Source organism: Cryptotermes secundus, unplaced genomic scaffold (genome assembly GCF_002891405.2).
Source record: "Cryptotermes secundus unplaced genomic scaffold, Csec_1.0 scaffold454, whole genome shotgun sequence".
NCBI lineage: Eukaryota > Metazoa > Arthropoda > Insecta > Blattodea > Kalotermitidae > Cryptotermes > Cryptotermes secundus.
The window spans coordinates 178,808-249,162 of record NW_019729215.1 but is presented as its reverse complement, the minus strand read 5'-3'; the positions used below and the strand labels follow the sequence as shown (position 1 = coordinate 249,162).

At 46.2% G+C, this 70,355-nt stretch overlaps 4 protein-coding genes across 5 annotated transcripts in view; 1 reads left to right on the top strand and 3 right to left on the bottom strand.

Annotated features, from left to right (window-relative positions):
* LOC111865452 overlaps window positions 1-28,607 on the bottom strand; it is a 28,871-nt gene extending 264 nt beyond the window's left edge. The window contains exons 1-13 of the mRNA XM_033751830.1: window positions 27,354-28,607; window positions 26,249-26,344; window positions 24,756-24,903; window positions 24,443-24,576; window positions 23,488-23,637; window positions 21,572-21,720; window positions 15,824-15,925; window positions 6,268-6,415; window positions 5,431-5,523; window positions 2,693-2,840; window positions 1,691-1,824; window positions 631-780; window positions 1-15 (exon numbers count right to left, since the gene is read on the bottom strand). The exon at window positions 1-15 is cut by the window's left edge and continues 264 nt beyond it. Coding sequence (XP_033607721.1) covers window positions 1-15; window positions 631-780; window positions 1,691-1,824; window positions 2,693-2,840; window positions 5,431-5,523; window positions 6,268-6,415; window positions 15,824-15,925; window positions 21,572-21,720; window positions 23,488-23,637; window positions 24,443-24,576; window positions 24,756-24,903; window positions 26,249-26,344; window positions 27,354-27,435 — 1,549 coding nt within the window. The 5' untranslated portion in view covers window positions 27,436-28,607. The remainder of the gene's footprint in view (window positions 16-630; window positions 781-1,690; window positions 1,825-2,692; window positions 2,841-5,430; window positions 5,524-6,267; window positions 6,416-15,823; window positions 15,926-21,571; window positions 21,721-23,487; window positions 23,638-24,442; window positions 24,577-24,755; window positions 24,904-26,248; window positions 26,345-27,353) is intronic.
* Window positions 8,702-21,572, top strand: LOC111865476. Of its 2 annotated transcripts, none has more exons than XM_023853560.2 (6): window positions 8,702-8,838; window positions 13,103-13,195; window positions 16,349-16,496; window positions 16,860-16,993; window positions 18,830-18,985; window positions 20,563-21,572. In XM_023853560.2, exons 2-6 carry the CDS (start codon window positions 13,156-13,158, stop codon window positions 20,712-20,714), a joined length of 630 nt encoding a protein of 209 aa, XP_023709328.1. In that variant the 5' UTR covers window positions 8,702-8,838; window positions 13,103-13,155; the 3' UTR covers window positions 20,715-21,572. The 2 variants fall into 2 exon arrangements, with proteins under 2 accessions (XP_023709328.1, XP_023709327.1); XM_023853559.2 differs by lacking the exon at window positions 8,702-8,838 and adding an exon at window positions 12,457-12,822.
* Window positions 28,608-32,774: 4,167 nt separating the features above from the next.
* On the bottom strand, window positions 32,775-45,602 carry LOC111865475 (protein takeout). Its single transcript, XM_023853558.2, has 7 exons — window positions 45,512-45,602; window positions 44,511-44,613; window positions 41,193-41,288; window positions 40,442-40,589; window positions 35,741-35,874; window positions 34,397-34,546; window positions 32,775-33,663 (listed from the first exon to the last, which is right to left on the bottom strand). Exons 2-7 carry the CDS (start codon window positions 44,590-44,592, stop codon window positions 33,512-33,514), a joined length of 762 nt encoding a protein of 253 aa, XP_023709326.1. The 5' UTR covers window positions 44,593-44,613; window positions 45,512-45,602; the 3' UTR covers window positions 32,775-33,511.
* Window positions 45,603-46,726: 1,124 nt separating this feature from the next.
* On the bottom strand, window positions 46,727-66,197 carry LOC111865451. The gene is made up of 13 exons (XM_033751829.1): window positions 66,056-66,197; window positions 65,472-65,570; window positions 64,693-64,831; window positions 64,038-64,171; window positions 62,900-63,049; window positions 62,192-62,349; window positions 59,104-59,599; window positions 54,521-54,595; window positions 52,867-52,962; window positions 52,637-52,784; window positions 51,176-51,309; window positions 48,830-49,009; window positions 46,727-48,316 (listed from the first exon to the last, which is right to left on the bottom strand). Exons 1-13 carry the CDS (start codon window positions 66,120-66,122, stop codon window positions 48,165-48,167), a joined length of 2,028 nt encoding a protein of 675 aa, XP_033607720.1. The 5' UTR covers window positions 66,123-66,197; the 3' UTR covers window positions 46,727-48,164.
* Window positions 66,198-70,355: the final 4,158 nt, after the last annotated feature.

Sequence of the window (70,355 nt, the reverse complement as noted above, 5' to 3'; positions counted from 1 at the left end):
CGTTCATGGACTCGCCTGCAAGGCACAGTGCCAGGGTGAGCGGGGATTGTGGGCCTGTCCTGCTCACTCTGGCGAGGCGAATGCTATACCTTAAATAGTATGTCATAGCCTCCTTTCACATTCTTTCCCGTTCACCCTTTTCAGAATCCAGCACAAAGCACCTCAAAGGACTCAGTCACACTTATGCCTCAGTACAGTGTTTATTCTTTCGCCAAGTTTACTGTTCCCGCTCAATAATTTGTTTGTTCGCCCAGTTATTTGTTCCCGCTGAAGAATGTGTTTGTTCGCCCAATTCTTTATTCCCTCTGAAGAATGTGTTTGTTCGCCCAATTCACTGTTCCCGCTGAATAATTTGTTTGTTCGCACAGTTCACTGTTCCCACTGAAGAATGTGTTTGTTCGCCCAGTTCACTGTTCCCGCTGAAGAATGTGTTTGTTCGCCCAGTTCACTGTTCCCGCTGAAGAATGTGTTTGTTCGCCCAGTTCGCTGTTCCCGCTGAAGAATGTGTTTGTTCGCCCAGTTCACTGTTCCCGCTGAAGAATGTGTTTGTTCGCCCAGTTCACTGTTCCCGCTGAAGAATTTGATGAGTCCCTCGGTTGTTTGCTCCACGTGAACAAGCTGTTCACTTACCCAGTTCCTTGTTCCCGTTGAACAGGTTGTTGAAATGTATGTCAGCATGATTCATGCCAATACTGAACTTGAATTCGTCAACTTTCATGTAGTCCTGACCGTCACGTGACTCCTTGTGACCAATCAGCAAGCCGATAGCAGTGATGCCAGCTGTAAGCACAAAGTTATGGTTTTCGTCAAAATAAACTGCAGATATTAAATTGGAAGGGGCATAGTGTCCTCGGTGTTGCAGTGTTCCCTGTGCATTTCTTTCAGAAAGTTCTTGAGATTAATATTGTGGTCTTCTGGGCTACAGTAAGTGGGTACCGACGTTTCGAAGGACCTGGTTCTGCTGACACTTTGGTACCGATCTAGTGTATGCGCAGAACGTACCCCGAGAGGTCCAGTGTGTCCAGCGAGACCTCCGCTGTGGCGATTTTGGTTCAAGCCGACTTTCTAATGATGACGCAGGGATCGACGTCACTATGTGATGACTGTGCACCCAGAAAATCACGATATAGGGTTGTGAGTTCCTTGGAGGTACTGAGAAATACGACTGAACACGTCAGTGTGGAGAGGCAGTTGCGGGGATGAGGTTTGGGCCTTGAACCTGCTTCGGTTTCAAATCTGTGAGTTTTGTTAGTTAGCAATGACAGCATGGCGGCGCCCGCAGAAGCCTGGAGTTACTCGTATATAAATTCTGTAAGGTAAAGTGTCCCTGTGCTCAGCGAATTTAAGAACTACTCCCTGAAGGCGTATGGGGGAGTGGATGTATAAATCCACATTTTGTTGACCTCGGCACTAGCTGGAGGTGAGTGGTCAGCATAACGCCCCAGCCGCTTTACCCCCGGTACTCATTGGATAGGAAGTCGGATGGGCCCCAGAGCCGTACCGGAGCTCGAACTCCGACCACTCAGTCGTCCAGCCCGCAGCCAGTCGCTATACAGACTGCTCTACCCCGGATCCTGTGTAAGTTATGTGTAAGAAGTAATTTACATGGTGTCAAAAACAGCAGGTTCACATATAACTTTAATAACCCCTTTCAACAGCTGTTTGTGCCACCTGTGGTTACTGTGCTTACTGTAGTTATTCCAGCAGTCGCCGCTGCCCGAAATTGGCAGCATCAGTATCTTGCCGTTGATCTCGCAGTCTCCATGCGATTGTACGTACGGGAAGGCCACGTCGAATTGCATCCGGTAGTTCTCCAAGTCGGTACTGTGGGCACAGTCGGTAACAGACCTTGCAACAATTACTACTTTATGTGGCGCTTTGTTTTAATTTAAGTACTACCTTTTTGTTATGAGAACAAGTTGCTCCAAAGAGCAGGCTGTTTGTTGGTAGGCAGGTAATGGATGAGTTAATCAAGAAATTCCCAGCCTTTTATAGAACTCGATGGTTCAATGCAGTATTCAGAAGAGCCATCTATTCCGAACCAGGTAAGTCCACTCCACACCCTTCCACCCTCTTAGTTTAAGACCCGTTTTATTCTGAACAGTGACCACCATAGAAACCTGAATCTTATATAAGCGGTAGCAGTTTTCTGTTTCACGTCAGGCAGCCGCAACAAATTGGGGAGGGTTCGTATTGTCTGTACGCCACAAGACATTGTGGTTCCTGCATGAATTCGGCTTGTTGACAGCGAAGTTGCACCGCGTGTCTGTCCGCCCAGCTGCAGGCCACACTGCAGTCTGCTTAAGCACCAGCTGTGACTCGCTTCATGCAGAGACCTGCGAGCCTAACTCCCTAAATATTCAGGCAAGGCAGGGGTACAGCTGTCTCCGTGCTTAATCACTTAAGCGTGACACCATGGAGTGGAGGTATAGCTTCAGCTTGCTTAACTTAGGCACGAGATGGAGGTGAGTGGTCACCATCACGTCCTGGCCGCTTTACCCCCGGAGAGAGACCCCGATACCCATTATACACGAGGCTGCGTGGGCCACAGAACTCGTTGCTTATCTATCGTAGCGAAAAGCACGTATTTCAAGCAAGAAGTTGTGGAGAAAATGAAAACGCATTTAAAGAATTGACGGACTTCGCTGGAGTGACCGCGGCTGTGCGTGGGCGATTTCCTGACTTCACTTACCTCACTTTCCTGACTCTGAAGTTCGTGATGCCTTGTATGTGCAAGTTTCTGAATGTGGAGTCGATGGTCACAGGCCCAGATGCGTGGTCCACGCTGAGCTCAGGGATCAGCAGCGGGTCCATTGGAGGAATCTTCAGCTGAGGGATTCCTGGAAAGTTGTCAAAGCCGTGTCAGTCTCCTGCACCCCTAGTGCGCAGTGCCAAGAGGTGGGGTGCTGACGGATGTTGGGCTGGTAGGGGTTTAGAAGGAAGAGGTCCTGGCCCGATACATCACTCCACCGTTGTCTGCAGGGACTGAAGGAGTTGCCAAGGACAGCAGATATCCTGCCAGAGACTCGTCGTTGTACTGATGTGTGATGGATTTTTAACATTTTGTTTTATAAAGCTGATGTGACAGCTGGATTAAACTGGCTCATAAAAGGGTAAACTTTAGGAGTTTGATATGAATGTCCGGACTGAACGACGGCGACAATTATTTTATTGCTGTGCTCTAGGATCTGAAGTGTTGTGTTTGTGAGGAATCTTCTGACTCCATTTTCAGGGAACTTTTCACATACTGTTCTATCCTGAAGACTGAGGCAAGGTTTTACTCCGAAATGTCGTTATCTTACATTACTGCAATTTATGCTGATTTGCATGATGGAGATTGTTGTCTCGTCCCCAGTCGAAGTGTGTCTGTGAACTGAAGCCCCTCCTCCCCCGTCAAGATGGGCCCAAAAATGAACCACAAAACTCTCCTCATCCGACGGCCGGGCGTTTGTGTGAAGCATCTTAAATATTTCTCGCTCATCAGCCTTTAGGGCGTAAACCCTCTGTCCTGTTATAAGTCAGAATTAAATTCCTTGTGTGGGGGATCGGTTCGTTGGGATACCTCTACCTACACAGCGGCGATGACAGTGCCTGCCTGTCCTGTCGGCCCAAGTGCTTCTTGCCTTTAGATGTTTACTGCTACAACTACGATGATGATGATAATGACAATGACAAAAGCTCGCTCCTATGCTTAATTAAGAAACACACCACGAAAATGTATGGGGGAGTGGAGATGTAGCTCCACGCAGTCTCAACTTCCACGCTAGATGTAGGTGTCTGTTCATCTTCACGCTCCGGCCGCTCTACCTTAAGGGAAAGAACCCCCTCCCCCTGTACACATTGGATAGGAGACCGGAGGGGAATCGCTCTTGTTGCTTGGTCGCTCAGCCCTAAACTTGTCACTATACTGACTGAGCTATCCCGGCTTGTGGCAAATGTAGTTCAGTTAGATTCTCTGTTGAAATGCTTGACAGTAGCTAAAAGCAAATTACAGGCCAGCACCGAAGAAAGAAAAATATATTATGGCATATTTTCTCAATGCAAGAACTGAAGCCAGCAGAAACAGCCGCTTCTAGGGAACGGTTCTACAAAGACACCCTTTGCTAGGCAACATCTTCGTAAGCACGCAACAGTACCAGAGCCATCGTTAAGCAACGTCTCCGTGCCAAAATGGAGGAACTGTTCGAAGCGGAATTTTCTGTACGGTCCGCGCCAAAGTTATATAACGAGGACCACTTGCCATTACGATTGAGCCGAGAGAGAGAGTCTGCAGGCGGACAGTCAGTTAAGGGTTACAGAAGCTGAGGCTGAGGACAGATCGGTAACCGAGAGGAAGTGGAACGCCCACCGTTGGAAGCCGCCACCAAGCAACGGCTAGTGAAGACTGAGAAGACTTTATGTATGCTGTAGTTACAGTCATCTTTCTAGTGTGTCACTCAGACTGTCGTACTTATTTGTAGTAACGAGTGTGTCCAATAAATCCGATTACCAATTCAAACCCCGTCTAACAGTCAGACTTACCACGTGAAATATATATTGTCACGTATCGGGCGTATATCGCGACAAATAAATTCTCGACGTATTCGATGTAGCGAATTTTATTTCACATCCGCTCTCACAATCACCCAAATTACAATCTGACGATTACTGCTATCTGCAGTATCACAATTAGTACACTGAAAAATGCCACAATACAACTGACTAGTTGCTGGCTAACTCGGCGGTAGCTCCAGGACTCGCTGACTGTCTCAGTACAACTCGACTCGGCGACTGTTACAGTACAACTGACTGATAGCCACATTAGAACTGACTGGTACCAGCTGTGCAGCTCACTTATATAGCTGCAGTGCTTGCCGGTTGCGTAACGAGTGCCACGTCACAGTAGGAAGTTGATTCGCCTTGCATAGTTACCCGGTTACGGGGCTCGGCTATCTTCGGCTCCGCTCGTGACGTCACCGCGCATAGCTGCCAGGATGCGGGGTGATTACTCGCCTATTACGCGAGCGTTACGTTACCGCTGAGGGGTGGGAGGGGAGCGCTGACTCACCCACCGCGTCACTGCTGGTGTGGGGGGGCTCGGCTTTGCGCAACATGTCACAATATATATACTGCTTTTGTCCGGCTGATTAGGATTCTTTCCCCCTTTTACATATGATGACGCTCTTTCCCTGGGTGGTAAAACTGCCGGGGCGTGAAGCTGGCCACTGACCTCCATTTAGTGGCGAGGTTAAGAGTACATGGATCTACGCCTCCACTCCCCCACACATCTTGGTGTAGTGCGTAACTAGATGATCACAAGGACAAATTTACTTTTGCTACCTATTTAGTTTTGCAAATGAAAATATTTAGTGTCTGTTATTCACTCTACGAAATACTTGCATAAAATAGCCATATCGCAGTGCCCACAATGCAACGCGACTACTCGTGTACCTGATCTGAGCGTCGAGCGCAGGCCGTCTAGTGATCTCTTGACGCACTCACCGAGCTGTGAGTCGTTCCTGTGGCATATCGTGAACAGGTCAGCTGAAACAAGAGACTCCTGTAAGCGATACATGCAGTGGCGGCTGGTGACATCGAACAGGTCTCCTTAAACAAGAGACTCCTGTAAGCGATACATGCAGTGGCGGCTGGTGACATCGAACAGGTCTCCTTAAACAAAAGACTGCTCTAAGGAATAAACGCAGTGGCGGCTGGTGACATTGAACAGGTAGGCTGAAACAAGAGACTGATGTTAAGTAGTACGAGATTCGAATCCTAAACCCCATAGCATTAGTTAATATAATTATGTAACAATCTATACGGTTTTAATGATAGTTCTGAAAGCAAATGTTTTAATTGGTACACAGGTTTTGAATGACCCTCGGTGGCATGATCTAACTGTTGGGTGCATCAGAGGAACGCAGAGAGAACAAAATCCTGACGACACTGCCGAGAAGGCAGCAGGCTAGCTGGTGTACAAAAGGGCGCTAACAAGTACTGGACAGCTTCGTACCGCTTCTGCACAAACACCACGTTTCGGAGACTGGATTATGCCTCTGTCTTCAGGTGAAATGTACACAGTAGAGCTAGTCCCTATCTCCGGACACCTGTACCACCCCCACAGTGGGGTATACAAGCCAAGCACAACACAAACCATCTGCGAGAACTAAGAAAAAACATTAAATTATTAAAAACAATGAAATAAATTAGTCTGGTTTGCACACCATTTTGTCTAGTGTGTTTTCACGGCTAGTGGGTACGTGCGTTAGCTCAGCAGGATGTACTCACAGGCATACAGGGCGATCGCGTCGCCGTGCAGCAAGCCCGTCACCAAGACGAGAACCAGCGCTCGGTCCAGTTGCATGATTCTCACTGGATCTGCCGCTGACGTGACAGACTCCTTAACAGTTTCCCTTAAGTCGTGACCACAAGACAGCTGAAGGACACCCCATCTGAAAAAATCTTAGGCGTTAATGTCATCAGCCATGTTACGTGGTAAACTTAAGATTAATATCCCCTGTGGTGTGATGTAATGGCACTCTGGCAGAGAGCCATCAGCATTTCGAGTGAACCCGCTGCCTCCATCTTCAGGTTAGAAGAGTGGACTTGGGCATTTTAAATATATTCCTTACACTGCATTCTGTGTTTCAGCATAGTCAGCTATTTAAAATATGAAATTCTAAATAAAATTTTAAAAGTTCTTTCCCTTCCTCACAGAAAACCCATTGCGTCTTCATTACAAAGACCAACCGATTAATGCTATGTAGGGGATAATTGCTCGTTATGAGAATCACACGAGATGAACACACTGTGTGGACAAAATTCTGAGTTCTGTCCATGTTGGAGTAGATGGTACATGTAGTTACCACTGTGCCTTAAGTACGAGAAAAAATCTGAGATTCTGTAGGTTTACACTACGTCACGTGAATGCACAGGTCTGACCTTCAGAATATGTACCTTAAGCATCTGTAATTTTAATTTTCCGCACAAACATTTTGCCTCGAAATGGGTACATTTGTGTCCCGCCATTAAAACAAAATGGCTACCATCACTTGCTGACGTCAAGGCTTTGAGACTTTTTTAACTTTATTCTTTCTGTTTCGTCACATTAGTAAATGAATTGACAACACCGTCCAGTGTGACTTTGTGCATATTGATATAGTGCCTTTTCTGCGCGGTACTTGCCTGGGCCTGCAGAACAGAGCATTCCGCGCTATTCGGAACCTTCAGAGTTGCACGCCAGTCCTCGAATTGCACGTGGCTTCCAAAATTCCGTACGTATATGACTACATAACTAAATCATGCAAGGCAGGAAGCAGCGTTTCCAGAGAGCCGTTCCCTAGCAACGGCTGTTGCACTCTGTCCTGTTTTCACAGCTGCTACATGTCACATGTGTGTTATCGAATGATACGTCGAGGCCTTCGTTTAACGCCATCTCATACGAATAACACGTACCAATATTCATTCATAAACCGTCGTCCTTGTCCTCTCAACACAACCAAATCAAAATATTATAAGTACTCACAGAATAGACGCGATACCCTGAAACAGAACACTGCTCGCGTGTTCATGGGGTCACAACGAGAAACGTGTTAACGCAGTGCGATTCGTTGCTATGGCAACACGAAGTTGCGTGGTAGGACCCATGAAGCTCACACAGGAAAGTATCCATGTGTCGGTAATGTAGTACGCTTCTCCGTCATCCACTGCCAGCTGAAACCGCAGCACAGCTTCTAGTCTGAACTCTCAATATCGGAATTCATTCAAATCCCTGCAGTAACCTAACCTATACAGTGGGGCAAAATTTGCCCCCAACATTTACCTCCATGCGCCAGTACACCTTCATGGCCTGCCATTCAGTGCTACAGTTAACCCTTGTTAGTCNGGGGGGGGGGCGGAGGAGTCATCCGGATTAAGCGATAGTCCGGATTACTGAGGCAGAAGACAGCCCCAAAAGGCAAAGAAAACTTAGAACAAATGAATGGAGAATGTAATGACGTCAGCAGGGCGGATGAGAGTAAATAATAATAAAAACATAACTGTAGAGCCCTCATTAGAAACTACAAAAAGACAATACATGTATCCACCGATAGAAGACTCAGAAGCTGTACTTGTTTCTGAACGTAATGATGCAGGTCTGAACAGACAAGTGGCTCATCTGCCTGCCTAAATGCCACGTGTCTTTTTAAAGTACGAGTATGTATCAACTGTGAACAAAGTTTTTTTTTTTTCATTTTTCATGTTTCGATCCGGATTAACTGCAACCGGATTACCGAGTGTTTACTGTACACAGTTACCGAGTGGTTGGTTGGCACTCCTGCTTTATGTTAGAGAAGTCACGGATTCAAGTTCCGGCCCAGAGGTATCCTGTTCTGGTTGAGATGTTACGAGGTTTTCCTCTGACCTTCCAAGCAGTACCCAAAACAGCACTTCAAATTAAGCCGCGACTACTTTCTTCAACACTCCGTGGAGCTGTACCTCCAGTCTGTGATGCTTAATTGAGCAAAGGAAGAGGCGTTTTGTTTAGTTTCTGAAGGTTCCTCCACGCCGCAGCCCCCCTCCCCGGGCCCTCGCGTTTCACGGCTTCATTTCGTTTTCGTATTGTCTGCATTACACTTTCCTGTCCGTTTCGCTCTGGATGACGTAATGTGACGTCAGGTTTTGCGGTGACATCGAGCAGTGGCTCAAGTTGGCGTGGCCCTTAGCAGCCGTAGTACTTCTGTGTGACCACGCTTTGCTGGTGTGCGGCGTAATAGCGGGTCTGAGGGAGCCCACCTCTGCAATCGGTCTCGCTGATCCTGAAGATAGAGGCAGTACGTCCCTGCGAAACATCAGTTTGTCACGCTTTCCTAGGCCAAGGTAGTAACTGCAGAGCTTGTCGCTGTGCAACGCACCATGACATGATTACACGTCACAACCTTCATTACAATTTCAGTGTACATGGCATTTTTCGTCGCTTTCAGTTGTTTTGCTTAATACAGCAGGACTTACAACTCAGTGAAAGTGCTTCCTAGAGGTCTCTGTGACGCTTGATAATTTTACTGTGATATAGACTTTTATTACTGAATGTAATGAATATCCCCGTACGGCTCATTATTCCCAGGAAATACGAATAGAAAGCTGCCCTAATGTCGTAAATTAAACTGTTGATATACAGGGTGTTCAGAAATTGGAGCGTACGGTACTCCACCACGCGATACCTTAACGAACATTGAACTGCGCATGGCCCTAGTTAACATGTGTACAGACAGATGCATGAGTACGAGAAGCACATAGTCTACAGTGTTGCCATATCACATTCAGTTTTAATGTCATTTTTTCACGAAAACTGCATCGATCGAAATTTCATCTCACTGGTCATCAAGGAATTGCTTGGTGGGGATCTCTCAACACGTTTTGCTTTTGAGAGAGCGTCAGTCCCACTCTTCCGAGAACGGAGACAATTACAGGAAGATAGGAACTTGAATTTAGGCCTGCACATGGGTTGATGGACGAGCAGAGAACAAAGTACGTACAGGCGAAGTTTTTGGTAGGCATGTCGGAAAGAGAACTATGAACACCCCCGCTTGCTGCACTCTTGTGGCCTGGGGCCCACGCACACGGGGAGTCCCAAGTGGGCGTGCTCATGTCTACGGTGTGTTGTGTTGTGACGCCGTGTAGTCTGCTGCATAAGTACCAAATTCTGCTCTGAACATAGAGATACCGTGTTCCTTCGAAAAGTTGGCGTCTATCTACGGAACTTTATGTGCTGTTTGAATTCGGGAGTCTTGCTTCGAATCTCGCCCCCGACAAATGCCCGAATTCTGGCGGGGCTATTTAGGAAACCGTTTAATTCCTACTTCCGGTGCAAGGAGCCGCGATGGCTCAGTAGGTGCAGCGGTTAGGCCAGAGGCTGGAGGGCCGAGTAACCGGGGTTCGATTCATTCTTATGTTCTCCAAAACGTCGAGACCGGATGTGGGGCCCACCCTGTCTCCTGTACAATCGGTATCTATGGCTTTGTGCTCGGGGATAGAGCGGCCGGAGCGCGAGGTTGAGTACTTACCACTGCCGAGGTTAGGAATGCGTGGAGGTAAGCCCATATAGTGGGCTGGTAGGGCGCAGCAGTGCCATTTGCGTCAGGCTCCCGACTTGGGGGCTCCAAATGTGCTCTCATTTAACTAAAAGAATTACAATAAGTAAGGAAAATGTGAAAATTCTGTTTGCTTGAATTGTTGTCTTTTTATTCTTGGCCTCTCACTGATATTAGTCTGCATTGTTGAGATAGTAGCAAATTAAAAAAGTTCGTGTTGTCGTCTTGTGCTTCCCGTGATGATTATTCAGGAACATGTTGTGATGATGTTGAGGTATGTGTTTCCATTAATTGGTAGTAATACTGTCACGTGATTTTAGAGTGACTCTAGACGGGTTTGGATTCGTAATCGCATTTATTGCACTCTTACAGAATGTAACGAAATAACTACGACAGATCCACTGAGTTACAGTCTCCAAAGAGCGTCTTCTCAGTCTTCACTAGCCGTTGCTTGGTAGCGGCTTACAACGGCAGACGTTCTCCTTCCTGTGGGTTCTCGAACAGTTTCTCGGCGTCAGCTACCATTGCAAAGAATGAGAAGTGACTCATACGGAACAGAGAGAGTAGTGAGGTTTCTCCCCTCGCCCTCTTGAACATCGCTTTAACAGTGTTTTCTGTGAGGTCCGCTGTAGGAAGCATGAAACCGAACCGAGAAGAGGAGCAGTGCCTACCGGCTTGCTTGTTTACAGACCCCACGAATCTGATCCATCCGCGCATGCGCATACGTACTGTACGTGTTGTCATGGCAACTTAAGGACAGTTACGCGAACTATTGCGCTGTTGTGTTGTACTCCGCTAAAACGGTGTCAGAATGTAAGCGAAGGACTGCTTCGTGTCTTCAGAGACGCAAATAAACAAAGTTTGTTTGTTTTTACGTAACCAACTTTCTCGTGTTACGGACTGGAAATTCAGCTGTTTCTGTGCCAGCTGAACCTGTTCTGTATCAGGGACCTTCTCGTAACATCTCCCTGCAACACACTCGGCCAGTAGACTGTATTTCTATGGGCTAACCGGCTAGGATCAGAGGGGCTTCGGGGACCTTTTCTGTAGCTCAGTGGGCGCTCTGTTACTTGTGATGAAGACAGCCGGAACGTGTCGCTAATCAGTCACCTTCATATAACACCGAAATATGTACACTGTGTTAGTCGTGATGTAACAACACAGCATTTTACTATGCAGTGCTTCCATTCATTACTGTCATCTTCTGCTCCTGTTGGCAACTGGTAACATACATAGCGATGGAGCAACAAGTGTGAGTCTTCTGTTCACGGCTTTGCTTGTGGGCTGTTTAATGACGCAGCGCACACTGTGGATCTAGAATGATTAGCGAGTAGGTGCAATGAATTGCAGAGGGTGTGGAAGGAAACGTTTGTCGCTGTTTAGAGGCTTCGCGAGCGAGGAGCTGTAGCCACCCACCCGCTAGGCTCGGTAAGAACGTCCGTTGGGACGGAGTCACGCTAGGACCGGTCGCCAGTCCGCGAGTCTCGGTGTTGTACAGGATGGGGTGTGTCTGAGGACTGCAGCCGAATGCTAACTAGTACATTTCTTGTCAAGAATCGAACACACAGTTCATGTAGGAAAGCCCAACTGGGGAGGAACCGTTGCAGGGCAGTGGCCTATTTTTAGTAGGGGAATAAACTGCTCCACGCATGGACACAGGCTGCCCCGAAATCGGAGAGTAACTTAGGGGCTGGGGCCGCCCGCTGTTTGTACAGGTAGAGCGACGCCGACCTTGGAGATATTTGTCAAACACGTCTTACAGATGCTTACACATCTCAGGACTGTGCCGTTGTAGCTGCAAGCAGTGTGTTGTCACGGACACGGGTCTCAAGTAACAGCGAGGGAACACTGGTTACGAAATGGTTACAAGCTAAAGCCATTCTTCTAACAGGCCTTGGAGGCCCATAGTGTTGTGAGACGTCGAGGCTCCCACATTTTCTACAGTCGGCACACAAATGGCGCTGAGGCTGTCAGCCTTACGCGCCGGCCACCCTTTATCCCCAGTAAGATTCCTGGCGGCAGTACCCAGTGGACTCACCCCATGAGAAAAACAACAATAATAATAATAATAATAATAATAATAATAATAATAATAATCAGATATGTCGTTGTGGGGCGTCCTCCCAGACGAGAAGAGTGGTCTGTTCATTGTCGCAAGTGGTGGCCAGCTGTGCACGTTCACACTTACACGAATGGCATACTCTTGTCAGGAGTCGAAGGCTGTTCACAGCACAGTTTTCCACGCAGGCGCGTTTCATGATATTCCGTGTCGATCTTGTGTTGTCTTATCTGACGTGTTAAGACGACCTCGAATAAAGCGTCTTTAAATAAGTCTGAGGTCGGACGACCTGCTGACAACACGTGTTAGAAGGCAGGTTACCCAGTGCCGGCACGTCCCTGTTAGGGACGGTAGTTGTGACATGTTAGGGCCCTGCAAACGGCCTCTTCAGAGCGGATCCCTCGGGGGCCCAGAGGATACGATGCCCAAGGCTTACCCCCATCCGCTGCTGTGACCACAGTGACGACTGCTCATGTGTAATTCGGTTTTGTTGACATATTTCTTCGTGTCAACGTTTCCAGTTCTAGGCTTCGCTTCCGGCTCAGAGCCCCGCCACTGCTGGAAGAAAGTGAAAGTTGCGAACGGCGGCAGTTTCGGCGAGACTGTCCCCCAGCGAACAAGGCAGTACGGTGGCCATGAGGACGACGCCTGTGGTAGTGGCTCTGGTCGCGTCCGTCGCACTCTTCTGGGGCCAGGTGACGGCCAATCAGACCCGTAAGTCTGCGTCGCCACAGAGGGCGCTGTTTCCAGGCAACAGTCGCACAGCAGTTAAATGCTTAGGGGATCTACCTCACATCTAACGCTGCTAGTCTACTTAACCTTGTTAATGTGCTCATCAAACCTGTAGCAGCCACCAGCATTCGGAATGCGGAGGTGCAAAGAATGCCTGTGCATCCTGTACGGGCTACGTCTTTCCAACCCTGCTTGTAATTAAGGCACGATGCTCACTTGTTTCATTGTTGTTCTTGTTGCTGATGCATGTTTCTTTCAACAGTTGACATTTTCAAGACCTGCAAGGTTGGAAAACCCGGCTTTGACAGTTGCGTTATGAATGGACTCAACACTATGCAGACGTTCTTCAACACAGGTGAGTTGTTTAACCCTTTAAAGCACAGTGGTAACGATATGCACCACTTTCTTTGTTTAACATTAAAGAATTTTCTATTTTGCCCACACAGTGCATCTGTGTTTTCTATGGCTTCACAATAAGCAGCGTCTGTTTCGCTAAACCGGTTCGTCTTTGTAGTGGTGACGTACTGTGTTTCCTGTGAAGTAAAAAAGTAAAGCTATCCCTGTACCAGGCCGTGAAGGCCCACAGGGTTGTGAGACGTTGAGGGTCCCACAGTATCTAGACAATCGGCTCTAAGATCGCGGTAAGCTTGTCAGCCTTACGCGCCGGCCGCGCTTTACTCCCCAGGAAAAGTATTTATTTAATTAATCCTTGGTACTCATTTCTGTTAGAGGCTGAGTAAACCCCAGGGCCTGAAGGATTAGGTCAATTGAAAAAATCCAAAGACCTCATCGGGACTTGAACCCGCGACCTTCCGGCTTGTAGTACAGACTGAATCTCTAGGTGAACTCGGGGTTGTTGCGTGCTTCGGAGTTATGTCATGTCTGCCCACCTGGGAGCATGCGGCGGGCGCTCACCTCGTGAAACTGCAGCGCCAGCAGAACAGGGTACTCCGCGCTTTTCGGAACCCTCAGAGTTGCACGCCACTCCTCGAATTGCACGTGGCTTCAAAAATTCCTTACGTGTATGACTACAAAACTAAATCATGCAGTACACAGAAATAATCCTAAACCATATAAGTCCAAATGTACGCGGTATTGGACAAGGAGAAGCCAGATATAGGAATTATAAGAGGCTTAAACTTGGCGACGGTCGGGCCTGCGACCGTTCAGCCGACTGGCTGCAGTTTCAGAGCAGTTACATAACTTTCTGTACAAGCCTGCAATGACAGGAAACCTCTATACGAGTATAAACATTACTTAGTGTAGTGCAGTGACACAGAGTCCATAGTGGCCTGGACAGCGCGGATATACTCGTGCTGAAACTTAGTGTAGTGCAGTGACACAGAGTCCATAGTGGCCTGGACAGCGCGGATATACTCGTGCTGACACTTAGTGTAGTGCAGTGACAGAGAGTCCATAGTGGCCTGGACAGCGCGGATATACTCGTGCTGAAACTGCGGTGTATCAAACGTAGAAACATTGACCCCTCCTTCGTCTAAGAGGAGGCCCCATTTCGAAACACGTACATATCCAGAAGAGAATCGAAATCTTGGTCATGGATCTCGAGGAGACTGAAGCCAGGAATGACTGTGCTGGCGAAGACCAACAACAGTGTAAACCTCCCGAGGCTGGCCGACTGACAGTAGTCGTAACTTAACTTTTGACTGAAAGGAAAAGGAACCCAGTACCTGGGGTACAACTGGGCCACCTTTTACGGGGGAGATAAATAGGGGGACCTAGCTCTCCAGGTGGGGGAAATCCCGAATCTGAGACAGTAAAAAATGGTCATGAGTCCCGTGGGACTCGGACCCGAGAGTGACTGCGCTGGCGAGACCAGCAGCAGTTATTAACGACAGACCCGTCCTCTCGTCAGAAAGGGCTCTGCATATGGAAAAAAGAACGCAACTGTTTGACAACAAAGATATGATCTTGGGCCCAAACTGGGGCTTCACACCAAGATAGACTGGCTGACTGACTGGCGGTCGTAACATAACTTTGACTTTGCGTGCTTCAAAACTACGTTTTCAATATTATGTTACACGTGTGATATGTACACTTGACAAAAGCCAGTGTTACATAAGGAGTATGACAACAAGGTTTCGGGGGGGAGGGGTGGTAACTTTATTCATGAACCTCAAGGATCTAATTGGCGGAAACCTGCCCTTCGTAACATGGCTCATCTCAGCTCTACCCAGCTTGCGTGTAGTTATGCAGCCCTCAACTTCAGCATTGAAATCGAAATCTCACTCTAACGCAGCATCAACACTAATTCCACTGATACGCAGTAAAGGCTGTGCTCAGTTGGTGTCTCCTGTTCATGACAAAGTGCGTATACTGACACTTTGCCTTTCCGCTGCCTCCCGCTTTCCCCTCTCACAGTCCTACTTCCTCCAGGAGGAGTGGGCACTGCCTGGGAGCCTTCACAGCCCAAAGACTCTTTGCCCCCACCCTCAAAATGTAGTGTCCCCTCCACTTTCTCTTCTTTCTCTCTCTTTCCTCACTGGAAAAGGTTAAACTGCACACTGGGTCAGCTCATCTAGGTTGCAGACGGTTAGTGGTATTTGCCCCCACCCTCAAAATGTAGTGTCCCCTCCTCTTTCCCTTCTTTCTCTCTCTTTCCTCACTGGAAAGGGTTAAAGTGCACGCTGGGTCAGCTCGTCTAGGTTGCAGACAGTTAGTGGTATTTGCCCCCACCCTCAAAATGTAGTGTCCCCTCCTTTTTCCCTTCTTTCTCTCTCTTTCCTCACTTGAAAGGGTTAAAGTGCACGCTGGGTCAGCTCGTCTAGGTTGCGGACAGTTAGTGGTATAGTGGTATTTGCCCCCACCCATCCCCTCTGAGACCATAAAAGTCATTCACCTTGAATGAACCTTGTGCCCATAACTTTAGAAGTTAGGAAAGATATGGACACGTTAATTATATTAACAGTAACTGGAGGAAATGTTTTCGTCAAAGTTGGCTTTAAAACCAAACTGTGAAATGTACCTGCCCCTCTTCTCCTTCAGATGGTAATAACTCATCATGGTGGCCGTTACCTGGCTCGCCACTTAGCAACGGAGATATTTGCATCAGTCTCAAGTCGACCATCTGGAATGTACCAGTCAAATGGCTGAATGATTTGACATTCAGATACAAAACAGACAGTGACAGACATACATCATTATTAGCTACCATTTTGAAATTACCAGTGCGCACTCCATTTCCTTCTCCCGCGCATTTCGCAGTCTCCCCTTACATTAATACACATGCCATGCAATGAATGGGCGGAGCCGTTGAAACAGACGGTTCCATATCTCCATGTACAGGCGTACCACTCATCACAATTTCTCTACATATGCATGCCCTTGACAACGGAATATTTTTGTCCTTTGTTGGCAAAGTGAAAAGCTGGAATACTGGCTGTAGTGTAGGTGCCTTTCACTATATAACAGCAGAACAGTGGACATTAATTTATATGCACAGTTATGTGTTAATGTGTGCAGGTTAATGAGTGCATTACCCCTGTTTCAGGTCTTCCGCAATACAACATAGGGTCCTTTGACCCATTCTTCGCCAAGGAGGTGAGCCAGAAGCGTGGTGGCACAAATATGAACTACCAGCTGAAACTGAAGAATGTTTATGAGAGAGGCTGGACCAAGTCACATGTTACAAAGTTCAGGTATGGTGCCCCAGCAAGACCCTGAGGTGTATAGTATAACAATTCTGGCAGGTTCACTCATTTCTGTTTAATTATCTCAGAAACTGTAGGGCTAAGTAGAGAAAATGTAGTGGGCTTAAAACATGTATTTTATTGCCCTCTGCAAGTTCTGTTAGAAAGACTCTTCACTCTGATAAACATATAGCAGATTAGATTTGAGATGAATGCAGAAACACGAGGACGTCTTCACGTGGAGGATGGTTAGTGTTGTCTGATTCTAACCAGAATTAGAGTGTGTCAGCAAAGGTTAGTTAAGCTCCCCAGTATCAAATTGCTTCAAGTGAGTCAGCAGATAAGTAAGTGTGTAACTCCACTGTGTTGCAGAAGTGATCCAAGGAATTACATGATCAAATATTCCCAGTTTTTCCCTGACAAGTATGTGGAAGGAGACTACGAGATAGTGGGAAATGTGTTCGACTATCCGCTTAACAACAAGGGGAGGTTCAATATCTCATTATGTGAGTCATGCCTCTGGCTAAGTGTATGGACTAGGGAGGGCAATTGCTTTGTCTGGTGGGCAGTGTTACAGCTCAGGTAACCTCTGTGGGCCTCATCTTTTTGAAGGTAAAACTGTAAATGTTAAATTTATATCTCTTGGGGTTCACCCAGCCTCCTGTACAGTGGGTACAGGGGTCTGGTTCTGTGGCTGTAAGGTGGCAGGGCCTTGTTGCTGACTGATCACTTCCATCTAGTGCAAAGTTCAAGAATAGTGAAGCTATACCTCCACTTCTTCATACATTTTCATAGCATGGTGCTTAAGTAATTAAGCTCAAGGATAACTTAACCCTTTATCTGTACACAGCAGGAATTACACTCATGTAATTAATGTGGGGTAAATAAATATTTCAACTTAACAAAATAAAATGCACTCTAAAATTGTTCTGTTCCTGTAACAATGTTTTAATTTTACAGCTTATAAAATTATATTTACAGCATAAGTTTACACACAAAACACATAGTCCTGATTGGTTGTATTTGAGGCTGCCATTGTAGTGACTGTGAAGTTTACCATCATCTGCAGTTTGGTTGATAGGTACCAACATATTGGAGGAACTTGCTGTCGCCATTTTGTATATGTTCCTCTGAAATGGTGGAACCCAATGTACTACACTATACAGCTTCATCCCAGAAGTTGGAACTTGTAGGAAGACATTTGTCTCTGAGTGGCAAGTCCTGTAATATATTGCAATTTTGCTGCAATGAATGTGGTTATATGTGTTTGACACTAACTCATATAAAACAAGCTCCAGCTAAGTTGTGGCAGGGCATGTAGCATGCATTGAAGGTATCAGAAATGGTTACAGAATTGAAGTGGAAAATCTGTACTGAAGGGACCTTTCTTGAAGACCTAAGTGTAGATGGGAGATTGCATTGTAATAATAATTTAAGTCTTGGTTAAACCCATAAACTGAACTGAAAGGATTTTAACTTGGCAAGCAAATACAGTGTAGCTGCTTGCATAGTATATAGATTTAACTGATGAAATAGATCTGAAAGAGACAGAATGTGAAGGTGTAGACTGGGTTCATCTGGCACAAGATAGGGTGTAATGGTGGGGCTGCTCTCACTGTGCCGATGGACCTTTGGGTTCCATGGAGCTCTGGACAATTCTGAAGTGTATGAATGGCAGTCAGCTTAGTAAGGAGGTTTCTGCTGCATGGAGTTAGTTAGGTACTCTTGAAAGGAAGAGTAATCTTGGAACTTGACAAAGATGGAAGTATAATACTTTTTTTTCCTTAATTGCTACTGGGGTCACTTGTACTGCGGCCGCTTCTGGCCTATTGTACCAGCCCAAGATGGTAAGTGAGGGTGATTGTGGAGCAATTTGTGGAATGAAGATTGGCAGGGGAAACCAAAGAACTCGGAGAAAATCTGCCCCAGCTCCACTTTTTCCACCACAAATCCCACTTGACCAGACCTGGGATCGAACCCAGGCCACCATGATGGGAAGCCAGCGACTAACTGCTTGAGCTGTGGCACGGCCTAAGTATAATATTAAAATGAATCTTAAAGGAATGGGGATAGGGTGTAGGCTTAATTAATCTGTCTTCAGATACAATGTAGTGGCATGCTCTTGTGAACGTGGTAATGAACCTTCAGGTTCTGTAGAAGGGAGAGAATTTCTTAAGTAGCTGAGCAACTGTTAGCTTCTTAAGAAAGACTCTGCTCCATAGAATTAGTTAGTCATAGTGAAACACAATTGTGTAGAACCTTAGGTTACCCAAGCATGTTATCTGTGACATTACCATCATACATTTTTCTGTTGCAACCGTGCATCTGGGATGGTGAGTCAGATAACTACACTCAGACTACAACTGCTGTTTGCCGCCCATACATCAGAGGTGTTAACGAGTCTCAGAGTGGGCCAGTGAAAGTGAAGATTCAGCAGGATGGTATAGGAGACATGAAACTGCACATTACAAACATTCTGAAAGGGCGGGCTGCCTTGGGTATGTGGATCACAGGTTTATCAGAACCTTTTATTTTGCAAATCTTTTTTGTTCTTCTCCTTGCTTCGGTTTGTTAGTTTCAAGTGCTGTTTCCTTCCCAATATATTTATTTATATCATGTTGCTCTTTATTCAGCCAGCATTTCAAATTTTGTCCAGAAATATAGACTCGTAATATCACAATGCGCGTGTGACTCTACATCTGCATGTTGTCATAACCTTTGAACAAGCTGGTTGGATTTTAATGGAACCTGGAATGAAGATAATGCCACCAGATGTCACCACATGGTTATAGTTTCCAATTTCCAACCAACATGGATAAAATACGTGTATATGGTTGTAGTTTCAAGGAGCTCTACTGACAGTTTAAGTCAGGTCCAAAAATACTGGGGCAGTACACGTTTGAATGAAAACACGCATGATTTTACTACAATAATATTTTTGTCCATTGTGAATGAACATCATGGTAACCACTCTTCATTGTTAGCTATAACTAATGAATGACTGGAGGTAGACGTGTGAAATGTTGTATTGCAGTAAGTCAGAAACATATCTGCAAATTGCATTCAGATATTTTTTAACAGTTAAAAATATAGGGGTAAAGGGAAACTTTGAGGTTATGTACAAATATAGAGGCAAAGAGGAGTTTTGGGGTTATGTATTACTGTAGTAACATATTCCTTATAAACTGAAGCATCATAAATTCTTCTCATAACTTCTCATTCTCTTCTGTTGTTGTAGCGTCATGGTAACTATATGTATCACCTACTTTAAGATTTAAAAAACTCTGCACTTTGCCCACACAGTGTATTTATGTGTTCTGTATGTTTCTCACAATAAACAGCGATTATTTCCCTAAACAATATTAACCAGTTGATCTTTGTAACGGAGCTGTAATGTGTTTCCTGTGAGGTATGAACAGAATTTATAATGCTATTTAAATGAACATTCTTGTCATAAGGATGAGGGGGTGAAGCTGAGGAACCATCTTAAAAAGGATACTCTTTGTTCCCTTGTGGTGCTGAGTCTCTCACCTCTCATGATTTTTCACTTTCACCTACCCTTCTGCTCTACTTACTTACTTCTCTGCCTGTCTGTCTTTTTCTCACTCTTGTTCAAGCCTCAGAGAGTTAAACTTTGAGATGATAATAGCAGAGTAATAATAATTTTGTTGATCACTTATGATTACCATCATTTGTATCCTTAATCCATGAATTGACAGACATGAAATCAAGGAAGGCATGATGGCGGGCATGCATGGACATGAAGAGTGGAGCTCAGTTTGAAGATGGGAGGAATTTTTGAGGGTTACAGTTTGAATAGCATTGTACTAGCAGACAGGGCCAAATATAGCTAATGAAACATGCAGCAGTGAGCACAATTTTTTTGTTAGTAGATCAACCATTAGCTCTCCAGTGATTTGTTTGTTACAGAGTCAGCTTACGGTAGTTTCAAGAAACCTCACTGCATTGTGACTGTCACAGTGGTGGTGGTAGCCCTAGGTTCAGCTACACACAGTGTTGCCCTGTTGTGTGTATAATAGTGTTGCCTTTGTCACATGTGTTGTACTGGTTGCAGAGAATGTTCTAGATTCTCTCATCAATGTTGGCTGGAGGCCTTTCCTGCCCATCGTGAGGCCTCTCATTGACGACTTAGTGAGCACTGCCTTCACTGACATCTTCGACAAGTACTTCCACAACTTCCCCTTCCAGGAGATCTTCAGACAGTGAGCAGCTGAAGGCGTTACAGTTCCTCAGTTTGGTCTGTCTTCCCTGATGATAGATTGAACTCCGTTTGGAAACACCAGGAAGGTTTCATGCCAATATGTACTCTTCTCCTACGCCCTCCAATGTTCTCAGAAAAGCAGCCTTATTTTAAAATGTTATTTATGTATGTGTTGTGGGCCTCCATTACACAGAGTTATCCATGAATGCATGAATGTTCACAAAATGTGTGCATTGTTTTGAATATTAACATTAATCCTCTTGACCATATTTTGAGAGATACATGCAAGAGCTTCAGCTGTGATTGTGCCAATGGCATTGCTAATGTTTGTTCTCAGGTTTGGATTGTTTTGGTATAGTGTTCATTACTGAAACACTACAACAAAAAGTCAGGGGACATTGCGTCCAGGGATCTGAGTATCCACAGCCCTTTCAAAATTATCATGTGTTCAGGAAATTCCTTCTGTATATCCATCATATCCTGAACATGTGAATATGACACCTAACGCTGTCCTTATGAAGCCAACAGCCTCCTTCATCAAGTTCCATTAAGGACCAGAAAATGCATAATTATGGATTAATATGTTTTAGTGATTGGACAAGGTGTGGAACTAAATCTGTATTAAGAAAATTTATGGGAGTATTATGAGACGTATTATCACCGTTTGTAGGTATAAGACTTATATTGTCACACAAGATGAACGTGAAATGTTTATTTTTATAGTGACTCCATGTAAACTGCAGATTTTGAAAATAGTACAGCAGTTCAATATGGCACTCAGTGTATTAGCCATGGTGCAAACGACTGAGCTGCCTCAAGCTGAAGTCTGCTTCTTCTAGAAACACTGGTGGTTGTCACCCTACTTTGGGCACAGCTCCTCAAGTGGAAACTTCTGAAGCACTTTATTGATCATGTCCTTGAAAATAACTCCCAGCGACTTTGTCGCCAAGTGTTTATAAGTGTCGAATGCCTCTCGCCACTTTTCATTGAAAATGCTATTGGCTGCAACACCTGTAACAAAGATAATTGTGGCTCTGATTCTGTAGACCCGAGGGATGTTATTACACATGTTCAGTGTAACTTACTGATTTGCTGAACTGCGGGCTCTGTGTTGTGAATAAATGGTGCGTAAAACGTCTGTCCAGGGTGTGTCCTCATTAGACAGTATCATCATGATCATAAGGTCACTAGTTGCTATTTTTGGAGTCAGAATCACCATTCTGGTGATCATGATGATCACCATGAGTTTAATTCCATTTCCCACTCAAGGTATGACATACCCTGAAAGACATGCCTTTCGAGGCACTGGAATATGTATGAGGCGTGATGTTATCACAGTGGCGTGCATGTATGTGTGCGAGAATATTGCTGTCTCCTGGGGCATGAGGCAATGGGAACTGCTAGATTGGTACTGACATGTTGGAGGAACCTGCTGCTTCCATCCTCAGAGTGAAGAAAATGGTGGTACTGGTACAGGGAGAGGCAAAACCAGGGCAGTGTAAAGTACATTGGCCCTTACAGGGATGGTTTTTCAAGGGCAGAGCCATTTGGCGAAATAATGGCCTGAGTAAATAACAGGAGGTAGAAGGATGTCAGAGGAAACACAGGAAGGGAACAGTGGCCCTTTAAAAGGCTCTCCTTCTGTTGACTTGCTTAGGGCCCTGGTCCCAACTTCCTCTCCCTGTACCCATACCACTTATTTACATGCTTGAGTTTCTCATTACCCTGAAGATGGAGACAGCAGTTGCCAACGAAATGTTGATAATATGTGCCAGACTGCATCACCTCACATTCCAGGAAGCAGAAATCTTCACTAGAATACTTGTACATGCTTGTGATAAGTACAGCTAACAGCCCTCTGCACTGTGTGACATATTCATTCACATTTGAGGTTGGCCAAGTGAGCAGAACATGCACTGCCAGGTCCATACGTGATATAATGTTGGCAGGGAATTTTCCTGTACATCCCTATGAATTCTGTGGCTATCTCTATTCCTGATTTCTGTTTGCTAAGTGAAAAACTGAAGAAATATTTCTGCAGTTCATGTAATAAGGCATATTAACCCTTGATGTTTAATGCAAGATTCAAATATGTGTAATGGTGTTTAACATTATTTTTGTCAAACTGTATTTTATGTAATAATAACCAACTCCATGTAGCTGTATGTTTCTTGATAAGCTAACAGTCACTCATCTACTCTAGGAATTCCCAATAAATTATGGAACCCAAAAGGTCATTACTGTGTTCACAAGATGCTGGTGCTGATCCCTATCCAGAGCCAGATGAAGCCAATCCACACCCATCATATTTTTTTAAAGTCTGATTTAAAGTTTTCTTCCTGTCTGTATATAGATCCTCTTACTGGTGTCTTTCCCACCAAAACTTTGTATGCACCTCTTTTCTCTGCCACACATTCTGCATGCTGTGCCACTCTCATTCTTGACTTCATAATTCTGATAATACTGAGAGAGAAGTACAAGTACAAGTTACGAAGCTCCTCATTATGAAGTTTTCTCCAACCTCCTGTCACTTTCTCTCTCTTAAGTCCAAATATTCTCCTCAGCCCCAAATTTCCAGACACCCTCACTCTACGTTCTTTCCTTCATGTTGTGACCATATTGCACGCAGGCATAAAGATGTACTGCTGATTTTGGCTGCCAGGCGCAGTGAGCTCCCTGTTCCTTACAATAGAAACTTTGATACCATTATCATAATTGTTGTTATCAAATACTGTAAACAGTTGTTGTCGTTACTATGAGTAAACACAGAACACTCACTGAGTATTGGGTTGCGGCTGAACAAGTTATTCAGCCTGACTTTCGCTCCTGTGATGTCCATGGTCCACGGGACGTCACGTATTATCAGGTACTGTACATCTCTGTGTGTAACCACCTTTCCCAACAAGCGCGCTGATATCGTCACTTCAGCTGCAAGTAAAAATGAGGAAGTTCAGATGGAACTTATACCAGCTCAGCTTCTGGTGGCCTGTATATGAGACAGTGCTGTGGTAGTGAAGGGAATCAGTCTCTGCGTTTTGACCAATTTATGTGTTTTAAACTTCTTTGAATCTGAAAAATAAGTTTTTTTAGGGGGGATTTGTGCTGTGTGTCTATATGGATGTGTCCCTTTCTAGGGCCTGAGTGGTTGGAGGGATTCCCCCCCCCCCAATTTTACGAAAGTTTATCTGTTATAGGTGGGTGCCTGCTTAATATGAACATCCACCTTGAAAACTATGGGCCCTTCAGATGGACCCCAAGAGCAAAGTGTCACTTTTCCTGAAAATGGCTGTAACTATTTGATTCAATTTCAACAATATATGGAGACTAGCCTGTAGAGTTACACAACTGATATCTTCAGGAATGTAGTGGCATGCCTACTGCGAGACCCAAATGCAAAATGTCAGCTCTGACAAAACTGGCTTTGCTGGGCAGACAAATTTCATTATTATTCAGTATTCCATAACGAAGAGTGATGTGGCAAGCAGAAGTCAGTTTCATTCCCAAGGTAATGTCCGAGTAGCCAGGGTAAGATTTACGATTTTATGAGAAAGTGTGTGCAACAACTTTGCATCCAATTTCTGATGAGAAAGGAACTGTTAACACATTTTGGGTATGGCTAGATACCCGTGGGGGTTGCACAAACCAGCCATCAGGCTCTGCACTGCTAGTTATGTTCTCTTGGTCTCAATGACAGGTTTAGATTGCATTTGACAGAGAAGACACATCAACTTACTGAAATTGAACTCTGAGTCACCCTTGCCGTTGAGGGGTAGCTGTGCAATTTTCCCATTCATCTCGTAGTATGATGTGACCCGCAGGAATGGGATGGACACATTCATGTCGAAAGACAATTTGTCCATGTCTGCACTGTAAAGGAACAAGAACACAGATCCTTACATCGTAGGGCTCCGTTTTGAGAAGTATTCGTGTTGCCTCACAGCAAACCGTTGATCAGTAATGTGGCTGTATGGAAACAGCTCCATTAAAAGAGTGGTTCACTGCTCAATGTAAGCTCAGTAGGTCTGATATATAAGCAGATCCCTTACTTTATGCTCAGTAACTTGAAGTCCTTTATGCCATGAACGGTTATGTTGGTGTAGACACCCCTTAACTGGAGGCCTCTCAGCTTGTCTTGGTACTCCAGGCTGGGAATGTTGAGTGGGTCCAATGGCACAATGTCCAGCTCTGGGTTCCCTGCAAAATGAAGGCTAATTGCTTTGCTTACTCTGAACTAGCTTCAAGCTAGATCCAGTTTTACTCTTGGAGGAACACCTGTCAAACCATTGAAAGTTAAATACGTTACACTATTTGTGTTTCAAATAGAATGTGGTTTGTTGTTAACAGTTGGCTACACACATTGTACAGTTAGGTATATATAACAGCTCGAGATCCACTGAAAGAATTTTCATGAAATTTAATGTCGGCTAGTTTTACTAAAATGTATTGATGTATTGCAGTCTTGATTAAAATCTGATAAAAGTGTTGGACACCTTGTATCAGGGCTGTTCAACTGGTGATGTGTGGTCCTGCCTGCAATTTGGTTTTGTATGGCCTGTGAGAGTGTCATTGCATTACCCAAATCATATTATCAATTTGTTCCAGTCTACAAAGGGACACTGAATCTTTGTAAAAAGTGCTTACTGAATAGTCTGTTAGTTTTTGAGCTAACAGCACACTTCCCAATAATAGTATGGAATTAGCGTGACTCTGACACTTTATGCAATGTCAACACAATGTAACAACTACTTGCTTGATGATTCCTGAGTACTGTTGACCCAATAACATATAATTAAAAGAAAGTTTCTGAACTTGATGCGTGCGGTTAATATTTGTATACTTGTACTTCATATGAGTTGTCATTACAGGGCAGATATTTACGTCTGTATACTGGGAAAACATATTTGTTATATGGCAGATCATATGTAAGTACCTAAGATACAGTGAGGTCCGTCACTGGTTTGGAGTTACACAGCCCTGCTTTACATTAGGACCTATGTAGGTATGTTTCTGTTTTCATCTCAAATGTAACATCTGTTGGCGCAAAAACTATTTGAAACAACATTTGTAGAGAGAAATGAAACACACATTTTATGTTCTATAAAATGTTATGTAAGTCTTACAGCTTTCAGGGTAATTGAGCAGCAAAAGGGACATTTGTGCTTTGTTATCATATAACTCTCAAATCATTGTACTGATTTAGATCAGATTTGATACCAGAGATCCTTGCTTGTCTATCCTGCCCATTTTACAAGAGAATGTAAAAACTAGCATACATGGATTGAGGCTCTGGAGACAATAACAAAGAGCATGTATGTGCACACAAACCTGTGCAACATAATGAAAAACAACTTAGTAAACTGGAACTGAAACATTTCCCTACTTGCTTCTTTACGAAACTGAAATGTTCACAACATTCGTCAGTTATCCTGTTACAGACGTAGACTATCTACACGTCCGTATATAAATTGTCATAGCACATGGATCTCCTTGGTGCTAACACTCTGTATTAGATGTTTGTTGACTTCTGTAGCTACGTTACCTTTGACCAGAAATGGACGCAGTTGTTCTACAGTGTTCCCGAGGCATTCATTGAAATGGGGGTGACTCCTGGGGCAGATGTTGAAATATGCAGATGCTGCAAAAACAGCGTAACTTAGTATTGCTCAATGGTCCACTAACAGTCATACCGTTTATTTAATGATGCTGTTATGCTGATCAGATTGTGAAGGGTGGGGCCATAGAGCTTAGAGGAAGCAAGGGCGTAGATTGGAGAGTGAAGTGAGGTATGAGATTGTGCACAAGATTGATTTTGGTCAGGATAGATATCAGTGGCGGCTCTAGTGACCTTTGTAAGACTTCATGTTCTGTTTCTTGAGTAGCCAAGCGACTGTCAGCTTCTGACGAATGACTCTACTTCAGTGGGGTTAGTTAGTGCATGTATTTATCTGTGTCTGGATAGGGACCAGTGGTGGCCTGTTCTCAGCACCGTAATGAACTTTTGGGAATGTAAGGGGAAGTTTTTGAGTAGCTGAGTGACTGTCAGATTCTCAGGAACTGTTCCATAGAATAACTTAAGGACTTAACCGAAACGTTCATGAGAGTGACATGAATTTACATGTAAGCCATGACGTTCTGCGTACTCTCTGGCATTTTGGGCTTACAAATGCATGTAGGAGTGAAGCTCATGTACTCCGCCATACCTTGTGCAGGCAACCTTACGGAATAAAAGTCCCTTGTAAGTGTGCTTGAATTTACCACCGGCATGAAAATTAAAAAATAAAATTCGCATAGTGGGGGGTGTAGTCCAGCTGGGTCCACTCGGCACGGCGGCCATAGAATGGGCTACTGTACCTGCCCCGGGTGATTATGATGATGGAGAATGTGATGGAATGAAGATTGGCAGGGGAAACCGAAATACTCGGAGAAAACCTGCACCAGCGCTACTTTGTGCACCACAAATCCCACTTGACCAAACCCGGGAAGCCAGCGACTAACCGCTTGAGCTCTGGTGCGGCCTTACCACCGGCATATGTACGAGTAGGCCAGAAGGGTGCTGGAAGTAATTCTAGTCACTCTCTACTGACGACGTAATGGTCTACGTCACCACGTGATAATGACGTACCCATACATCTCCCTTATCATACCTGGTTTGAGTGTCACATCTGCCTCTTGAATATAGATTGCCAGCAACACAATAAGGAGGATGACCATCTGGCTGCTGTCCATTATAGAAACTGGTCACCACTGCTTGTTGCCCTGGAAACAGCGAATAACTTTGGTCATACAGCGAGAAGTACCAGTGCTTCGCCCGGGGTAAGGTTGCTTTTGTTGTCAATATCACAACATACAGGACGTGGAACCACCGCTGATGAAAGTGCCTAGTTAATTCGAAACATTGGTAACGAACTACCAGACTACACGGCGGCACATCTTCAGTTACTGCCATGGGAACCTCAAGTTGCGCACACAAAATTAATGTATACTCACGTAGCCACGAGAGATCGGGAAGGAGGATTCGAGTTCCTTCCAAAAAGCCACACTCTTCGCTTTAACACCAGTGGCCACCGTACATATTGGCAAGGGTACAGTACAGGAAAAGGAACAAGAGTTGTGGCCGGCCATCCAGACACTTCAAGCAAAGCTGAGTTCGAGGCTGCTACTGCGTGATTCTCATGCAGCCAAATTTGCCTTTCCACATGACGCTACACACCCAATAGAAAATCAAAATTCCGCGGGCCCTGTCCACAATGCTTCACAGAACTTATTGTCCATCGTGGTTCAACGCATTCGTTGAGGAACACCGAGCCTAGTGAGCACTGCTCAGGTCCTGTGCGAGCTGAATCTTGAATCGCGTAGGCACACCCGCGTGCATGTGCATTGTTAGAAATCAAGAGGGTAAGGTAACAGTAAATTTACCCTAGACACAAAGGTGTATATGGGGTGTGGAGGAAAAGCACTCTCCCATCCCTTTTTTTGTACTTTTATTTAGAGCTGAATGGTTGGGCGAGTGATGGATAAGGATTTGGAAGGAAGAGTTCGTAGGCTAGTCGAGGAACTGTCGAAAAACACGAACGTCTCTGTGAGAATAGTCCGTATCCCGGTCTAGAATCGAAACCAGCACCTTCAAAAGAGGAGTCTAGGTCCTTATCGCTGCGCCCACGTGTTCGGCTTGAGAACTGAACGGAGAAGACGAAGTTCACGCAAGCATTACCCGAGTTCAGTCGCCTCTTAATTTCCTTCTGAATCAGGTTTTGATTTGTTATCGTCGTTCCCAAATATCTGAACTGTGCCGCGTTTTCAGGACATCTGTTTCGTATCTTTAAGTCATGATTTTGCCCTGCATTTTGGTGACGAGAGAGCAACATGTACTTAGTTTCCTCTGTGTTACTTCTAGACCAAGCTCCTTACTTGCGTCAATTGAACTTTCTTTATGGTATCTATATTATCACCCACATCATCTGCACAGACCAGCAGCTGATGTGTCCCATTTAATTTGAGCCCGGCCTGGTTTTCCTGGACTTTGATTTTATTGCTAGTGGGTGGGACTAAGTCCTTTGTACTGCGGCCACTTCTGGCCTATTGTACCAGCCCCAGATGATAAGCGAGGGTGATTGTGGAGCAATTGGTGGAATGAAGATTGGCAGGGGAAACCGAAGTACTTGGAGAAAACCTGCCCCAGCGCCACTTTGTCCACAAATCCCACTTGACCAGACCCGGGATCGAACCCGGGCCGCTGCGTTGGGAAGCCAGCGACTAACCGCTTGAGCTATGGCTCGGCCACTTTCCTGGACCTTCCTAATGGCATATTCTAAAGCAATGTTGAAAAACAGTGGCGATAAAGCATCTCCTTGTTTTAGACCATTCTTAGGAAATTTACCAGACAGCTGTTTACCTATACGGACTTTACTGTATGTTTGGTTTAAACACGTTTTAATAGCTTAACTACTTGCATGGATATCCCAAACTGTCAGAATATTGTACAACACTTCCGTCCTAACTGAATCATAGGCTCTCCTGAAGTCTATGAGTAGTTGACGTACTGTCTCATAAGAATGACAAACTGTACATTTATTATTATGCCTTTTTTTGAAGAACACCGCTGACACTTTTAATATAATTCTGTCACAGAAAAATGATTTACTGTTTGTTATTGTTCAAAACACGCAAATAAAATGTTCATGAAACAGACGGAGTAACTTAACGATTTCGGGAATTCCCGGATCCCGAAGATAATGTTTGGAATTTGGAAACACTAGCACACACACACCAAGCAAGGGAGAAATGCTTACAAAATATTGAGTGGCAAGCGCACTATTAAGAAATTAAATGTGAGTCAGAGTGCAAACTCTTGTGGAACTGAAGCAAGATTGCGGGGCAGTGGTTGTCCACGCGGTGTCAGTCTCGCCAGTGGTGCTGTACCCTGTCTGAGACGGCTCTCAGTACTCGCTGTGAATCTTGTTTTTAGTGGGAAGGTCGCGCCACACGCACTGAGTAACCCATTGTGCTGAGTGATTCACTCGGGGCAGGCCCTCAATTAGTGGTTACAAATCACGCAGACACCGGTAGATGTGGAGACGCTGGGCAGGCCGACGCGACGCAATTGTCGCAGCCAGCATGGCGGGATGGAAACGGCGCGAAATATAGAATCTGCCGCCAGATTTTGTTTCCATCGGTACATTATTTGCGTGAGTTTTAATTGTTCATTCTGTAGCCGTTGCGAGTGAACCACCCTGTACTTTGTGCCTGCCTGCCTTCTCGTGTGTTTATGATGAGCAGCCGCAAGGCTGAAATGACACGTTGTTAGCCACTTACCAGACACTCCTTGTCGATGCGTTGTCGTGTCCTGTCTGTGATATCAGTGGGCATGTCATGTTGCTTATATACCTATCTCGTCTGCTACATATCTCTGACAAGTAGCGTCACGTTTCTTGTAAAATCCTTGCAAACCCATGCCGAGATCAACTCGGAAGTCACGGCTTCTGGGAGCCTGCCTACAGCCAAAGAAATTAACATTTTATTTATCGATGTTGAATTCAGTTTCTGGGCGATTGTGCCGACGTTTCGGAGGTATATATCACCATCTTCAAGGACGAAGTGCTTAGGGTTCTGGTTCGGTAAACTGATCACGAGAGGGGGTCTGGGGGCTGGTGCAGTAAGGTCAACAGACAGGGAAATTTGAGCGGTTCCACTTAGGGACATTTGAAAACCAGCCAAGTGAGGAGAGACATGGCGGAATGTCTTCTTCCAACGCCTTCACCCGCCACTGCTCGATCTATGGAGGGGGCTCCATACCCCCCCCAAAAGATATTAACCTTGAAGATGGCAAATTCAAAGTTCGCGAAAACGTTGGAAGACTTGTCGTTGCAGAGACGGAAAGAGCGTGAGATTGTGATTCCCTGTAACGTTAATGTCTTCTCTGGTAGAACGTGCTGCCTCCATCCTCAGGGAAATAAATACTGTATGCGATTGGAGGTTCTTATGCGGAAACTATAAAATGAATGTGTCCTGAGGTGTCACGCAGTATTTATTGGTGTTTCGGAGGAACTTGGTAACAACATCTTCAAGTTGAAAAAGTGATAACTGACACGTGAAATTAGTGGTTTTCTTGACGGAAACTATGATACAATTATGACTTTTTGGACATTATCCAACGTCCTGTTCTTTTTTTTATTAAACACTCACAATGTTTCGGAGACGGGATTGTGTCTTCAGGTGGAACCTACTCCGTTGGGCCCAGTCGATAGAGCTAGTCCCTTTTTGCGGATACAAGTGAATAATTGCATTAACATACCATTGTCACAAACTTTCAGAACTTACGGAGTCCATGAGAGTAGCATATTTAGAGAAATGGCGTCATGTAGTATTAACGTTTCGGAGGAATTTGCTGCCTCCAGTTTCAGGGTTGAATTATATACTGCTGTGTAGAGGGAATCAGCAGTTCCACATATAAGCCAGACTACACGACGTCACATCCCTGTGGAAACTCATTACCATTACATGCACACCGATGCTACAGACAAGGTACGAGATATGAGCTTGCAAGCCATAAACGTACGAGATCAAGGTAACTACACTGAGAAGCTGATAGCCTCTCAGCTCGTCAGGAAAATTCCACGTCTGTTATAGAATTCGAAGGTTCATTACAGTGTCGAGTATCTCGCTATTGGTCCCTATCCTAAGCCAGCTGAATCCAGTCTGCGCTCATTGTTTCCTTAAGATCTATCATAATATCCTGGCACCCAGGTTTTCCATGGTCTTTCTTTCAGACTTCCCAGTAACATTTTGTTCGCATAGAGTACGTGCTACACGGTCCACCCATCTATCTTTTGATTTGATCACCCAATGTGTGGCGAGAAGTACACGTTACGAAGCTCCTCTTTATATAATTTCTTTTGTTCTTCCTCCCCCTTAAGTGTTCAAAATTTTCAAACACCCTCAGTCCATGTTTGCTGTTCCGTAGGCAAGGACCAAGTTTTACACCCGCACAAAACAAGACGGAACTCGCTGGCTTCTCACCGGACGGCTTCACATGTGATTCGCGGTGGACGGAGTGGCAACGCAGCAGGCAGGTCTCCGACTTCCTTCGGGTTTCCTCTGCTGACCGTTAGTCCGCCATTGCTCCAGTCTTGCGATTAATGTGGCCGTGCTGACGCATCTGTAAAGGGTTTGTCAGCTGCTTGCCCTGCAGTCTGGCGGCGAGACAGCGACACGTCTTCATTCAAGGCCAACTTTATTCTTATTTCAAGCTGTGTAACATATTAATTAAATANCTTTACAGATTTAAGATAAAATTGAAAGTTATGTCACGACCGACGGTCAGTCGGCCAGTCTGTCTTGGTGTTGAGCACCCATCTGGGGCCCCAAGACCAGATTTTTATTACTGTCAGTTGCGGGTTTGATGAAATGGAGTACCCCCTCTGGCGAGGGGACGGGTCTCTCGTTTTAAAAACAGGATTTCTTCTGAACAACATAAAATATGTCCAGAAACAATATTTGTACTAATGTATAATCTCACATAGACTGAGGGTGTTTGAGAACAGGGGGTTGCGGAGAATATTTGGACCGAAGAGAGATGAAGTGACGGGAGGTTGGAGAAAACTGCATAATGAGGAGCTTCATAACTTTTACTCTTCTCCAAGTACAATTAGAATGATCAAGTCAAGGAGGATGAGGTGGGCAGGTCATGTAGCACGAATGGGGTAGATGAGGAATGCGTATAGGATATTGATGGGAAAGCCAGAAGGAAAGAGACCACAGGGAAGACCAAGGCGTAGGTGGGTGGGCAATATTGAAATGTATCTTAGAGAGATAGGACTGGGTGGTATGGACTGGATTGGTCTGGTTCAGAATAGGGACCAGTGGAGGGCTGTTGTGAACATGGTAACGAACCTTCGGGTTCCATGAAATGCTGGGAAATTCTTAAGTAGCTGCAGAATTGGCGGCTCCTCCAGAAGGGCTCAGCTCCATGAATAAATAAGTAAGTAAGTAATGTATAATCGTCACAAACTTTTAGGTCTTACATAACGATTCAGTCCGTACCTCACAGGAAATATATTACGTCTCCGCTACGAAAACAAACCGGTTAATGCTGTTTAGGGAAACATTCGCGGTCAGAATGCATAGTTTTAGTGTGTTAAAGCATGTGGCACCTTTAGAGACTACTGGGCTTTAAACGGTCGATCTAGGGTCCTGAAAGAACTTGAAGTGCTGGCTACGTGGAAGTGTGAAAGCTTTGTTAATTTTTTGAATGAAATTGCGATGCTTGAAGCACGACAAATGCGTGTATACGCTGTGACAAGACGCACGGTGTGATATGATTTATTTAATGACACAATCAGTACGCCATGTGGTGTCGCAAGGTTAGCGAATGATGGACTGCAAAGGGTGTGGCAGGAAGTTGTTGCGACCTGCTGTGAGTTACTATCCCGGTACTGGTAGATGTGCTGTGAAACGCCACGTAACGCCTCAGTCAGGATTAGCTTCTTTCCGGGGGTCTTGTATTATATCTAACAGTGTGTAAACCTTCGGAACCCTGTAAGGCACCGTACCAGGTGCGCGAATGGGTGTTATGTAAAGACTGAATGAAAATGGCCTGAGCTACTCAGCAATGTGTGAGACCAAATGAAGTACTTTTCCGCGAGAGCTGATGATTCATCTTATGAAGATAGGATCTCGAGATCTCAGTTGGCTTGAACTGGCTCATCTTTTGTCACTGACGAGTTCACACGCCTACTGTATGCAGTTGTTACGAGTGTGAAGTCGGCATTGGCGGTGGGCAGTTCAGCTGTTCATGTCGAGGCAGTTACTCTGGCAACAGTTCCTTGTATGTGAAGTGTCGGTAAACCCTGTTGGTTAAGTCCCTGAACAGGATGCCGAACGCCTCTTCTGCCAGGTATTTGAAAGTGTCGAACGCCTCGCGCCAGTTCTTGTTCAGGAAGGCGTTGGTATTGGCACCTGCAAAGAAAGAGGGTGCAGTGAGCCTCGTGTGCAGGACGGCGCACGGCCGGCTGACGTGTACACGCAGATGCGCGTCATCTCAGCCTGCTTGTTTTGATCAGTACAGATCGAACCCGGCTGAAGGGAAGGCACCGAGAAAGGAAGATGAAGAGCGTTCGGATGGGGGAGGCCCCGGGAAATGTCTGTGAGCTTGTGTATGTGCGCGTTCTGTATGGAAGCGCTCAATGTCTCCTGCTGAATAGCGTTGAATGGTAGGAAGGTAAAGCTATCTGTGTAACATTTCGTGGAGTCTCTTACGGTTGTGAGACGTCGAGGCTCCCACATTTTCTAGACAATCTGCTCACAGATGGTGGTGAGTTGTTAGCCTTACGCACCGGCCGCCCTTTACCCCCAGGAAGATTCCTGGTGCCCATTTCTGTTTGAGGCTGAGTCGGTTCCAGGGTCATAGTGCGGCTGGAAGGATTAGGTCCACTGAAAAATCGAGTGACCATCGGGAATGAACCCGGGACTTTCCGGTTTGTAATATAGTGCCTGAAGGAACTACGCTACCGCGTGTTTGAGTGGTGCAGTGTATAGAGAATAGCGAAACAAAGGACTTGGAAGGAAGCAGTCGTGAGGTAACGGAATTTGTCTGGAAGAACGCCTCTGGATAACGGAAACCTCGCCAGTACCCGTTCAGAACGTTACTACTGCTCCAGCCCGTTCGGCGTCTGTGGGCGTATGGGCTTACCAAGGGCCTTGTCCCCTCCAAAGAGATTGTTGAAGTGAAAGTGACAGTTCTCTGCGTCGATGTTCCACTCTACTTTCTGCACGTTGAGATACTGGTCGCCGTCCCGGGTTACCAGTTCAAGTTGTGTGTGTGCGATGGTTGTAACGTCCGCTGAAACAGAAGGAAATGACGCCGTTTAATCTAGTACAGTTTTGCTGATGTTTCGGATTACTTTTCTGCTACCATCTTTAGGGCTGCCTCCTTGAAGACGGAGGCACCATGCTCCTCCTAATCATCTACAGACTTCTAATAGACTACGCTGTAAAACAGTCTAGAAGACTAATTTTTATGTTGATTGCTATGAGAACGTCGCATCTCCCACGACTGCCATCTGACAGGCAAAAGAACCGACAAATTCTGTTTGCTATGATCCCTCGAGTTTTCATGAACTGACTCAGCATCAGCAGTGATATTGTGGTATTATGGATTTATGTTACCATGTAACTGGTTACTGATATTTCGTACGAACCTTCTGCTTCCATCTTCAGTGTAGACGTCGCCGTTGCTGACTTTGGGTCTAGTAGTGAGTTTTATTAATTCGGCTTCTCTCTTCTGGAATATGTCGCCGTATAGTCCGATAGAAAGTTACCCAAATTTTGGAGTGACCTGCCGCCTCGTTCTGCCCTTTTAAGGGCACCGGCCTCCGATTGGTGCCTGTCGAATCCCGTTTCTTTTCTTCGTTAGTCTTCATCCCTGAAGATGGAGGCACCAGATTCCTGCATAACGTTACCTTCCCACCTGACCACATGGCGGCACATCCCAGAAGACGACGTCTGGCTACATCCCCAGCCCTGCTACCCGTGTTCGCATCTCACAGCCGCGTCTTCCATCCGAGGCTTGTGGTGGAGCCACCCTTCAGCTTCACATCAGGGGTGTCCTGAGTAGTGACACGCAATTCCGTGTTGAAAGAAAACGAGATGAAGACGTGTCCTTTACCTAACAACAGCTTTGCACTTTCCTCTGCAGAACTGAGCGACAAGCAGCTCATAAAATTCTAATACCTGAAGAAGCTGACATTCCCACCTCAAACACTTCCCCTGGGAAGTCATCGAAGTAGCCTTTAGCCTGGCTTCACCTCGCCCCCCCCCCTTCGCCCAACCCTGCCAATAAAGACCGAAAATATGGCGGTGAATAAATATCACTCAGCTTGTTGATTGCTTCTTGCCCAGTATGTCCTAACCTTGAAGATGGAAGCAATGCACTAGTCCGATACGATAATCTGCCAGACTAGAAGGTGTCACGTCCGAGAGGACGCCGGCTTCGACCGCCCTGGACTTCTATAACAAGTAATAATGTGCTACTTACTGAAATTCACGACGCAGTCTCCTTTCCCGCTGAGCGGCACCACCAGCACTTTACCCTCCATCTCGTAATAGGCGTCGAACCTCATGAAGGGAGTCAGCATGTGCATATCAAGCGTCAGGTTGTCGGTGTCCGCTCTGTGTTGAAACAGGAGCCGTGTTAGCGTCATTATGTCTCTCATATACTTTGGAACATCTCTACGGATGCATAAACACTATTTACAGATATAAATATGTCATTGGTTTTGCGCAGCCATTAGGCCTAGGAGCACCATACAGGAGATCTCCTTGAACACACGGGACTTTTCTTCCGTAAGGTTGCCTATACCCTCAGAGATGTACATTAGGAAGTTTTGAGTCGCTTCATGCATTGTACTCGCCACATATCACGATGATTATGTCAAGAAGAATGACGTGGAGATTTTTTACGAAGTTTTGGAGTGAAAACTCGAATTAGAAAGACCACTTGGAAGACCTAGGCGTAGATGTCAGTATATTAAAATTGATCATAATGAAATAGGAGGAGGGGATGTGGTTTACATGTCTCTGGCTTGGGATAATGATTAGAGGGCGCTGTTTAGGACACGACAGTGAACCTTAGGGTAAGTGAGATTGTATTAGTTTCTTGACTATCTGAGTAATTATTAGCTTTGCAAGAAAGAGTCTGTGCCAGGGAGTTAAACTTTTCGCTACTGGAACCCTAAGAATGGCGCTTCCAATGTCATTTACAAGACACAGCCTTTATTATTTTGAAGATGTAAAACAATGGCGAGTAAATTCAGATAGATGAGCGATCAGTCTTGGTGTTCTCTTTTGTTTGAGTTTGGTTTCGGGTGAGGTGAGGGGGTAGTATACGAGTAGATACGTTTATGGTATATCTCCATCCCCAACTGCACATGCTTAGCTCTAACAGTTTATTAGTTCTATTTAACAAAGGCAAACAAAATTTTCGCTCTGCTAACATGTTGTCGTTTTGCATAACCTCAAAAAAGTTGGGTAATTTCGAAAGATGTACTGCCTTGCTTCATGTATCAAGGGTAAGCGTTGCAAACTTCGCGACTACCTCACAAACTCGTGTTTCTGCTGTGTTGTTACTCATTGTAGTAAGTGAGCACGTATGGACTTTGCACGGGCTACAGTGGCATGAAGTTCACAAAATTTCACGAAAATCGGTTAGCTTCTTTCGAAAGTTGAGATGGTGTACACATGGATAGCACATGACCATAAAAGTCTAAGCAACGAAGGAATTGTAAAATGAATTTTCATAAGAATGGTGGAGCTATACCTCCACTCCCCCAAGTGTCTTCATGGCATAGCGCTTAATTAAATAAGCACGGGGGCAACTTAACTTTTTTAACTTGTATGTACTTTTGTATGTGAATAGCCCAGAAAAATACAGAATGTTTTTTATACTCTTATTCTACAAGTTTTGATAGCCCTGCGCAACATTAGTAGGCAACAGGATGTAGTGTCATAACCGAATATTTTACTGAAGTTAATGAACGCGCCCACGTTTGCAAGGAAATCGAACATTTCTGTATTGGCAGCATTGTGATTTCGTCACACGTAATTAATTCGGTGGGTTGTACAAACTGTCATTCGTATCGAAAGTTATGGTGTATGTTGAGCGAAGAAATTTGGGAGGAGACGTTGTATAGAAATATGCACCAAATTAACGAGGTAGTTGTAAGTAATAACGTATATAGTGTAAATAAATTTGTAGTCAACATGCACTAACGTCGGTAGTGTGGTGTTTAGTGACTGAAGATGTGAATCATCGAAGTTTAAACTTTAAGCTTACTGATGAATAAGTGCGGGAAAATGACGCGGTTAAAGAAATTTTTCACCAAGATACTGTAATGATGCGAGTGTAAACACAACTGAGTACAGTAGGCTCAAGGCGGAATGTTAATTGGTCGACAGGACAATAATCGCCGATTCTATGCAAGTAAATGCTGTGCACTGTGTTTCAGTTGTTAATAGCGTGATGGAAGTATTGTAGGTTGGACTTTCCATTTTGTAATTTTTGTGAAGAACACATGCTGAGAAGTTCAAAATAGACAGAACATTATCGTGAAATAAACAGTATTTTTGCACAAAGATAATTTTGCAATGAGAGCAGTATGTGTAGTGCTAAGTATCAGTAGATCTATATCTAGTTGTGAACAGACCCTGCAGCAGTGTTATGACAGCAACCAGTGCTGTGTTGAATGTCTCATAAAATATTGCCATGGTAGAACAAACACATCTGTGACAATGTGTGTGGTGAATTCATGCTGAGGGGGCAAATAGATGGAGTGAGGTTGCAAAGATTACCAAGAACTGTGCTTATATCTTTTAACGTGTTGAAAATGGGTGTTAATGTTGCAGTTCTATTATTTAATATCACACAGGCAAGGAGTCTGAGAATGCTAGGTTATGGTGCAATGATTAATCTTTTTGGATGATGAAAGGCGTTAGTCAACAGAGGACATGATGAGAGAAGTTAAGCAGACAAGAAGAAGGAAGCTGTGCAGAAGGCTGTGAACAGCAGCAGACTTGTGGTCTGTGGATCTCATGATCAGTATGTTTACACTTAACATTAATTTTCTCCTTATTCAGTATCTGTAGGTAAAATGGTGCACCCTTCTAAGAAATTGCACATACATTGATGTCACAGTATATATATATATATATATATATAGATTGAATTCATGGGGCTACTTGCCATGAAATTAATGCATTTATGTTGGCTTTGTGAAAAAAGGAACAGTGAAAGGAATTATTAAAAAATCTGTTGCTTGCTGTAAATTTAGAACAAATATGATGATATAGTTTCCTTAAATATTTTGAATTTCTGTCTGTTGTGCTTCTGAGAAATGTGTACCATAATTCTGATGATTGATAATCTCTAAATGTGGACTGTATTTTCCCTTCACGATTTTATATCAACAGATCAAGGCTGATCAAGAATTTACTTATCTTATTTTCTTCAAATTGTGTGTTTAATTTAAAGGAAATTCTGTTACGGATTTTTCATTATTTCATGTGAATTCATTCTCTTGTCCTACTGTAAAATGTATGGTGAGTTATCTCATTGTTTACAATACAGTAAATCCTCACTAATCCGGTTACAGTTAATCTGGATCGAAATATGAAGAATTAGAAATTCTGTTCACAGTTGAATGCTTACTTTAATGGGACAAGAGGGATCAGAGCAAGAGGACTTTCAGACTGTGTTGAGGGTAGCTGGAGAGACTGAAACCCAAGGTTGGCTTCAGCTGGATGAAGGAGAGACAAGGGATTTAGGGACAAGAGGGATCAGAGCAAGAGGACTTTCAGACTGTGTTGAGGGTAGCTGGAGAGACTGAAACCCAAGGTTGGCTTCAGCTGGATGAAGGAGAGACAAGGGATTTAGGGACAAGAGGGATCAGAGCAAGAGGACTTTCAGACTGTGCTGAGGGCAGCTGGAGAGATCACAGTTGAGCTGGCTGAAGGAAACCCTGGATTTCAGCTCTGACAGAGGAAGAAATTGCTGCATTGACATTTTTATAATTACCAAATGTCTTTAATGTTCCATCTTACACGCAGCTCTCTTAAAATATTTGTTTAGAAGTTATTATACATTTACATAATGCATCTCTTAAACTTATTTAAAAACCACACTGTCCACTACATGTTTCGACCATCGCTGGTCATCATCAGGTGATTAAAACCGTTCTGGGGATGCTGTTGTGCTTGCGTCTTTTCTTGTAGTGTAGAGTGCTTAGCACCATTATATATTAGTGTTTTTTGTGTTCCTGCATATCTTCTCTTGTCGCATTGTGTGTTTAGACCATGAGAGACACAGGTACATGAGAAACACTAATGTATAATGGGGCTAAGCATTCTACATTACAAGAAAAGATGCAAGCACAACAGCATCCCCAGAACAGTTTTAATCACCTGATGATGACCAGCGACGGTCGAAACATGTAGTGGACAGTGTGGTTTGTAATTAGTTTAAAAGTAGTTACTTTTAAACAAATTTTTAAAGAATGTTTCATGTAGGGCGAGCATTAAAGGTATTTGCTAATTAATTAATTATGTGCAACAAGATGCTACAGCACTGTCTTTATTATAAAATTTTTGATTTATTTGTTTTTTAAGTTTTTTTATTAGGGATATCTTCCGCCTCATTAATCTGGATGACATTTGCCCCTAACTAATCTGGATTAGCGAGGTTTTACTGTACATCATCCAGTGTTATAGCGTGTTAGTGAATTACTGAAGGTTTCGAAATAGAAATATAGGGAGCTTATGACAATGGGTGTCAGAAGGGGCAGGATGGGGTAAGCCTGGCATCTGTCCCCCGCACCCCTGATTGAAATTGAAGGAGGAATTGTAACAAATATGAATATCAAAACCAAAAGTTATATAAAAACTATTACAATGCCCTGCTTACTGTAGGGAAGTCAGTGAAAGTAGCCTCAGATGGCTTCCATTTAAGTCTGTGAGCAAATTCTCTTATTGCTTATTGCTCTTATTTTTTGTGTGTCCCAGAAGTTCATCACCGTTTTCACAAGAGCATCCTACTTTGAGCAAGTTCAAGGCAGTTCACTTCCTACACATTGTTCCTGCAATAACCATATTAATATTACTAATCCATCTCCACCTAGATCTTGGGAGTGTTCCAGTGTAAGACTCAGAGGAGTATCACTCGTAGCAAGCAATGCCATGTACTCACTTGACGTTCAGCAACTTGAAGGCGCCCAGACCGTGGATTGTGACGTTGGTCAGAACTTGCTCGAACCTGAAATTGCCACCACCTTCCCTGAGCTCTAGGCGGGGGATGTTGAGGGGGTCCAGGGGGATCAGGTCCAGTTCAGGGGTACCTGCAACAGTGGTTCGTTGCCATAGTAACTGTGACTTCTCAGCTCTCCCCGGTGTCTATGGCTCACATCTCTGACTGGGGTGTTCGCATTACCACATTCAGAATGAGAAGAGGTAGCTCAGTCACTCTAGTGACCTTGTGAGGAGGATGGTACCGCGCCCTCCTTTAGGTATGTAGTCTAATATTTAGGTCTTCTGCCCATAACTATTTCATGTCTGCCCCGCGCACTATATGCTCCACCCAACTTCTCTTTCTTCTGGTCATTCTGAGAAATCCTTTGTTCTCGCGAAGAATGCAGAGTTCTTGGGGTTGAGATTCTAACAGCGATGTTTATGCGGAGTCCTGTCTTTTGGGATCGGGCGCCGTGTAGACTGGTAACAGTGTACCAGTGTTTGTGAGGAACAAACTGCCTCCATCATCAGTGTCAAAGTCTAAGTTAACTGAAAAGAAAAAAAAACAGCACCTGATGTCTTCCTACATATCCTTCGACCCTGATGATGGATGCAGTATGTATGTTCCTTCAAAAGATGGAGGAATTCCGTGGGACAACACACCGTGCAGCCTGAGCCGTGTGTCTTGCAATGGACACAGTTTCCACAGGTACCTTTAATGAGTGTAGGCCTCAGGTCCTCAATCGTGTTCTTGATGCAGCCGGAAATGTTAGGGTCGCTCCTGTGACAGATTGAGAAGTAGGCACTTGCTGAAAGAAAACAGACCAGTCAGATGAGGCCATGTTCTCGCATCAGATTAGCAGCAAACAGGAAAATATGATACTGTCATTGCGACCTATTAGGAGTGGAGGCAGATATCCTCGCATTCTTAACCTCGGTACAAAATGAAGGTTAGTTGTTACGAGCTTCATGCTTCACCGTTTCTTTTCCTCTGAAGGAAAGCGCTTACATTACCCGTTGCTTATGAGGCTGGTTGTGTCTGGTCATGAAAGGTAAAGCTATCCCTGTAACAGGCCGTGGAGGCCCACAGGGTTGTGAGACTTCGGGACTGCTACAATTTCTAGACAATCGGCTCACAGATGGCGGTGAGGTTGTTAGCCTTACGCGCCTGTCGGCGTCCTTTAACTCCCAGGAAGGTTCCTGGTACTCATTTCTGTTAGAGGCTGAGTCGACACCAGGGCCATAGTGCGGCTGAAGGATTACGTTAATTGAAAAATCCAGTGACCCCATCAGGAATCGAACCCGCGACATTCCGCCCTGTAGCATAGTGCCTGAAGCAACCGCGCTACCGCCTGTGGAGCTGCCATAGATTGCAGTAGCATGGAAATAAATGCGCCGTACGCACGCTTGTGCATTTGTAGGTTCATAACAGCTGAGCAACTGTTAGGTTCTAATGGTGGCAGGTGATGGTAGTATTGTACAGTTTGTTGGTTTCGAGGTGACTGTGAAGATAAATATCTTATGGAATGTGACATCGTGTAGTGTGGTAAAGCTCATTGACGATTCGAAGTAACGTACTGCCTCCATCTTCAAGGAAGCAAACAGCTGAGTGATGCTTCTTACCCAGCATATCATCAACCCTGAAGAGGGTGGTATTATGTTATTCCGAAACGTCGGCGAAATTCTGTCGGATTAAAGTATAAGGAAAAGTATCGTCTGGGATGTGACGCCGTGTTGCCGCCCCCAGATGCCTTCCAGAAACAGACAGAAATAATTTAATAAATTGCATCCCGAAGTTGCGGTTGAGTTGCTGCCAGGCTGTGCAGCGCCAGTTGGTAGGATAACAGGTGAATTGGAAGGGATGTGGAAGGACGTGATCGTGGCCTGATCCTGAAGGTACTCGGTCGATGTTCGAATTGAGTACTTCTCGAATACGAACCTGGAGCTCTGTCGCCACACCAACCGTTGCGGTCTCTGTGGAGAAAATACTATAGCATATTAGCCCAAAGTAAGAACTGTGGAGTCAGAGAAACAACCGTTGCTAGGGAGCGGCTCTGGAACAACATTCGTTTCTAGGCATCTGCAGCGAAACAGACAACGGAACCACGTCCATTGCCAGTAGCAGATTTTTAATAAGCAAGAATAGACGGATGCTGCTAGGGAACGGCTCGGTAAACATGTTCCAGCTGCAATGTATACGCATGCAACAGAGGACAACAACGGTGTTGTCTGCGTGGTCCGTGCCGAGGAGTTGTAAAGAAGACGGTTGGGGCAACGAAGTCAGTTCCGTACGGGAGTCTGTGTAGACGACCTGAACTCGGAAGCTGAAGAATCTCCACTGTTAGAAGCCGTTTCTATGGAACGACTGGCGAAGACACAGCAGGGTGGAAACGGCTTAGCGGTTGCTGTGCTGATTAGCGGTGGCGCTGTAATTGCTTGTACTTCCGGGTCGTGTGTATAAATGGTCAGTAAATCCAATACCCAATCCAAAAGCCCTTCGAGAGTCACTTTAACACGAACGAGATGAGCCCTATTGTGAGAGCCCCAAGCTCAGGGTTTCGCTGTTGAGGGTTAATGCATGCCAAATGGCATAAAAGTGTTGCCGCATATATGACGTCATTATTTTCAATGCGTTTTAGAGTAGTGTGTTTGTGTGTGCCCACGCGAGACGTTCGTCATGCGCGGTGGAAAGTCAAGACTGATATGACTGGTGACTTGCGACATGACGCCGTGTAGTCTGGTAGTTCACCTGTTTTCGGAGGAACGTACCACTTCCATCTCATGGCTGAAGCGTAAGGCAGGTGAGATGCCATGTAGACTCGTGGCAAGGCAGCACCGGCTTGGCATACTCTTCGCTCCTGAAGAGAGAGGCGATACGTACTGGAGCACACGGCGGGCTTTACAGCGCATGTCCCAGGTGTCCCCACATATTGCTCACTCCGTGCAGACAGATGCCGATAGTAAATGCGTCATGAAGACGCGTGTGTACCTCCTGAGTATCGTGTGGCCTGCCCTTGCCACAGGCATCTCCGGCTCCAGCGAGCAGTTTCCTTCTGATTCCTCACCGTTCACTGAGCCAGAATACCAATTGAAGGAATTATATTATGGCAAGAACTGCAAAGTCAGCAGAGACAGCAGTTGCTAGGCAACAGATTCGTAACACGCAACAACGGAGGAACTGGGAAGCGGGTGTTCTATACGCGGTCCGTGAGATAGCAACGCGACTGTTGCGTAAGGTGTTTTCTGTGTGATCCGTGCCGAGGCGAGGAGCAGCTGTTATTACGAGAGTCTTGAGACTGCAGTGAGAAGAGCAGAAGTTGGTGTCAGCCAGCCTGCGAGTAAGTTGTGAGACAGTCGCCGGCCAGCAGGACGTGAGGGAGCTACGGCGTTGGAAGCCGTTACCAGGTGACGGCCGGTGAAGACGCAGCAGGCTGAGAAGACTTAGTGCGTACTGTAGTGAACTGCAAAGTTTGTGAATTAGCGGTAGCGCTGTATGTAGTTACTTCTGTAAGTGTCGAATAAATACAATTACCAATTCAAACCCCGTCTGTAGTCAATCGTACACGCGACAATACGAAACCAAGGGCGACTAGAAACTTTGAAGACATGCCTGAAGATGGATGACAAGTGGGAGACTGAGATTGGGATGTCTGGAAGCTACACTGAATGATCTGCAGTAGCTGAAACTGAAGAGGTGACACTTCTTGGAGGGTCGCAGACCTAAGTAAGTAAGTAAGTAAGTAAATGAATAGGCCAGTTACCGTGTTCACGAGATCTAGATCCGCCGCCAGCCTCTTGTCCAGTGGGCAAGCAAGGATATTTCACAGAGGATAAAGTTACCGGAACGTGGAGCTCACTACTCTCCATGTACAGTTATGGGCAATAAGAGCGAACGACCCCACATTTGGCTGCTTGTCATTTTAAGAGAGTGTTCTTGATGCAGATTACATTTTGGGGCTGTTTGTACCGTGTAGTTCTGTCATGAGTGAAGGGTGTGCTTCGCTGTACACTGCTGTAGTCATAATTCTTACCAGGTTTTTGTGGCCTTTTCGGCCCTTGAGCACCAGATGCTAGTACAGGCGACAGCAGGATCATATAGAAGAGCAACTCCATTATTTGGCGTGTAGTATCCACCTGAAATGAACACACAATATCGTCGCATAGCAATTAAGTTTCGTCAACATGTGGCTAGTGAGTCGCATGCTACTCCCTGAACGCTTTGATTAGGTTTTTGTGGCTGCCCTCTCTGAGTTCGGGGTTTGGGTCAGAACACGGGACTGTTGACCTGACAGCCCGAGTCAAGCCTACGCGGCGTTGGAACAGATTGTGATGACCAGTCCGTGAGGGGCTCCTGACCCCACTCTTCAGACCGTTCAGACACTTGCAGTGAGTGTTGTCGTGGGGCGGCCTCTCTGATGAGACTAGGTTTGTAGGTTTTCGTACCAAAATACAGAGAAGCGCACAAAATTTCAGGAAGGCTGCACGATTTGTCTTCTCCACAGCGTCCAGACCGAACCCGGTGCCCACCCCACCTCATATCCAGTGGGTACCGGGGGGCGCCCGAGGCTTTTAGCTCACCACTCACTTCCATCTAACATCGAAGTCAAGAAAAGTGGAGCTATACCTCCACTACCCTATACGTTGTCATGGAGCACAGCGACAGCTCCTCTACCTTATCTACGGACGCAGTCACAAAATTGAATCGAAATGTAATGCTCGGTGTATAGTGCGACATTCCCTCAACAGATGGTGCTAGTCACATGAATGCCAGAGCCACCTTATCGAATGACAGGGCAGTCAAGGAAAATGGCGGCGGAACTGTGTGTATGAATCTTTTGGGGCCCCTCTGTATTTATAATCCATATTTACCTGCCATTCCTGATTGCTTAACGTACGGAGCACACGCTGCAAGGTGACGTCAGTCTCTTGACCTCACCCAAGCTTACTAGAAGAGCCCTAAATGTCTGAAGCCTCATATCGTACGAAATGATTCTGTTGAGACTTGTCGCCATAGGAGCAACACTGTACTCACCGCCGTTCCTCGAGTCAGCTGTCACCACACTGGGCAACCAGTTCTGCACGCGTGACGGAGCCGGACGTCCTTGGCCGCTCTCCGACAGTGTAAACAGGTCCTGTAGCAGGTCATGGAGGCGTACAGGTTTGTGGGACGTCGAAATTCCCATAATTTGTAGAAAACCGGCTCACGGATGGTTACGAGGCTGCTAGCCTTACGCGCCGGCCGGCCGGCCCGCCGCCCTTTACTGCTACTCTCGTGCGGTCGGAAGGACTAGGTCACATCGGAAGAGAAAGAATTTCCGGTCGTGTCACAGTCCGCGCCATTTGCTTTTGAATTTGGGTTTCATTCCCGACAGGCTGAGAGATTATTGTCCCCCATAGCGTCCAGTTTGTCTCAGGGGCTACTGCACCTCCTCGGGGGTAAAGCGGCTGGGGCGTGAAGCTAACCCCTCATTACCATTTAGTGCCGAGATTAAGAATGGCGGGACTGTAGCTTCACTCCCCCATACGTCTTCATGCCATGGAGGGTAAATTTACCCTTTCCCTTTACCATAACAAAATTATCATACAACGTATGTTCAGTAGCGAAAGCGTTCGTGGGTGTATATGCCCGTTTATCATTGTTCCGTTATATACCACGCCGGAGCTGTGTAATGATCGCTTTGTGCATTAAACGGAGCGAACTCATAACTATGGCCTTAGCAGTATAAATCCAGTTACGGTCGCCTAGCAGCCTCTCCACAGACGGGAAGTGCTGAACAAAATGGCCTTAAATGTACAGTTACGTGTAGCTCAGGCTTGTACAAGTAGTAGTTTTTAATAATTTTTGACATGTCTAACATTAAAAACATATTTTAAAAATGACTGGGGAAACTTGGTTTCCAGGTTTCACGTTGAAAACGTTACAAAATTGGGATTTGTTTTGGAATGAAAGTACTTTGTACATTAAAATTGAAGCTTTATTGAAGCATTGCTATGTGTGCAGTACATTATTTATTGAAATTACCCAAAGCGTTTGGTTTGTAGTTACGTCAGTGAGTCGAGGAGCTTGCTGATTGGTTGTGCTCAATATAGGTCTGTGATAGCTAAAGTACGAGACGTGGTTCATGCAGGATGTCCACATTTCGCGCAAAGACCATATCTCTGCAAGAGTTAGGTCTAGTCGTTCCTTGAGAAAGATCGGGAAGAACGTAAAGTTGGAAGGTACCTGTCATGTATTGTAATTATCTTTGACGTTTACGTTAAAGTCAGCCGCCAATATGATTGGCCCATCCTCACGACCTCTCTTGCCAGAAACTTCATCTTGCGCACTTTTGGAGAACACTCAGCCAAGTTTGAAGACACGCACACAGTGACCGCCAGACACTCTGCTGCGCAGACTCCACGCAATTCCGAAGAAGCTAATTTAAACGGCGTCTTCGCCATGTTCTGTTAATGCAGCTTCATAAGGAGATGAGGCGTTGCCATAGCGGTATGTGGCTGCTCCTCGAACCCTGACATCCTGTCGCTTAAAGTGAGTAGTGCACTTGTAAGGCTTGTCCCAAACATATGCTCGGAAACGGTAGCTAAGAGGTTTGTTGTTTTGACATGGAGATATTTCCAAGTGTTTGTCTTCGTTCCGTAAGAGCGTGTGTTGTTGGGCAAGTAAACATTCGCTGTCGCTAGAATGTTGGTTGATTTCATGTAATTCATAAGTATCTCTTACGGTTTAGCCGTGGAAGTCTGTAAAGTCAGGAAAATTGTTCCGTGTTTTGGGCAATTGTTTAAACAACATACAGTTTTATTTTGGAAATAAAATAAACACCGTTTTGGGATAGATCAACCTTCGTTCTTTCAGTCACATGTGACTCTTCACATAATATGTATATGGCGTAGTTCTTGAGTTATCAGCGGTTACGTAAGAGGTTGCAGAAGCGTTACGGCTTCGTCCGTTTGCACCTTCGCATAATAACGTTTTCAACTTTAAAATATTTAATATTATTTAACTGAATACAATTTACGTTTGAAGCGGTTACCAAATGTTAAATTTGTTGCCTTGGAACCAAGATTACTAAGGCATTGCTCAGAAACTGTCGCTGCTGCAGAGTCACTGCTTAGCAACGGGTCTGTACGCTACAATATGTTCTGAGAAACACAAGGTCTTGTAAACTTCTGTCTAAACTACTTCTAAATATATCTGGGTTAATGTTCCCAAACCCGCTTGTGCGATTTTCGTAGTGAACTGACGGAATCTTAGGTGCGCCCATGCAAGTACCAGCTGTTCACGGAAAATCGTGTAGCAGTGAGTTGCTTACCGCGGCGCAGCTGCCACTGATGACTCTAGACGTGCCCTACTTCCAGCGGCAGAGAACCTGACAGCCACTCAGCTGAGCAACATCCCAAGAATTTTGTGGAACCCGAAGTTTCATTACCATTTTCACAAGAGTCGGCCACGGGACCGTGTTGTGGGCCAGCTGAATCACATCATGTGTATCTAAGATCCAACTTAATATTATTCTCCCAATCACTTCCGTCCCACAAGTAGTATTTTCCTTTCAGGTTCTTCAGCTCAGAATTTTGCATGCATTTATGTCTAATCACCCCAATATCTGTCTCAGAGAAGAGAAGGGATTGTGGAGCTCCCCGTTAGTGGGCCGTGTTAGTAAGTGAGGACATGTGTCGCGACGCCGCTACTCTGGGAACAGCTCCTCGAATGGGAACTGTCCGTACACCTTGTTGCTTAGATCCTTAAATAGGATGCCGAACGCCTCTTCTGGCAGGTGCTTGTAGGCTTTGAACGCCTCGCGCGAGTTCTCGTTCAGGAACCTGTTCGCTGCGTCACCTGTTGAGAGAAAAAGAAACTACGTAAGGTGATGTACATACCTCTGTAGGGGTGTATACATATCTGTAAGCAGACACCGCAGTACATACCTCTGTAGGGGTGTATACATATCTGTAAGCAGACACCGCAGGGCCGCGCCATAGCTCAAGCGGTTAGTCGCTGGCTTCCCACCGCGGCGACCAGGGTTCGATCCCGGGGTCTGGTCAAGTGGGATTTGTGGTGGACAAAGTGGCGCTGGGGCAGGTTTTCTCCGAGTATTTCGGTTTCCCCTGCTAATCTTCATGAAGCTGGAATGTGCTGCTACCTAGTGATATACATACAAAACCTGTTATGTCCATTACAGCTGTTTTACTTCCATTTGTGACCTTCCTCGTGTTTACTTCTCTGCATGAATATCTGAAGCTATTCTTCTTCCTGTTGAAAAGTGACGTTTCGTGACGCAACCCTCCGCTCCGTAGCGCTACATAATCACATCTGCCGCACGCTAAGTCTGAAGAGAAGATGAGTGCTTACCGAGGGCCTTGTCCCCACCGAACAGGTTGTTGAACTGGAAGCGACTGTTCCCTGCTCCAAGCGCCCACTTCAGGTCCTGTACGTGTAGGTACTGCTCTCCGTCCCGCGTTACCATTTGAAATGTGGTGTGGCAGGAGACTGTAACATCCGCTGAAACAAGACGCGTGTCCTTCCTTTCAGCTGAAATGGAAACGCGTTGGGTTCCAGTTTCTCACACCGGTGGCTGTGCTCAGAGATACGCAACGTCCGGCAGAAGTTCGTGTGGAACAGGTAGCCGAGCGTGCAAATTGGGCACAACAGCGTACCCCTGTAGCCGGGATAGTTAAGTGAATGTAGTGATCAGGCTACGAGCTGCACGTCCCCTCCAGGAACCAGGCTTGGATTCCTGTCAGGGGCAAGATAATTTTGTCTTCTTACTGCCCAGACAGGCTCTGGTGCTAAAGCTGCAGGGTCGTGAAGCTTACCACTCACCTCCCTCTGTTGCCGAGGTTAAGAATGCGTGGGGCCATGCCTTCACGGCGCGTGGTGCTTAATTTATTAAGCGCAGAGACAGTTTGCCTATCTTACGTGTATCACATCTGGCGTTTTTACACCTGTGTCACCTCTTGCTGTGCTTACATCGGGTACGTAATGACATTGGGCCACTATGCTACAATCCGGAAGGTCGAGGGTTCGATTCCCGATGAGGTCATTGGATTTTTTCAACTGACCTAATCCTTCCAGTTGCACTATGGCCCCGGAGTCGACTCAGCCTCTAACAGAAATGAGTACCCGTAATCTTCCGGGGGGTAAAGGGCGGCCTGCGCGTAAGGCTGACAGCCTCACCGGCATCCGTGAGCCAATTGTCTAGAAAATGTTGGAGCCTCGACGTCTCACAACCCTATGGGCCTCCACGGCCTGTTACAGGGATAGCTTCACCTTCACCTAATGACGTTAAGTAAACATGTTTATGTTACCAGTTGGTTGCGAGTGTGTGCAGTTTGCGTTATCAGTAGCGGAGAGAGCGAGATAATTGTGTAAGGGGCTACACCCTGTTGCCTTGCAGCCGGACCCGCGGCTTCTGCTCTAGCAGACGGGTGCAGTGTATCGTGTCTCTTCTGTGACTACTCGTAATAATTTTCAAGTGGATATATGAGGTGTAGTGTACGATATAAAGGAAATGGTTTACGATTAATTATTTGTGCGTGTTTTTCTTGGGAGATGGCGATAAACGCCGGAGAGGTGAATGGCACGGAAGTTCTGTAGCACAAGATGAATTCCCGACGGATGCTGCTAGAACAGTTTCGTCACGTACACAGGCGAAGGCGAAGGCGAAGGCTGTCACAGTCTGACAGTGAATACTTATAATGTGTTAATGGCCGCTTTAGCACCCAGGTGTGATAAAACTGGGCCCTCGGGCACAAACCCAAGGTTATGCAAGCTGATGTAGGGCTACATAAAGAGGAGGTTGAGGCTGACGGGGAAATTCAGCAAAAACTGGTTGACCTCAAGTGAAAGATCCTCCTAGTCATAGGTAAATAAGATGTAAATGCTTGTGACGGTGGTACATAAGTGCAAATTATTATGTTTCTGCACATTATCCATAGTCCGGTTTTTGTTTACAAGACACAATGTTTCAGAGTCTGGATTCTGTCCCCTTCTTCAGGTGGAACCCACTCGGTTAGGCCAAGTCTACCTCTGGGCGCCAGCACCACCACGAGACAGGATATGCAAACCAGACACAGAATAAACAGTTTGCGAGAGTTCGGACAAACATGAAGCCTGGTACCAGAGTACTGGCAGAACAGAAGTCATCACTGCAGACTGTGGTACCAGCATAAGAAACCGTAATTTTCCCACCCAGTCTACACGGAATGGAACTGATAATGGGAGTGCAGGGTTGGCTCTTCTGATGGTCTGTGGATTAGGCCCAACTGAGTAGGTTCCACCTGAACACGGAGACAGAATTCAGTCTCCGAAACATTGCGTGTTGTAGTTAAGAGGACGGTGGATGATGTCTAGAATGATAATACTGATATAAGTCGTAGGTAGTTGCATTATTTGGGTTTGACTCCCGGCAGGAACAAAATTGTACTATCTGCTACCAAGTCCAGTCCACGAAGTCTCTTATCAAATGGATAGTTTCTTTCGCAGGAGTAAAGCGGTCGGAGCATGAAACTAACGACTCATCTTGCATTTATTGTAGATGTTAAGAATGCTCTTAGCTGTCCGCACTGTGCCCCCTGTCTTCTTAGTGTAGTGCTAAATCATGCATAGAAACGGGGGCGTAAAGCCGAGAATGCGTGGAGCTATACCTCCAGTCCCGCGTTTGTTCTCAACTCTGTTTGCGTGTTAACTGTGACTTACTGAATTTGAGCGTACAGTCACCCTTTCCCGTCATAGACAAGATGAGAACTTTGCCTTCCATCTCGTAGTCTGCGACAATCTTCAGGAGCGGTATCACCATGTCAATCCTCATCGTCAGGGCGTCGAAGTCAATCCTGTTGAAAAGAGAGCGCTCCGTTAGACTGAGCAGAGCTTCAGCAGAGTCGGGACCCAGAACCACTTAGTGTTTTGAAATGGAGCCTCCTGCTCTTCAAGGGAAGTCCTCATTTCAAAACACACAGACGTTCTAGGAAGGAGGAGACAGGGGCCGAGGCCAACCAGCGTTTTCTTATTCCGTCCTCAGGAAAGTGGCGTGGAGCCAACGCTCGTCTTTCTAACCGCCCTGCGTTCTCAGGGTCTGCCGGAGGCAAAGGCATCGCGCTCAGCCCCCAGAGTGGCGTCTGCGTTTCTTCCCTGAGCGTCAGTACGAGTAGACCGTTCGCAAGTATAGCGACGCTAGCAAACGGATATTGCATTCATGGAGAACAGCCTGTCAGCTCTTCTCTTCTGCTCTCAGTATACGTAAAGTTTGAGAGAAGAACACAGAGTGCTGAGAGGAATATTTGGAACTAAGAGTGGCGAAACAGTAAAGGACTGCAGGAACTTCGTGAAGTTGACCTCCAGCCCATTATTGCTAAAACTGTCACTGAGTATGAAGTGGGTTGGACAGGAGGGGCGTGCGTACAAAGTTTAACTGGGAAAACTTGAAGGAAAGAGCCCACTAGGAAGACATCAACGTAAATCGGAGGATATTAAAACGAGCCTTAAAATGTAGGATATGAGGATGTGGATTGGGTTTATCTGGCTGAGGACAGGGATAAATGGCGGAGTCTCATTAACGGTAAAGACCCTTGGGCTACCATAAACTGCTTTGGAATTTTTAGCTGTTGAGCAACTGCTGAGTTATGAGAAGGGACTCACCTCTATGGATTTAGTTGGTTGGTTATAATTCTCTCAGTTTTTGTTTTAATTTTGAAAATATTATAGACGACGATGTGCTGATAAACAAACAGATGGACATTCGGTAGATCTCGAAACAATTTCCAGGATGCCGTATATCTTTATTTGTGCATGAAGTGTGTGAAATATTTCACAAATTGAAGGATGGAGCGTCCACTTTCTTCGTCTTTTAATTTTTAATTTGAGCGCAAATTGCAGACAAACAAACATCCTGCACCGAATCCTGTCTGTATCTGTTGTGCCGAGGAATGAACCGCGCACCGGACGTCATGAATCCCCGCCAGCGTGGCCACCGCGTCACCTGACTTCATGTCTATCGTTCTCACATCTGCGCTCTCGTGTGGCGCTAAGCGGCTGGAATTATAAGGTGAGATGTTACGCGGTGTGGTCCAGTTGACCATTACATACGTTTCGGAAGAAAACATTGCCTACATCTTCAGGGTCGAAGTCTCACATCACATAACAGTGTTACAGGCAACCGACCTGACATCTAGCAGCTTTCCGTCCGCGATGCCATATATTGTTACGTTGCTTAGCACTTGCTTCATCTTGAAGTTCTGGTTCCCCTCTCTGTACTCCAGGCGGGGGATGTTGAGCGGATCCATGGGCACTATGCCCAGCTCGGGGATACCTGCGAAAATACATGTCAGTACTGCAACAGACAAGTTCTCTATAAACTGACGGAAGAAAACTGGGTTCAGTTTGTTCTTTACCTTTGAGTAGGCGGGGCCTCAGGTCTTCGAGGGTGTTCTTAATGCAGCTCGAGATGTTCACGTCGCTCCTGTGGCACAGCTGGAAGAACTCGCTGGCTGGAACAGCAGAACCGCCGGTTCCGTGATCAGACCTTCATGATGATAACGCTGTGATCACCAGCGCCGAGTAACGAACTGCCGCCCGCTCACGGGGGCTCAAGCAGCAGCGCTCCTCACTGTCATTGGGAGGTGATGGGTTCTGTTCCCGGCCGGCACACGGACTACCTTCATTCGTCTTCGTGGTTTCTCTGAGCCCCTCCAACCAAAGGCCAGGATAGAGTCATAAATGAGGCCACGCTGGCTTCCTTTACTTGCATTATTCTGTATCTTGCATATCATTGGACCCTGTGTTGTCTTAGTTACTGACAGCGTCATTAAATAAACAACGTATTAATAATGGGTGTATTTATATACACTGCCCAACATTTAGAAGTAAGTCTAATATTAGTGCTACTACCACTTACGTTAACCAGCAGTAATAGTAATATCACATAGAATTTGTGACTATAGACCGGATTTGGATTAATGAATAGATTTATTGACCACTTCGCTGCCTTCGGCTCACGTCCTCTTCTGGTAGACTCCCGTACAGACGTGACTGGGACGCCCCAATTGTCCTTGTTATAACACCTCGGCACGGACCACGCAGAAACATCCCGTTTCCAACAGTACATCCATTTTTGCGCGTCTGTGTGTTGCTGCGGGAATGTGTTTACCGAGTCGTTGCCAAGAAACGGCCCTGGTATATTCGCCTATATCTCTGTCGTCGCATGGTAACGGCTGTACACGCTACATTAATACTACTGGAAGTCCATCCATGCTGCTTGCTCGGGCGACTTGCTCCTCGACCCTGGAACTGGCTCTAGTACGACCATCCGAAACATCGGCGGACTTACAGCAGGCTACACACGCCACCTTGTTGAGAATTTCAACACTGATATGTCAGATGTGGTTGCAGCCTGGCCGCGGTAGTATCCCTGTGTTCGCCTCGAGGAAGCGACGTGAAGCCCCTCAATCAGGGTGTGACGTGGTCCGGTCGAGATTGGAACCCGTTACCTCCCTCATACAAGTCAAAAGCGTTAACTGCTTGAGGCAGATCGCTCACTCTGAGATGCAAAGAAACGGTAAAGCTATCCCTGTGACAGGCCATGAAGGCCCATAGGGATGTTAGACGTCGAGGCTCCCACATTTTCTAGACAATCGGCTCACAGATGACGGTGAAGTTGTCAGCCTTACGCGCCGGCCGTCCATTACCCCCAGGAAGATTCCTGGTGCTCATTTATGTTAGAGGCTGAATCGACCCCAGAGCCCTAGTGCGGCTGGAAGGATTAGGTCAAATGAAAAATCCAATGACCTCATCGGGAATCGAACCCGCGACTTTCCGGCTTGTAGCACAGTGCCTCAACCAACTACGCTACCATAGCTATTAATATTATTGCTACGTAACCTCGCATCCGATGCTGTTTTTTTGCATCAGCGTAGAAATTGCTGTGGGGATTCCCTGGGCTGCTTCAAGGTCGAGAGCACTTACCGTGCAGAGGCCCCAAGCCGAGATAGGGCCTGCCACATCCCGTCCAGCAAGCCCAGAAGCGAGGTCTGAAAGCAGTATGCTCACCAGGTTTTGCAGTCCGAACTCCAGTTGCCGTGGATACCAACAGTAGCAGGATCGTGCTGTAAGCGCCCATGTTCTCTGCAAAGAAAGAAGCGCCACTGAACAGGCATGCACGTCCGTCTGTGTTGCCGGAGATGGACCGACGTTTCGGTGAGGAACATTCCTCCATCTGCTGGGTTCAGTGATAACAGTGGAAAACTCTGCCCTCAATAGGGAAGCCGTCGGGGTTCTGCGCAAACTCAACGGCGTTGCAAACGCACGCTTCACAGGGTCGCACCATTCATACGGCACGTGGATAGACGCTGTTGCTAGGGCGCGCTCGCCCGTCTGTAGCATCTCGAGGCATGAACAGATTTTCATGAAATTCGGTACTGGGATGTGTTGCTGAAATTTACAGACATTCCAGTGTCGGTTAAACTCGAACATTTACATGAAGAGGTACACATGCGAGTTTCTTGGGACAGCTCAAGCTTAAGTCGCCCAGCACGGTGGCTCAAACGGTAACACTGCGGAGGTGCTTGGTTGAATCTCGACGGAACACCGACTGTCTTGACTGACCTGTTTCGTAGTTTTCCTTAATCCAGTCAAGTGTCGTGATAGCATCTCACATTAGGCCACGACCACTTCAACCGACAACGACAATAATGATGCGCAGAAGAATAATGCAACTCTGTAAATAATTATCAGAACGAAGGTTTTAGAGAAAAGCGAAACACATGTTGCCCAGTTCACTGTTTCCTTAGTTGTTACGGTCTTCGCTAAATTTGTCGTTCTATCCGTACATTTTCTAATTTGTTTGCTTCCACCGATGCGTTGTTATCAGGGAATGTAAGCATTATGACTGTGATTATAGTGATGAATTCATTTATATATCTTAGGTGTTGGGATTGTCTTCTTGGTTGTGACGCCGTGCAGTCAGGTGGGTAAACGTCTGGCAGGCTACATGGCATCACATTCAGTAAAGTAGCTCTGTACGTGGGCATCGCCGTCACTGCTGTCCGAAGTGTCTGATTAGGGTCCATATTGGCACAGCCTGGGCTCCATATTCCGGGGACTTCCTCCGGAATGTCTGGTCTACAGACATTGGCCCATAACATGACGTATACATCTTGTTAAATGCAGCCTTCTCATGTAAATTGTTGAGCTGTAAACAAACGCATGGTCTGCTTCTGCAGACAGGAACACGGAGAGGATCTAGACAGAACTGCGCAGCGCGCTCCGACACCTCCCTTTGCCACTCCCACATAAACACACCCACCCCAGTGCATTGTCACGTGTATTAGTGACTTCCAGACGGGGTTTGCATTGATGAATAGATTTATTGCATACTCACACTTCAACTGTTGTTCTGCCTTGAGCGATGTCCGTCCAATGAATCTTGAAGAGGCTCTACTCTCTGGAACGCTGAATCCCGGGCTGAACCAACTTGGCGCGGACCGAATACAGAGCACCAAGTCGGACTGTTCAGTGTCCTCTGTTATTCTCTGCTTCATCCGTTGCCAAGAAACGTGTTGTACTAGCCGTTGTCCAGCAGTGAACGTCTCTGCTGTGCTTCTCTGACTGCATGTCACAATATTATATTAAAACTTCCGGCTTGCAGCATGGTGCCTCAAACAACTACGCTACTGCGGAACTAGAATTCATAAAGAAATTGTGTAGCGGCGCAGCAGTGCGCGGTGTTGCCTGTGTTTGTTACACACGCCTCTCGATGGGCGTAGGGCCGAAACATGTAGACTGACGGCCATTTAATAAATCGATTAGTATATCGATATACGCCTGTCCCAGTACACACATTGACATGTTTGTGCACAGAGCCGGACGCCAAACACGAACATGAAAATAAGACGCTTGCGCACTCTGGCCCTACAAACTGGCGCTTTAGAGGGCCAATCCGCCCTTATTGTTGTTGGCTCGCTCTGGGCCCCATTCATCTTCACGGTCGGGTTACTCTTCTGCCCTGAAGACTGAGGCAGCAGATTCCTCCGAATTCTGTGTACCAGATTACCTGGCGTGACCGAGCGTGTTGGAGAGGTCTTCGGTTCGAATCTCGGCCTGGACGCCGGCTTTGGCGGATTTCCCGAGTTCCTCCAGGTACCTCTGCCAGAGTGTGACCGCTTCTTTCCGAATCCTTTCTGATCCCTAACTCATTAGTCATCCTACCCTTCGACGCTACGTAATATAGAAGCGGACCCAGAGGAGCAAACACGCTGATTGAAGTGTTTGCCCACATACATTTGTGTTTGTGTTGCAGTAAGTGCACCTCAAGGTCGGGCAGTGATGTAACCGAAACCACAAGGAGGCGACCGGAGGAGTCAACACGGAGTTGCCAATATCCGGCTGGCTTCTGTATCAGACTCAGAAGTTTCGTGGGAACACTATGTTACAAGCCGGAAGGTCGCGGTTCGACTGGATTTTTCAATTGACCTGATCCTTCCAGCCGCACTGTGGCCCTGGCGTCGACTCAGTCTCTAACAGAAATGAGTACCAGGAATCTTCCTCGGGGGTAAAGCGCGGCCGGTGAGTACGGCTGGTCTCACAACCCTGTGCGCCTCCACTGCCTGTTGCAGAGATGGCGGTTGTCTTGTGCAGATTGCGTACGTGTGATGGAGAGGCCTGCCACTTGCATAAGCCGAAGTTCACATACTTGAGTCCCTGACGATGTTTATAAGCACTCACCCAGGCACTTGAGTTCACGAGTGGAGTGTCGACATGTTTGCACGTAAATATTTTTAGCCACTGACGCTCCTCGAGCGCTGTGGCGTTGCGAGTTCTCATAGCTGTGGCCCTTCTGGGAAATTGATTATTTGGTAGGCTTACTCGTCAGCCCTGAAGACAGAGGCAATACGTTCCTCCGAAACTCCCTCGGAATTGTGCCGCACTACACTGCGTCACGCCCTTCGACTGCAGTCCGAGTTTGCAACGTGTCCGCGGACATATCCCCCGGCACAGACTGTACCTGCCGATTTTGTCGGTCTTGTGGGATTTCTGTCATCGTACCGTTGTGGCATTCGGTTTTCCTCAGTTCACAGGCGGTACGCTGAAGTGGCTGCAATCGACTCCTTTCCAAAGCTCACGTTTCTTCCCTTCATTATCCCGCCACATAACGTAGCGGTAACTTTGTTGTGATCTCGTCCCTCTGTCTGAAGGTTTCGTGTTTCTCCTCGGTGCATCTGCCTTGTGTACCGCAGCTACCGCCAGAGTCGTGAGGTGACGCGGAGAAATGGCACCATGGCGCATGCGCACGTAGCAGGAATCAGCATTGAGTGGAGTTTTAGGAAAAACAGTTTAACTAATTCAGATTTGCGTTCCTCGCGCCTGCGACTGTGAAGGTTAAGTTCTTCCTGCATGTGGTGCTGTTTAGCTTCGTAGGAACTTACTCTGCTCCATCTTCGACGTAGCAGCACAAGCTTCCGCCCTGATTATGGAGACATCACGATCAATTGAAACATTTGTGCCTTTTTACATAGCATCCCAGAAGTTGGTACCATTCAATGAATTTATTTGTTCAGAAAGAAAATAGATTAAATTCGGATCTATGATTCCCTCAGTTTTGACTATGAAGATCTTGTTTGGATGTTACGCCGTACAGACCAGCAGAAGGGAACGTGCTGCTGCCTTCTTGAGGGTGACAAGTGAGCAAAGCAGAGCGGTGATGCATGGCGTCATGCACTCAGTGAGACGCATGGCAGTGGCCGGAAGGCATAACAGACTTTGCGAGCTCTTTTTGTCCAGTTTCAGTCTCAAGATGTATGTGTAATTTTTGGATAACTCTGCGCTTTCGGCCACTGTTTGCTGCCATCATCAGGTAGCACTTATACAGTCCCTCTCAACTCTCTGCTCCCCCCCTCCACTGGCCATGTTCACAATACACATCTTTAGTTGTACACTTAAATAGTGTAAAGTGTATAAGCCGTTGTCCTGGTGTTCCGAAGGGCGCGCGTAATTCGCAATACAAGCGGCTTTCAATTTCGCAAATTATACCTTAAAATTGTTTATTTATGAGACATTTGTACTTTAAGGCAGATTTACAGCTAAGGATGTGCGTTGTAAAGAACAGCAATATGGACTTCTGCCGGCTGTAAACACTGGCCAATAGAGGGGGAGTAGGAGAGAGAATTGTGAGTGCAACCTGATGATGGCAAGAAATAGTGGCCGAAACCATATAGTTATCCTAGAAATATACATGTATTGTGCGGCTGAAACTGGATGAATACTCGACACACAATATGACGCTAAAAGAGAACAGCAGCAGGGCCATCAGGAGTCTGTTTATACCACTCGCTCAACTGTTGCTGGCATGGCTTCTGCGTGACTAGGTCACGAAAGCCACGTTTTCTCACCGAGGGCCAACATTGTCGACACTGTTGGTTCACCCAGTCCTCCCTCTCCACATAACCGCTCTTACCATGAGGAAGGAGGCAGCAGGCATGACATTCAGATACTGAATGGACTGTAGTTCTAGTCGTTAATGTCGTTACGTTTGCTCCTCCTACACGTCCTTTTCTGAATGACGTCAAATATTAAAGTGGACTTTATCTGAGACTTACATAGCGTCGTCATAGCAACAGCAGCAGCACTGTACTTACCTGCGTCTCTCGCGTCAGCTGTCACCACACTGCCGGGCCGGGCTTGTCTGTCCAGATGGCGCGATGCGACGTAGCGCCCTTCGGCCTCACTGCGCCGCTCAAGCGTGGCTTGCAGATACTCTGGCTTGCCGTCAGTTGCTGTGGGTTCAGGAGGGGCCCACCCAACTGCGGGCTCTGTATCATACTCGTCTATACCTCGCCTTCCTGTCTTGGTGCTTACTTGTGTTGCAGTTGCATATCTCAGTGCCCTTGGTATATGTGTGTTGCCGATACAAACGTACTTCACGAAGCAGTCTACATAACCCACCCCCTTCCTCGCACTTCGTCCCTGAGAATGAAGGCAGAGTGTCTCTCCGAAACTCTGGTATCGAACTCGGTCTGGTCTGACGGTGACGCTGTACGCTTGTGTTCGAGTACTCAGCTCGGATGTCAGCCGGAACACAGACTCTCCTGATTGCGGTTGTCGTGGTGTGGGTTCAATTCCCGATGAGATCATTGGATTTTTCAACTGACCTAATCCTTAGAGCGGCTCTATGGCCCCTGGGGCCGACTCAACCTCTAACAGAAATGAGTACCAGGAATTTTCCTGGGAGTAAAGGGCGGCCGGCCGGCGCTTAAGGCTGACAGTCTCACCGCCATGTGTGAGCTGATTGTCTACAAAATGTGGGCCTCGACGTCTCACAACACTATGGGCCTCCACTGCCTGTTGCAGGGATAGCTTTACTTTTAGTACCATTCGACGCTATGGCCTCGTTACCGACAATGTCGCAAAAAATGCAGGATGTCAGAATGCGACCGGTCTCCAGCACTGAAACCTCAGAGCTAACGTTTTGCACACTTTGCCGAATACTATGGAGTGAGAGTAAGAGTAAGAGGTAAGTGGAGCATGTAGCACGCACGGTGGGAGAAATGTCGAAAACTCGGAATATAGGAAAGAACATTGGAGACTTAAGCGTAGATGGAATGACACATGAATAGGATCTTAAAGAATAGCAATTGAGGATGCTGATTGGATTCAGTTGACTGAGTATAGGTCACAGTGAAGGCGGTAATGAACTTCCAGGATTTTCTTCATCAGCTGAACCACCATCAGCTTTTCGAAAAGGACTGTGCCGCTTGGAGTGCAGTCATGAACAGTTTATTCAATCCCACTCGCATTAAAACAAGAACAGGAACAGAACAGGTGCAAAGTTACAAGACATGGGGTATAGCCTGTTGCCTGACCGTGTCATGCACAGTCTGTGTTGCAGGGTGAGTACTTCTTTATAACAATACTGGAGCGGAGACACCATTTTGAAGAGTCGGAAGTTAACCACAGGATAAATCGAAGTTCTAACCCTCCCTGTGCTAAACGAGACGCAAACTTCACGCTTGTGAGAGAAGTTATCACGTGATAGTCAGGATGTTGGGACCGTTTCGGCCTCTTCCGCCCAGTTCCTTTTGAAAGTCTGTCGGCATGTTGAAACCGAGCGGATTCTTGTAGCGTTGAGGCTGTAATCCCACAGTAGGTGGGCCGGCACACCGGCTGTCCTGATGGTGCTCATGGTTTTCATCAGTCACTTCAGACACACGTCAGGATTTTACCTCCACTGGACCACTTCCGCTATGTAATGTAGACGCCGAGTATTGAGCCTTGATGCCCTCGACGCATAACGAATTGTCGCTTTTCCTAGAAGCTGACGAGACTTTATCGAACGTTAAGGGCCGACCCATGCACGAGTGAAATGAAGAGGGAAAAACAAATCTCAGAGCTCTGAACGGAAACCGGTTTATTGAAGTCACTGCCTTTCTTACACGCCATTATGTCACATGAAGTTATAGCCAAAAATCCTTGCACTAGTCAGCGTCACTTCATATCACATCTTAATTCAATATAAATAATTATTCCATCATGTAAATTCTGTCACAAATAATTTGTGCAGTTGATATTATTAAATATTACTGTCTTCCCGCATGTGGCACTCAGCAGTCTTCCGGACATTTACCGATGTTTTAGAGGAATTTGATGCTCCATCTTCAAGGTATATATTTTTGTTTTTATTGTGTGCATACTGTTGTGTGTCACAACTACGTGGTTACGTCGAGTGTCCGTCAACACAGCAATTGTAATTTCTCATCATAACACAAGGCACAATATTGCCGTTTCAGTTATTGCCTGATGACGGTCCTGTCAGGACCGCAACGTGCAGCAGTGAGCTGTGAAATTCACTCTGTGTGACCCTTTTTTCTTGTGTTGACGGATACCTTACCTAACCGTGTAGTTCACGGTGTAAGAATAAAGAAGCGGGTAGCTAGTGTTTGAGAGGTGGGGCCGCAGTAAACAGACTGTCTTCAAGGGGGGCACGAGACCAAACGTGTGACCAGTGACTATAGTAATGAGATATAAGCTAGTAGAGTTATCAGCGAGTATGGCTGGGTCTTGGAACAAGGGAGATCCGCGTTGAGTGTTCCGTTCGGACGCACACGACTCGTCAGCTGTCGTGTTCATGTCGAAGTAAAGTAAATGGGTAGTTCACACACAAAGTGGGATCACGGAAGGATGGAGTTGCTCTAAGTCGCCTCTCAAACACTGCAGTTGAAATACAGGGAACATCTGCTGTATTTCATTTTATTGTTCTTAGTGGGGTGAGACCGAGTCCACTTGATACTGCGGCCTCTGTTGTCCTGTTATACCAGACCCGGATGTTAGATGGTGGTGAGTGTGCAGCAGTTGGTGGAATTAAGATTGGCAGGGGAAACCGAAGTACTCGGGGAAAACCCGCCGCAGTGCCACTTAGTCTACCACAAATCCCACACAACCTGACCCAGGCTCGAACCCAGGCCGCCGCGGTGGGAAACCTGAGCTATGGCACGGCCGGCTTCTACTGTATCTGTGACCGGTCTTTCCTTCCGAGCCAAATTTTGTACCTTCAGGATATCTGTGAACGGAGCCACTACCGGAAGGCAGTAATATTCGTAGTAAGAGCCATGGAAACCTCGCGTCTCAGTAACAGATCCGCGAAGTTTGCTGTAATATATGAAAGCAATGAAACCACTGTTTTGTGTTCAACGTTTCGGGAACAGAAAGACGGTCGTGTCAATTAGCTCAGGGCAATGTCTCGGGGAAGGCTTCTTCAAATGGAACCACGGCGGCAATTCCGTTCATAATGGTCTCCATGGCCTGCACTATTGCCTCTGTTATGGATGGCGACATGATGGTGTACAGTTCCTCCCAGCTGGCGTTCAGTACCTCGTTCGTTTCTTTTCCTGCAACATATGCACGTCACCAAGGTTAGCGCAGTCAAGATACATTGCGTATCAAATAAAAATATAAACTAACGCAGTGTGCGTTGTAGTCCGTTTCAGTTATAATTTAATTTTATTTTCAAGCTGTCTGTAAACTTGCTGTGCCTTATCTCAGTTTACGTTTGATCTCTCTATCCCTAACTGCACGCGCGGCTGTCGTCACTGCCACAGGAGCTCAGCCTCCCCCTTGCTTTGCTCATCGTGTCTGTTTGCATTCCGGCCCGCTTCAGTGGCACAGCTTATATCCGCAGTGTGGTCAGGAACCCAAACTGCGCTCCAGCACCTGTGCTGGGCACGGGCAGACATCAGACTGGGCTCCAGCACCTATGCTGGGCACGGGCCGACCCAAACTGGGCTCCAGCACCTGTGCTGGGCGCGGGCCGGCCCAGACTGGGCTCCAGCACCTGTGCTGGGCACGGGCCGACCTCAGAACACCGTGTATCCTGAGCCCCGACTTCATAACTTTCCCAGTAACTTAGCGTTGGCAAATATTGAGGCAGAACTGACTTACCCAGCAGTTTGTCTCCGTTGAATAGGTTCGAGAGGTAGACGTACATCCGAGATGGCGTCACAGTAACCTGCGAGTTCTTCAGGACTACATGTTCTCTGTTCTCGATCTGCTTCAGGGTCAAGTCGGTTTCGACTGTCAACTTGGCGTTAACTGGCAAGGAGAAACATATGCTGAATTGTACCTCTTTATTACTCTTGAGAGGTTTGAGGGTCTCACTGCGCTCACTGTGGATTTTACTGTGTTAAGGGCACCTGCCATGCTGAAGATGGAGGCAGCCGATACCTCCGAAATGTGAGTAACGCTGCTCTGGAGACAGTAATGTTGACCATTTGTCCGAATTATGTTGCTGATGATTGAGCGCAATCGTGTCGTTGGAGGTTGGGTGGACCCCAGAGTCGGTCTCGACGACGCGAAGAAGAGACAATTTTTTACCTTACCGGGACTCGAACTCCGACCCCTCTATCGTGCAGTCCGTAGCCAGCCGCTATACCTACCGAGCCGTCCCGGCTCACTTCGAATATGACACATTTACATATTTGCCCCCGTTGAAAAATTTATATGCGCCTTAAATTCGAGGAATGCGCACTTTTGCTATTTTTTTTGTAAAACCCACGCTTAAAAACTGGATGCGTCTTCATTTCGAGGGCGTCTTCTATTCGAAGTAATACGGTATTTATATTTTTTGAACAGGTGCAATTTGGATTCATGCTTCAGAAATTTTTATAATATTTTGTACCCTATGAAATTTGATTTTCCCTTCGAGGATGAGCTGCATGAAAGGTTTTGGAATCAGAAGGATTCGCGGAATAACTGAAGATGTGCGAGGACACGCTTAAGGAGATGCTACAAACCGGAGAAGTGCATGACGAGCAAGGGCAACCCCACAGACGGCTGAGCAGAAGCAGGAATGGTGACATTGTCATACAATTGCTTGGACTGAAGTGGCTTGTAATTTACGGCATGTAAATACTAGAGTGGCGTTGGTAATATTAAGAATTTCAATGGTATATTAAGTATACAACATTTTTAAGGCGATTTGAATGCTTGTACAAGACAGTAACCTCATGCATATGTGAACTGTGCCCCAAGACACATTGCTGCTGGTACGGCTGCACAGTGGACTGGATTCGCTTCTTACCTAGAGTGATATTGATGTCCCCTTTGCCATTCAGGGGCAGGAGCAGAAGCTTTCCCTCTGCCTCATACTTGCCGATGATCTGCAAGACAGGCAGGCTGAGGTCGCCGCTCACGTGCATTTTCTCGAAGTCGAAACTGAAACAGCAGGCAAAACTGTCACTTGGCATACGCAAGCAGCCGAGGCACTGAATGTGGCTGTCCAGAGGTCCTCACCGACAGCTTTCTCTATCAGTGGCTCTCACCCTCTCTGAGACCGCGGTCTGGGGAATTCTGTTTCTGTAAGACAAGGGGGTCCGGCACGGTGGTTGGGAAACTCTGCTCTATATTTTACCCGGCAAATTCCGGGCCAGCAATTCACCCTTCACATCTTTCCCTGCTCTTCACTAATCACCCCAATATTTGACGCTGTTTATACTGGCCTACTGACAGCGGTCTTAAGAAAGCAAGACGTAACTAGAACAAGTAATCGAAGGACCGAGCGTCGCTATTGAGAGAGTAGCAATCTTGCTTCATATTCCACAAGTTTTGGGTTCAGATCTCGGCCAACAGACCGGCCACCGTGCCTGAGAGTTTCGTTCAGGCGAATGATTGGATAGTACCTGAAATTAGGCTAAGGAAAGTAGCCACTGGTCACCCTACCATAAGAAGGCCCTTACTTGGCGTTTTCCAACTTGGTGTCCGGGAAGCCATAGAATTTTGCGTCTTTGATGGTGATCGTCAGCCCGTTGCTCTCCGACAGTTTGATCTCCGTGATGAGCAGTGGGTCGATCGGTGGCACGTTATACTTGCGGTCACCTGAAGGGAGGCAGACCAGGCAGATGAGTGGTCTCGTCACGAAAAGTGGCTTACATCCTGTCACTGTAAACGTTCGTTACTTCTTCATCACTTACTGGTCCTCTGTTCCTCGGACTTGGCGCGTTTCCAAACATTGTAACAAGGGTCATGTAGGATTACGTTCATGGAGCTCAAAGCTCAAACCCATTGTTCAGTATTTTAACCCTGTGTCACTATAATTGTGTTCAGATTATTACAAACATCAGCGGGGTGACTTTGATTGAAATATTATAAAACACCGAAAATATAAAATATTAAAAATTTGTAAGTTAATTGATATTTGACCGTGGATAGTTAAGAGTTACGAACCGGGTTGCCAGAGCATTTACAAATTCGACGTTTCGTCAGAACCCGAGACCTCCAGCACCTCGTCGAATTCAGATATGTGGATGTTGGAGAAGAATCATTAACCAAATTTCGGCCAAAGCCCGAAATTCGGATTTCGATTAGTACGTTCGAATACAATTCGAAGCGTTAAGTCTAATGGGTGTTAATGAAATGGGATCGTAAGTCAGGGGTTCATACGCCGAGTCATCGCTGCGAACCTTCTGTTATCTGCTTCTAGGTCACCATGGTTTGCCTTGCTGGCCTCAACACTTACCCTTCCTAACTTCGGGGGCTGTCAGCGTCTCTCTTGCATGTTCTATGGCGCACTGGTTGAAATTTGGGTCGCTTCGGGCACATGGCTTCACGTAATGTGCTGTAAACAAAAGGCCTCAATGACCGAATGTGAAAACTGAAATTGTCCCTGTGCAATGAAGAGGCATGGAACAATGGGAGTTCAGCTCCACGCACGAGGAGGGGACCTGTATGTCTTGTCGGTGTAGGGAATCGGGTGGGGTGAGAGAAACTGGTAGCACATGTGGGAGAGATCAGAAATGGGTACAAAATTTTGGTCGCTAAATCTGAACGGAAGAGACAATTTGGAAGACCCGAGCATAGATAGTAAGATGATAATAAAGTGCATGTTAAATAAGTAGGGTCTGAAGGTGTAGAGTGGAATCTTCTGGCTCAAGGCAGGGACCGGCTTTTGTTAACACAGTTGTGAACCTACGTCCTCCATAAAATGCTGGGAATTCCCTAGTTCTCTTCACCACTCTCAGATGCTAAAGATGGACTTGTGCTTCCTGAGTTGATTAATCACATTTTCTGCCAATGAAGAAGGCGAGAGTTTATTTTACTTACGTAGCTTCAGTCCTGCGCCTACTGCGAAGACGGAAGCCACCAGCAGAACAATGCGCGTCCCTTCCATGTTGAAAGCGTAGTCACAGTTTGCGGGAGATGGGTGCGACTGAAACACATTGCAGCCGCTCACTGAACTTATAAGTCGCTCGGTTCCAAGTGACGTCAGTAATTATCTCGCCCATCAGGACGGGATATTGTAAAGAAATTGCAGGCTTCTCAGTTAGAGGTCTTTTTACCGTGGCATTCTGCAAGGTTAACGACTGCGTAGCGTGCGAAGTGGAAATGTTCTCTCTCATTTGCTTCTTCTTCCATTATTAGGTAGGGTTGGGGCGTGTTCATGCGCTCCCGCCCTGCCTGGCTGCCCAGCCCACTCCCATGCCTGTCAGTATCTCCGAGATACGCACAACAGAACGCTGCTCTTCGGTACTACACTCCTCAGACACGGTCGCCGGTTTCACTGCTGAAAGCAGCCTCTCAACATGCGCATGTGCGTCTGAAAATAATCATGTAAATACAAGAATGGCTTGGACATGACGCTGGATTGTGCTGCTGCCTACTGATACACACAGAAAGCATATTGCGTCCATTACAGCTGTTTTATTTCCATTCGTGTCCAATTTACTGACTTTCCCTCGCGTTCTCAACACACTCATCTATCTTGCAACAACCTATCGTGGGGGTGACACCCCCGCCGCTACGCACAATGGCAGGCGGAGTAATTTTAGCAGGAGGTGCCGGCTTCGAATTTCGGCCGGGACATCTGCCGTCCCGAGATTCTTAGAAGGTTCTAATTAGCCGCTCCAGGCAAATGTCACGGTAGCGCCTCGATCAGACAACGACCGCTTCCTTCCAGATCCTACTGGTTGAGGCGCGGGTTCAATTCCCGATGAGTTCATTGGGTTTTTCAGTTGGCCTAATCCTTCCAGCCACACTTTGCCCCCGGAGTCGACTCAGGCTCTTACAGAAATCAGTACCAGGAATCTTCCGGGGGTAAAGGGCGACCGGCGCATAAGGCTGGCAACCTCACCGCCATCTGTAAACCGAAAATGTGGGAGCCTCCACGTCTCACAACCGTATGGGCCTCCGCGTCCTGTTAAACAGCTCTCGCAGATACTGACATATGTTGGTAGCAAGAATGGCAGTGTGCTGGGCTGCCAGGCAAGGCAGGAGTGCACGGACACGCGGCGACCGTTTCCAGGTTAGAGTGTCCCGTGTTCTACGTTTTGTATCCATTTGTGACCTACTTACTGACTGTCCCTCGTAATAGTAGTTGAAACAATTTAGTGGAATGCATTTTGTTCTGGATACTGTAGGGCGATGGGTGAAAATTCGTAACCAGATTTTCTGGCTGTTCCCCCACCTTTGGAGAAGATCCTTAGGGCGGCCATGGCTATCGTGTGAAATATTGCAAGGCGATTCTGTTCCGGCCTCGGAACTACATGCATGCTGGCATACTCGCGCGTTTCGAAAGGTCATCCAGATCCACCGCTCGCGAAATGAGTGGACTGGGCTGGCTTGAGTGATGGGCTCATGTGAGCCTTCATTACAGGAGCATCTCTTCTCCATGGCTTCTACTCATCTGAGACGAGCTTTCTAAAAGAGTTCTGTGTTGTGGGATATGATGCCGTTTGGGAGGAAGAAATCGCTTCCATGTTCAGGACTCTACTTGGTTGGCTGCAGATGGAGAAGCACGTGTTGATATTCAGCATCTACCGCCAACAGAACCTCAGATCCGACTGAACTGCCTGCAACTTCGTGAAGAAGGAGGTGCTTGGACGTAATTAGAAGAACTGACAAGGAACAGGATTTGCGTCCCTGGATGTGAAAATATAACATCTTTGTTTACTACAATTTCGTCTTTTTTCGGGTTGAGAAGGTCAACTGTAATAAGAATGTTTAATGAATTAATTTGACGTCATACTTGCGTAGTGGAAAAGTTAAAGCGAAGTGATGTGTCATGGAGCCTGCTTACCTTGATCACATCAGGACGTTCGGGCAAGCAGCCACACGCGAGATAAATATAAGCAGGCGATGGTTCGTTGGATATAAATAGTCTACATCCGGTGTGAGTGGCGTGAAGGAGAAGTCAGGGTGACTGATGGACAGACGAGACGAAATATTGCAGGAACCGTCAGATTTTTAGCGGCGTAAAGTGGTTATGTCTGCAGCAGAAAAACTCACCTGCCAGTCGCTTACATCGTCCTCCAACACGTGTTCTTCTTTCGTAGCAACCTCTGCGTCGGCACTTATCATCATAATCATCGTCTTCTTCTTCTATTCCTGTTGCTCTCACTTGGAACGTATGACATCCATTAAACGCCTTGTTTCGCTTTACATTCTTAATGCTGCACAATCGTTGGGGCTCACTGGACAGAGGATCAGTCCGTCGCAAGGCCTCTGCCTAACGCAAACACGGAATAAATTCACGCAGACATCCATGACTTGAGTTGGATTCGAACCCACGATCCCAATGTTCGATCGGCCGAAGACACTTCATGGCTTAGACCGCGCGGCCTGGTCTTCATTACTCGCATGGAATTCTGTAACTCGGCGCAGAATTTGAAATACGTCCCCTCGAATTGAGTTCGTTACCCATTATGCAACAGTTAATTGTTGAACATGTAGGTGTCTTCATTCGCACGGTTTTGCATCCTGTTGTGTGTGTCGCTGCTGTGGATCACAGCAACTGTATACTTTCAGTACGTGCCCGAATGTAGATATATCTCCGCCATCACCAGGTGTTTATAAGCAGTAACTTGCATCCGCGTTCTTTGCTGGCATGCGTGTAGCAGTTGCTGTCAGTCTTGTCATGTACAACTGAGTGACTTCATGGAGCTGAGCCCTTCTGGAGACGTCGCCAGTCATGCAGCTTCCCAACAACTTCCCAGCATTCTTTGGAAACCCGAAGGTTCATTACCGCGTTCACAACAGCCCTTCACTGGTCCCTATTGTGAGCCAGATCAATCTAGTTCATACCACCCTTTCATATCTCTCTAAGGTCCATTTTAATATTTCCCACCCGCCTAAGTCTGCGTCATCCTGGTGGTCTCTTTCCTTCTGGCTTTCCCACCAATACCCTATATGCATTCATCTTCCAGTTCATGCTACATGCCCTGCCCACCTCACCCTCCTTGACGTGATCATTCTAATTATACTTGGAGAAGAGTACAAGTTATGAAGCTCCTCATTATGCAGTTCTCTCCGACCTCCTATCACTTCATCCCTCTTCGGTACAAATATTCTCCTCAACACCCTGTTCTCAAACACCCTCAGTCTGTGTTCCTTCCTTAGTGTCATAGACCAAGTTCCACGCCCATATGGAGCCACAGGCAAAATTATAGTTTTGTATATTCTAATTTTTATGTTTTTAGGGCAGCAGACGAGAAGACAGAAGGTGCTGGACTGAATGGTAACAAGCATTACCCGAGTTCAATCACCTCTTAATTTTCTCCTGAATAAGGTTTCGATCTGTTATGTCTTTCCCTAATATCGGAACTGTGCCACATTTTCAAAACATCTATTTCCTGTCGTTATGTCATGATTTCCCCAGCATTTTGGTGACGAGAGAGCAACATATACTTAGTTTTCTGTGTGTTCACTTCTAGCCCAGCCTTCTTACTAGCGTCACTTAAAGTCTGTGTGTTTTTCTTTATGGTATGTATATTTTCACCCAGTAGATTCACATCATCCACATAGACCAGCAACTGATATGTCCCATTTAATTTGAATCCCACCTGGTTTTCTTGGACTTTCCTAGTAGTATATTATAAAGCCAAGCTAAAAAGCAGGTGCGATAAAAGATCTCCTTGTTTTAGAATATCCTGGTTAGGAAAATTACCAGGCAAATGTTTACCTATACGGACTTTACTATACGTTTGGTTTAAACACATTTTCCCAGGCTGTATTAGTGTCCACCTCAGAGTCGAAGTTTTCCAAAGCTGCGAACCGATTTGAGATTCAACACGATACTGCTCTTTATCCTCCACCTAGTTTAATTTCTTGAGATTGAACTTCTCCATATGAACTCCGTGCGTTGTTTGTTTACTCACTGCCAGTCTCTCCCTAACTTTTGCCACCACCAGATAGTGGTCAGACGCCGGTAGCCGGGCGGTCTAAGGCATGTACTGTCTTCGCTCGCTCGGAAGCCAGGATCATGGGGTCGAATCCCACACAAGGCATGAATGTTTGGTATGTATGTTTATACTGTGTGTTGTCCTGTGTTTAGGTAGAGGCCTTGCTACGAGGTACTCACTCGTCCAAGGAGGCCTGCCGTCTGTAAAATGATCGGACATCATTTTGC

What these genes read in the sequence shown, in the direction of transcription:
- LOC111865476 (XM_023853559.2), top strand. Translation starts at nt 12,744, where the DNA reads ATGAGGACGACGCCTGTGGTAGTGGCTCTGGTCGCGTCCGTCGCACTC. An exon ending in GCAGACGTTCTTCAACACAG is followed by an intron (nt 13,196 to 16,348) that starts GTGAGTTGTTTA and finishes CCCCTGTTTCAG; the next exon opens with GTCTTCCGCAATACAACATA. An exon ending in GAAAGGGCGGGCTGCCTTGG is followed by an intron (nt 18,986 to 20,562) that starts GTATGTGGATCA and finishes TACTGGTTGCAG; the next exon opens with AGAATGTTCTAGATTCTCTC.
- LOC111865475 (XM_023853558.2), bottom strand. Translation starts at nt 44,592, where the DNA reads ATGGAGTTGCTCTTCTATATGATCCTGCTGTCGCCTGTACTAGCATCT. An exon ending in TTCAAGTTGCTGAACGTCAA is followed by an intron (nt 35,875 to 40,441) that starts GTGAGTACATGG and finishes GTTTCAACACAG; the next exon opens with AGCGGACACCGACAACCTGA. An exon ending in TGGAGGGGACAAGGCCCTTG is followed by an intron (nt 33,664 to 34,396) that starts GTAAGCCCATAC and finishes CTTTCTTTGCAG; the next exon opens with GTGCCAATACCAACGCCTTC.
- LOC111865451 (XM_033751829.1), bottom strand. Translation starts at nt 66,122, where the DNA reads ATGGAAGGGACGCGCATTGTTCTGCTGGTGGCTTCCGTCTTCGCAGTA. An exon ending in CCTTCCCCGAGACATTGCCC is followed by an intron (nt 59,600 to 62,191) that starts TGAGCTAATTGA and finishes TTGAAAAATCCA; the next exon opens with ATGATCTCATCGGGAATTGA. An exon ending in AGCTGACGCGAGAGACGCAG is followed by an intron (nt 54,596 to 59,103) that starts GTAAGTACAGTG and finishes CTTTCTTTGCAG; the next exon opens with AGAACATGGGCGCTTACAGC.